The 58,556-nt window shown below is 41.9% G+C and overlaps 2 protein-coding genes across 4 annotated transcripts; one reads left to right on the forward strand and one right to left on the reverse strand.

Moving 5' to 3' along the window:
- Positions 1–616: 616 nt before the first annotated feature.
- On the forward strand, positions 617–16,976 carry arhgef33 (Rho guanine nucleotide exchange factor (GEF) 33). Of its 2 annotated transcripts, XM_080482052.1 has the most exons (18): positions 617–865; positions 3,442–3,485; positions 4,951–5,115; positions 5,994–6,112; positions 6,307–6,458; positions 6,660–6,767; positions 7,584–7,710; positions 8,740–8,872; positions 9,187–9,294; positions 9,421–9,513; positions 10,238–10,386; positions 11,029–11,118; positions 11,308–11,486; positions 12,456–12,910; positions 13,011–13,235; positions 13,334–13,473; positions 13,804–13,918; positions 16,065–16,976. In XM_080482052.1, the coding sequence occupies exons 1-18, from the start codon at positions 814–816 to the stop codon at positions 16,083–16,085; spliced, it is 2,475 nt and encodes an 824-aa protein (XP_080338178.1). In that variant the 5' UTR covers positions 617–813; the 3' UTR covers positions 16,086–16,976. The 2 variants fall into 2 exon arrangements, with proteins under 2 accessions (XP_080338178.1, XP_080338179.1); XM_080482053.1 differs by lacking the exon at positions 16,065–16,976 and having other exon boundaries at positions 726–865; positions 6,310–6,458; positions 13,804–14,824.
- Positions 16,977–18,131: 1,155 nt separating this feature from the next.
- LOC308121028 (mitogen-activated protein kinase kinase kinase kinase 3-like) lies at positions 18,132–57,357 on the reverse strand. Of its 2 annotated transcripts, XM_080482048.1 has the most exons (35): positions 57,125–57,357; positions 43,336–43,393; positions 43,116–43,206; positions 42,912–42,976; positions 42,777–42,832; positions 42,275–42,322; positions 41,960–42,002; positions 41,671–41,743; positions 41,003–41,134; positions 40,765–40,827; positions 40,573–40,654; positions 39,912–40,028; positions 37,097–37,175; positions 36,935–36,993; positions 35,037–35,099; positions 32,983–33,035; positions 32,096–32,134; positions 29,879–29,947; positions 27,073–27,124; positions 26,542–26,923; positions 24,366–24,472; positions 23,848–23,889; positions 23,503–23,587; positions 23,310–23,389; positions 23,142–23,202; positions 22,659–22,776; positions 22,432–22,490; positions 22,083–22,186; positions 21,733–21,904; positions 21,557–21,625; positions 21,384–21,476; positions 21,028–21,098; positions 20,450–20,505; positions 20,274–20,327; positions 18,132–19,759 (listed from the first exon to the last, which is right to left on the reverse strand). In XM_080482048.1, exons 1-35 carry the CDS (start codon positions 57,221–57,223, stop codon positions 19,672–19,674), a joined length of 2,982 nt encoding a protein of 993 aa, XP_080338174.1. In that variant the 5' UTR covers positions 57,224–57,357; the 3' UTR covers positions 18,132–19,671. The 2 variants fall into 2 exon arrangements, with proteins under 2 accessions (XP_080338174.1, XP_080338175.1); XM_080482049.1 differs by lacking the exon at positions 20,274–20,327.
- Positions 57,358–58,556: the final 1,199 nt, after the last annotated feature.

The raw sequence follows: 58,556 nt of genomic DNA on the forward strand, positions 1-58,556 counted from the left end.
TGACTGCACAACACAGTCGACCTTCAAGTGGAAGCAAACTCGTGCCACAGTTCACACTGTGCTCATCAAAACTGGACGACTGAAGATCAGAAACGTGCGTCACATCCACAGTTTACCTGAGTGTTGTTGCCGACTGTGTCCATCCCTTCTTCCAGCAGGATAACGCGCCATGTAAGTAAACTCAAATATCTCTCTTTGTTTTTTTGGGGTTTTTTTAGCACAATGATGGATTTACTGGACTCCAAACCTCCATTGCCACCAGATTTCAGTTGTAAGAAGACATTTGCATCATGCGGCAAACGTCGGTGAGACAGACACACACTAAACGACACCTGTGGTAATACACACAGTCTTCCTCCTGGATTTTACTGGGACTGACCCAGAGTGACGCCTTCAATCACTGTCACTTCTCACACACACTGCAATGACTGGCTTCCCCTGATCCGTGCAGCAGTTTAGGGCAACCTCATTTGAAAAGCAGTCACTCCTCCCTAAATATAATGAGCTGGCTGCATTATGTGACTGTATGATGAACAAATGTCTCTCTCTCTCTCTCTCTCTCTCTCTCTCCGTCTCCTCCTGATCTTTCCCCTCTGTCCTTCTTCTCTCTGAAGACAAGGGCCTTTTTGTAGCGGAGGGAAATCACAGGACTCACATGCTTTGGAACGGAGAAAGTGAGAGATTACAGTAACAGATAGGGCTGTTCAGAGGAGCAGAAGGGGAGAGGAGCAAAGCAGAGGAGTCGTCTGGAGCTGGACGGGTTTTCTCCAGAACAGGACGGCTGTGGACGAGACAGGGCAGGACTAACTGGACATGGGAGACAGCAGAACAGACCCGGAGGACAAGACGGAGGGCATGTCAGAAGGTAAAACAGTCCAGAATCATAAGCGGTAACTTTTGGAGAGACTTCTCTGGAAGCTTAACCTTGAATCTTTGCTTCATCTGTACTTGCATCGTTTGATTATTCGGAGGAGAAAATGTAGTTTTCACGTCTTGTTTTTAAGTTATACTGTCCTACATTTATCCATCATTCATGAAAATACATCTAACGTTTGTACTGTATTTGTTTGCAGATTTTTGATAAAAGTCTGTGATTCCACACGTTATGAGGTTCCAGTGTGAAGCTCTAAATGAAGTTTTATTGCTTCATTTGAGAGTTTTAAAAGCTCCTGCTCATCTGTTAACCCAGCAGACATATAAGATCCCAACCAAACAATACATTAGATTCAAAAGTACATAAAAAAATTAAAAAAACCTTTTTTTACTGGAAACACAAAGCAGTGGCTCTCGGTTCGTTGCAAAAATGAGGCTTTTATACATTTATCCACTGCATAAGACATACAGTATATCCAGTGTGTGGTTTGATGGAGGGACATACTCCTCCTGCTGCATTAGTTTCTACTGTTGGATAATGAAAATGAAGAATATTAAAGACAGATCTCTTGGTAAGCAGGTGAACCTCCAGTCTCCACAGTGATGGTTTGATCTCCACACGTCACCCCGAGCGCATGACGCCGTTGGTGTGTTAATAAACATGAGCGGTCGTGTTCCCGACCCCCGTATTCACATTGACTTAACCTTTTTCTGGAGGTTTGAGGTCACTGTGGCTCCATGTAGCTTCCTGGTGCCAACTTCTCTCTGGCGTCCAACTCCTGGACAAACTCAATCTAGCAGAGGGAGCACACGGTACCTCTGCAGACAGAAAGACGCCCATTATCCCGACTCGCCCTCGGTCGCATTGTGTCTGCGGGCCCCGTCGATTATGCATGCTAATGAATGCTGACGACGTCGGTGAAGTGACCCTCTGCCGTTTTGACAGTGGCCTCAACTTGTGACATTTCCACAACAAACGGAACCTTTGTGCTTTTTTAATTCTTTTTTTTTTTTTTACAACCGTTTAATTGTCTCCGCATGAAGTACACCCTAAAAGAAAATCCTTCATAAAACTGAACTTGCTCACGCTCCTTATTCGACTGAGTCTCTTTAAAACATTTATGCCTGCTTAATTCAAAATTGCAGTCATTGTGAACCCAGAAACCATGGCTCTAGATATTAAGAGGGAATCCGGAGGAAAAACCACCCAGGGAGAACATGCAAACTCCTCCATAAAACGGCTTCAAACTGGGGATAATCTTGCCGTTGTGCTGCGGCTCATGTGCAGATAACAAACTGATTTCACTCATTTATGAGGTTATTCCTTTGCAACAAATCAGAACTGTGAAGATTCATCAAGTCACGCAAAGCTCGACCCCAAACGCACCACTTGCGTGCCGTCCGACAGTGACTGGCACGTGTGGAGCGTTCACATGGCCGCGAAAGGAAACTTCTTAAACCTCAACGTCCTGACTCCCACTTCAGCGTTTGTCATCGGGCGTGCTCCAGATGGTTTCTCTTTTTTCTTTTCTTTTTTGGGTCCTGCGACACATCACATGCAGACACACGCTTATTATTCAGCTTTGATTGAAATCCAAACCATGAGTGAGACTCAAACACACGCGCTCCGTTTGAGGGAGCGTGTCAAAGCTCTGTGCTGGTTGACCGAGCCGTTGGTCTTGTGGCGGATGAGACAGTTCAGTGTCAACATCAAGTTAAAGAGGAGCGCTTCAGTTGGATTACATGTAGAGTGTGTTTCTACACACTCTTTTCTTTTCCCAATTGCACCATGCCACCATGGTCGGTTCCTACTTTCCACTGTGACTCGTGGCTTAATGTGCTTCCAAAAGACACGTTAATACAAAGACAGGCAAATATGGAGATTTGAGCAGAGATTGACCCTCTCCCTCTTAATATTTGAGCACAATATTCAAAATTAAACAAAACATGGTTTTGATATATTTCTTTTCTCCATAAATGCATCTGAATAAGTCAAGAAAACAGCCTTACCACCAAACTATCTGCAGTCAACGTTTCTAAAGGAAGATGTGCTACATATCAAATAAATACTATTGAAATTTAAGTTTTAAGAACTTCTTTGATCCCATTTAGATTATTATACATTATAAGATAATTGGCAGTGCTATCAACAGGCCATATGTATTTTCAGACATTTTAACTATGATCACCAGTACTTGCTGAAATATCTCCTTTCTCAAAGTACTGTAATATCTCATTAGAAAATACTGATCACAATTTAGCTTCGTTTACCACCAATCGATTCCTTAAATATTGTTTCAGCACAGATGAAAACGCTGGGGCCGGTGACATGTTCTGGATACTTTGGAATGACAATAGTAAACGAGTTGACGTAAAACAAATTAATAATGTGTTTTGGCAGTAAGGTTAATTTTATTTAAGTGTTGCCACTATGTCAGTACTATTTATTTATACAAAACATCCTCATTTATGCCTTTTCGCTTGCTCTTGCAAATGTTGAGTATCATAAAATTCAATTAGTCAGCATTTTCATGTGTGCTCAGCTATTTTCATTCTTTTTCCCTCTAGATAATGAAGAAAATGTGCAAGAATCCAGTCTGGAGATTGCTCAGGTAATAAGAAATGTACTTAACGTCACTGTTCCTCATTAACTGTTTCTCATAATTTGCCCAAATATTTTCTCTTGTTCGCTCTGTCTGTCGGATTTAATCCCCTGGTTTTCACACCCAATCCCTCAAAGTCTCACGCAGGTTATGAGCTGCTGAGAGCTCAGAGGTCAAAGGTCAATCCAGCCGCGTGAGAGTCTGTCTTCTCCGTAATTCTGCTTTAATGTTCCTGGAGGATGTTACATGTTTTCCTTTAAAATAATCTTTGAGCGTCTTTATTTTTTAGTGATCAGAATAAGATTACAACATGTAAACAAAAGAAATGCCATTATAGCTGCAGTAATGCCACATTCTTACAAAGACCATCGACCACAGATTTGTCATTAATTGCGTTCTCTCGGCTTAAGACCGCAGAAAATGAGAGAAGACGCAGCGACCAGGCTCTTCTAATCTAATGGAATCAAGCGTGTGATGTGAAAATGCAGCGTGAACCACTTTCTTGGTTGAAGTTATCGTCAGGTCTCATGACATTTGATCAAAAGTGCATGTTTATGGAACAACATGTAAAAAGTATATTAAACCAACGGTTAAATGACGCTCGGATGAATATGTTTTATTACATTTTACTAGGTCAAATCACACGTGTTTAAATTGTATTATCTAATTTTTGGAAACCAGCTTAGAGATTTTAGATGTTTATTTCTGTGCCTTCGTCAAGTTCTCCTCCCAATTTGAAGCTGGCACTTAAACTGGCAACCTAAACCCCCAAAAAACCCTGACATTTACAAAACAAAGTGTTGAGATCTGCAGCCTTTAGGTGTGAAGACGCCCAGCAGCAATGTCAACTATCTGAAGAGGACAAGTCCTCTATTGAGTCTCCCGCCTGATGCTTTTCACATGACCGAGAGGAGGAAGAGCCGGGGAGAGAGAGAGAGAGAGAGAGAGAGAGAGAGAGAGAGAGAGAGAGAGAGAGAGAGAGAGAGAGATGCTCAACTCATGTTATGAGCTGATTCAGTTATGCCCACTAAATAAATTCAATCGACCATGCATGAGAAAACTCAGAACAAGGCTGCACCGAGAAAGAAAGGCCGATAAACAATCTGGTTTTTGTGTGAAGTGTTAAGAATTAAGATTAAAGATGGTCAGGTTACAGACAGGAGAGAGGGCTGCAAAAGCAAACATTACTGGGAATAGAAAAGTCTAACCAAACAGGCTTTCAAAAGAGACCTAAAAGTGCAGTTGACCGGCAGAGAAAAGTCTTTCTGACCTTTGGATCATCATCTAGATCCATGAAATGTTCGAACTTAAAAAGCAAAAATACGATAAAAGCCTCGATTTACAAACATCCCAATAAAAGTTAAATAATCATAACATCAATACAAAGCTTCTGTTGTTGTCTGCTTTACTTAAAAAGATCATTTCATTGAGTTTCTTTGTGATTTTATCTTTTCCTGCCCTCTGTGGGGCGCAGCTGCAGGGCCTGGTGGCGGAGCTGCGCGAGGGGCTCCAGGAGGCCCTGAGCGAGCTGTGCGAGCTGCGGCGGCGGGACGGCGGCCTGGAGGAGCAGCTCCAGGCCCATCAGACCGACGTGGACGATAAGATAATGGGCCTCAAGAACTCGCTCAACACGTTCAAGGTGCCGTGGAAGCGCACGCGGCCTCCGTAACATAATTTAAAGCATCTGACTGGAGCGCAGCCGAGGCTGCAAACTGACCTAATCTACTGCAGGGGGAGGGTCGCTCTGACTGGCTCACACTGTGTTTTAATACAAAATACTCCACTGTACTCCGTTTGCATCTGCGTGAGATCGATTTACTAGTAACTGTGTACAGACGCGGAAGTATTTATTCTCTATTTTATTTAAGAATCAGACTGCGTTAGATCTGAAATATAACTGAAATAAAACAGGCTGTTTAGGAGCTGAGGGTACTACGTGAAACACGATGTAATAAGTGTAATAATTACATCGTAAGAGTTATAATCAAAATAGACCAGGAGTGACAAACAGACGGCGCAAAACCAGCCTGCCTGAAGAAAAACCCACATTCACGGGGAGAACATGCAAACTAAAGTTCACAAACATCAAATTTTGGACTCAAACTAGAGACGTTAAGAGGTGAAAGTGCAAACCACTACACCACGCTGCTCCTGCACCATTGTTGAAATGTCAAGTATAGTATTTAGAAGATGATTTTAAAGGATTTTATTTTGGTTTATATAACTGATACAGGTGTTTGAAAGTACAGTTTCCTGTAACAATACTTATATAGTGATGATAATATACGATTTAGTTTCAGTCATTTTTTAATCCTTGATGTTTGTATTTTGACAGATCAGAAAACTTTTCCTTCAGGTCATTGTGAGAATTAAAACAAAACAAAAAAACAAAACCCCTCTCCTCGTGATCTGAACAGTCTATAAGTGTAAAATTAAACTGTAAGAAACACAATCCAGCGTACGATGCGTCGGCCCGCAGCAGCTTCACTGATGCTGTTGGTGGACGTGTGCTTGCAGGAGGAGCTGAACGTGGCCATGTTCCACATTAAAGACGTGTCCATCAGACAGAGGGAGGTGAAGAAGACGATAGAAATGCTGCAGTCCGAAAACAAAGAGGTCGTCTCCGTCCCTCACTGGTACCCAGTTTTGTTCTTTGTGCACACGACCGCAGGTCACACATGACACATTCCCAATGCCGCTGCTGTTCAGCACAACAAAGAAATGCTCACAGGAATGGATGGAACAAGACCTGAGGAGCGTTGCGTAACCTTAAAAAGTGTTTTATAATCTTTTTTTTTTTTTATCCTGTTTTCTTCCTGTTGTTCCAAAGCAGCAGGAAGGGCTCCAGGGCCGACGTGCTGGCAGCACCGGGGGACGAACACATCTGTGTCTCCAACCAGGCAGAGCTCAGTGTGATCCAGCACTTCTTCTCCAGCCTTCCGCACAGCAGCTCACCGCAGAGGAGCAACACATCCACACAGAGTCAGTCTGTGTGTCTCTGTGCGTGTGTTTGTGTGTGTGTGTGTGTGTGTGTGTGTGTGTGTGTGTGTGTGTGTGTGTGTGTGTGTGTGTGTGTGTGTGTGTGTGTGTGTGTGTGTGTGTGTGTGCGTGTGTGTGTGTGTGTCACATCCACACACTCAGCAGGACCTGCACTGTAACCTGGTGTGTGTCGCTGTGTTGCAGCCTCCGTGTCTGAGCAGGAGCAGAGAGGTTGTTCTCCCAGATCCCCCACGTGGGGGGAGAGGAGGGGCAGTCGAGATGAGACCGAGACCCCCAACAGTCCCACAGAAAGTAAGACACCCACCTCTCAATGCAACGTCTGCAGAGGCCTTTATTAACAACAATGATAATAACAAAAACCAAACATGTTGGGACGACGGTTCAATGTAAATACAAAGAATTATTGCAAGAGAGCAGTGACAACATATCGTATCAGCTCGCTTTAAATTTGATAGTAATAAAGATATATGTTCTAAATAGCCCCTCTCATATACAAAAGGCTAGAAGAGACAAACAGCAGAAATACATGATTGAAAAAAGTTATTTACAAGGTAATAGTATGATGGCAGTAACTCATTTGAAAACAGTTTGGATACAAACTAAAGTAGAGAATGAGACCAAAGCAGAAGATAGAAATTCACCAATTCACCTCAAACACATCTTTCTGACATGTGTTTGAGGTGAATTGGTGAATTCCTGCGCCGATTCAAAACAGGATACACCCTGGGTGGGTCACCTGTCCATCACAGTAACGATTCACTTCATACGCAGGTCTTTGAAAAGCGTAATATTTGCATGCATGCAGAAGGAGAACTCGCAAACTCAAGGAAGAAAGTGCCAGCCCGGACTCGAACTTGTGACCTTCTCCCCGGGGAGGCGAGAGGTGCTGACCACTGCATAACTGTACAGCCTGAACAACCGAGTTCAATCTGGAAAAAAGTTCAATGACCTTCGAGATTCCCTCGAATAAACACAGTGTGTGAATCTGCAGGTGGCTGAGATTATCGATGTTCTTCTCTATTCTTTCCTCTTTCCATCTTGCAAAACATGCAGATTAAAAACCTGTTTTGTGTGTGTGTGTGTGTGTGTGCGCGCACGCGCTCACAGATAAAAGGCAGAGAGCAGCCCTGGAGCTGCTGGAGTCGGAGAGAGTTTACGTCTCGCACTTGTCTCTGCTGCTGAAGGCGAACATCTCCTTCAACGGGTCGGAAACGTTTCCCTCCAAGGATAGACGGTGAGTTATCGACGCCACAGTGAGCGCTGAGAAACCTGAGAATCAGAGGCCGAGGCCTTCATCCGGGAAATAGCCATGTTTGTTGTATTTCATCACTTTCTTCTAAATTAATTGCACATATCAATATGCATCGTAAATATGATAAATAGAAAAAGCTATGTTTCTCTGTGTTGTTTCAATTGGCCAATTGTTATGATTTAGTCTGCACTTGAAATGTTGTTTTCATATAGTAGTCATAAATACCTGTGTCCTATTTGGAGCATTTTTCTTTTTCAAATAGGATATTATTATATTTTAGAACATTATACTTGCAGTCTTATACAGAAATGTAGTGTTAGTGCATGACATTGCAGGCGTCAGGTTTCTCAATGAAGGGTTAAAACAATATATTTAGGAAGGGAGCAGCAACAGGGTGACGACCCAGACAAGGAGCATTCATCTATCTGATGCAAACCCTCATCACCACAGAATAAATCCTCCAGGAGTCGGCCCCCTGATCTGATTTGTGAGTTTACCGCAAGGGGTAGAACAGGAAATGGCTAAATCCAATAAAAGCAGGTTATAAACACCAGCGAGACAGAAAACAAACTCTTCTCCAAAGGTCTCCACGCAGCCTGTTAATGTAATCACGGTTCTGGTTCAGCACACGTGTTCCCAATGAGCTCCCGTCTCCAAAGACATACTGCAACACCCCGACGAGGCTAAGTGGTATTTGTAAAAGATCGCATTTGTTTTAACCCGCTGCCACATGTTTGTCACACAGAGTGGCACATCAATGGGCCAAAGACGTTTATCACATTACCTTACAAGAGGAGGGCGTTTGTGGTTGATTCTATATGTAGAGCAGCCTTTTTTTTTTTTTTTTTTTTTTTAAATTATAGTGACTCAAATGGATCAATCAATACTAAAAACAAAACAGTCACACATTCACACAATGTATAAATCTTTTATCTAATTGTTTGCGTCTGACAGACTAAAAGAAAGTTAATATTCTTAGTAACCGACCTCTTCACGTCCTTCCCTCTGCAGGCCGTTCCCCAGCTCCCTGAGGTTTCTGATCCAGCAGCATCTGGACCTGCTGCACACTCTCCAGGAGCGCGTGCTCAAGTGCCACTGGCAAGGGATCGTGGGAGACGTGTTCATGAGGCTCACCAGCAATGAGGTAAACACGGCACACGAGCCTGACTGCAGAGTTCAGCCTCACTGTGGGGATTATTACTTCTTTCTTCATGTGGTACCAGATCCAAGCACTCCTTGTGATAATTCTGTATACATCAATAAAGTCGTTGTCTTTGGATTTTTGACTGTCTTAATTCATCTTTTTTAAAGAACAAGTCTATACGTTTTATCTGACTCGTATACAAAATATAACCTTGCTCACCTTCCCGAAACAGCAAAACTGAAAAAAGTCACTTTTCCTCTGTGAACATTTGTGTTTATAAAAGATGCCCTGTGTGTGTGTTTGTGTCTCTGCAGAGTGACTTCTTGGACTTTTACTTGTCGTACCTGAAGGAGCTTCCAGACTGCCTGTCAGTGGTCAACATGCTGACGTCCAGCTCCGGGAAGTCTTCAGCTCTGTTAGAGGTGACCCAACGTGAAGCGACTGAACAAGATGTTAGATAGCGGAGAAAAATGATGGAACGTTGATTTGGAGATTTGTTTAATAGAATTAGCTGATTGAAACTTTGTCCTCCCCTCCTGGTTGGTCAGAGCGACGTCCTGGGGGACGAATCCAAACCGTCTCTACACACTCTGCTGCTCCAGCCGGTTCAGAGGATCCCAGAGTATCTGCTGCTGCTACAGGTGAGATTATTTCTGTGAAATCTTATTTCTTTGTCTGATCTGGCGTCTCCTTTAAGGCGTGTGCGTATTATTGTGCTGATATCAGGCAAAACTGCACAAAATAATCTTTACTTCAGTTTTACATACTGTACTTTTTAAGCAATATCCGTAATTAGGTTGGTCTAAACTAAACTGCAACAGATTGAAAGGATCACCGGTAATCCAAAACCTCTAACATGAAATAAGAAGGAAGAGTTTGGACAGAGCATGAGACTCTTAGCTGCTCAGCTGACTTGCGTTCACAAAGGTTATGAGATTAAATGAGTTAAAACCAAAAGATAAAAAAATACTCCTACATCATGTACAATGGTCTTTTGTTTTTTTAACATGATTTTTATTGTATTTTTTTTTCTGCCAAGAGTAATGACTTTCTTCCAAAGCCCAAACATCAATCCATTCAATATAATCAGTTACAATTGGCGTTATTCCTTCTATGAATTAAACAGGATGTACATATGTTGCATTGGAACATAGAAATTGCTCGTAGAATTTTTAAACTTTTTTTTGTCTTCACTGAAAGAAAAATAACGGTTGTACTCTAATCTAATATTTACGGGCAGTGACTTTTTTATTTTCTGCAAAAATGTGGGTATTTCTCCGTCTAATGTCAGTTTAAATGAGCAGTGTGTGTGTTTGTGTGTGTGTGTGTGTGTGTGTGTGTGTGTGTGTGTGTGTGTGTGTGTAGGGGCTGCTCAGGCACACGGACCCAGACCACCCGGACTATTACCTGCTGCTGGTTTGCATCCAGCAGTTCCGGTCCTTCACCTCTCAGTACCACCAGCTGCTCCAACATGACCAGGAGCTTCTGCTGCTCAACCGCAAGGAGGTCAAGAGGTCAGAGAGGAAAACAACAACAACAACAACGACCACCACCATGCACCACCTTCTAGTCATCATAAAGAAAACATGCTTGTCGCTCCGCATTATGTAATAACGTAACACATTTTCAACTCATTATGTAATAACGCCACATTTTGTAATGAAAATCTTTAATGCACATTCTGATAAACTTTGCCACATTTTTTAAATAACTTGTTACAGTTTATTACATGATAAAATTAAATGCACTGAGTGGCACTTACAATCTAGTTTCATGTCTTCAAGCAAAAAGAAATGGCTGCTGGAAATACTGACTGGTAAGTTTAAAAATCTACCAGACCACAATTGCAGGTGATCTAAAGTTCAACCTGATTCAGAGCCCTGAATTCGACCACCGCTAAAAGCAAAAGCAAAGACTGACCTTTAATTCTAGTCCAACTGAATCGTATTTACTTCTCATGAGTAAACATAGAACCATGTAAAAGACAATTTATTACATTTTCTTCCTCTTCAAAAAAAAAAGTGGAGTTGAAATGGACATATTGAGTTGAACATGTATTACCTCATTACACATTGCACCATTATTACATAATACGGTCGATGCAACGGTCCTAAAGTTTAAAGGTGAGTGTGTGTCTGTGTTTCCTCCGTCTGCAGGTCCACCATGAAGCACCTGCTGAAGACGGTGGAAAGCGGGATTCAGGCCAGCAGCTTGGGCTCGCCGTACTCCTGCAGCGCTGCAATGCTGTGAGTGTGTCGTCTGCGGCCCTGCAGCTTCAGTCTGCCACACAGATTTATATTCAACAAGGAAGAATAAATTCTTCTGGCTTCATCTGTCTGCTGTGACATTCGACATATTCTCCACTTTTTACTGTCAAACACAAACACATTTGCTGATGGTGTGACTAAGTTAGACGAATCGTCTGTTCCCGGCAGCGAGCACGCCAACCAGGTGAAGCGCAGGAAGCAGTGTCTCCTGGAGCAGATCCAGTCCCACCGGTTCCAGGACTGGGACCAGGACCAGGATCCTGAGACTCATCGGTACGGCTCGGAGTGGCCGCCACAGCTCCCCTTCTTCAGCCCCGACCTGGACCCACGGAACCACAAAGCAACAGGTCCGAATCCACAAACGTCGTCAGATCACTCCATGCGGTTTCTCCTTGATTACATGGTTTCACCATCGAAGGCGACCTTTGACCTTTCTTTGTTTTAATTAAAAAGCAGATTTCACTCCTGAGAGTAGAACATTTTGAATAACGGCTTTCCTCAACTTAACAAAATGCAATAAGCCAGCCAGTGGGATTTAGGTAGTTTAACAAAAGTACATAAACGCCCCAAAATGTTCATGAATAGTAAAAATGCTGCAGAAATTTGAGCAACTGCTGCCAGAAAATCAATCATCGCGCTGAGTCAGCCTTCATAATCAGAGTAGTTGTTGGTGTTGCCAGAAGATATTCTATAAATCATCTGCACAAATGTCCGCATACTCGCCATCGCTAATGTTTGTTGTTCTCTGCACGCATGTGTGTGTGGTTTTATTACAAAAACGCCACCCACTCCGAGCCCAACATGAAGGCGACATAGTTTTCACAGTTTCTGCCGCTTTCCTGTAAATGGATTTTGTCTTCAAAACGTTGCCCAGTACACAAAACAAAAACGCAAAAAAAATGTGGTTTCACATGAAACGTTGAGTAAACGGGGCCTTTGTTGTTTTTAATTATTCCTCCTGCAGTCTGTGTGAGTGACTCTTTACACCATCATGTGGTGCAAATGTGTATTGTAGGAAAAATGAGCTTGAGAAAACAGGATTTGTTCAACAAAGTTTTTTAAATGACCTCAAGACCATTATGTTTCGTTCTGCCTTATATTTGGGGGTAATATTGATTTACATTGAACTAAATTATTACAAACTGTATATTTAAATACCTTTAAATATAATTTAAAGTTGCATTATCTTGTACATACGGTGTCTCAGCTCCCAGGGATCTGTTTTAATTGTTTTGCCGCCCTGTCGGATGTAATCTGTTCCTTCACGATGTTGCTTTGTAAGAACCAGACCACCTGAGTCGGTCTCGGTGTTTCAGGCCTCGGCAGCATCCCGGAGAGCGAGGCGCCCGAGGGCTCCATGTCCTGCCAGCACCGCCTTCCCATAAGACCCCCTGAGTTCCGCCATGTCCAGCCGGGCTCGGCTCTGGCCGACGCCCTCGGGGAGTTCCTCCTCCCTCCGGACCCCCCGGGGATGGAGAGCCTGTACGAGGAGGACGGAGGCTCGCTTCACGACGTCTCCATGTACGACCGCTGCTCCACCGGCTCCTCGGACTCCTCCATCGACATCGCCTTCGTCAAGTGCCCCAAAGGCCCGTCTGCGTCGCGTCACGTCGCCAACGCAAACGTGTCCCACGAAGTGTTTGGGAACGGCGGCAGCAAAGGGAACGGTTACGGTAAACTGCCCAGCCGAGGCTGCGTGTCTCCGGACGAGGCCGTGATGATGCGACACAATCAGCACCGCCCCCTGCAGGCCAGCCAGCGCAAGAGCAAGGCGAGTCCGCAGAGGGGATTCAGTATCGGGAAAGATTTAAAGAAGGAAAAAAAAAAAGAGGGTGTGAGTGAGGAACTGAAAGGTGTGTTGTTCTGTCCAGTCCCTGAACGGCCTGCAGATGGAGAACACAGTGAGCAGTCTGGACGGCGGCCCGCCGTCCGACCAGCTGCAGAGAGTCGGACTGGGCAGCCACGCCAAGCTGGAGCGGCAGGGCAGCAAGGGCAGCAGAGGGTGTTCGACCCCGTCCCGGAAGGCCCAGAGCCCCCTGGGCGGCAGAGCGGAAACCGAAAAGCAGAACCCGGAGCTTCACGGGATGCTCAGCATTGTAGGTTTCTGCACAAATGAACGTGTATTTCCAAAAAAAGACTTTCTTTCACGGTTTTAGACATTTTGGAGGTTGAATAACGAGTCGAATCTCATCAGGACTCGGGGATCCAGTCGTGGGGAGACGAGTCCAAGTGGAGGAGCGGGGCGGAGGAGAACAACCATGCGGCCTTCGGCGAGAGGAGTCGCAAGGACAAAGGAGGCTTCAGGAGCTCCTTCAAAAAACTCTTCAAGAAAAAGTAACATCTACCTTTTTTCCCCCCTCTATGATTCTCTTTTTATTTTATCATCACGTAGGGAACCAACACATCTTCATGTCAGATGCCCGTGTCGTTATTCCACAAAGCCTTTCTTAAATAACTTTACTGTTATTTGTGTGCGTGGAAGGAATGTTCAGTCTCCAAACAGCATAGATTGTTTTGTTTTAAAGAAAAAGAAAATATATGTATAAATAATGATCGTCGATAATAAGATACAAAAACAAAACAAAACAACGAACACATCGGTGCCACTGGAGGCACACCTTTAAAACTTTGACGTTAAATCCTCACGTTTATGTGTTCAAACAGGAGCGGCGATGAAAAGAAGGAGAAAGGAGGCGAGAAAACACCAGAGCATCAGTGCAACGGCGAACATGAGAAAAACCCCAAACTGGTGCATCTGGACATAAACCGAGGAACCGCGGTATAAACTAGAAACCCAGTGGCGAGTGAAAGCTAAACCCACGTACAGTGAACACCGTCTTAAACCACACCTGCTGTAAACATGCTGTACAGGTATAATAAGCTTCCTGATAAACATTTTAGATTAAAAAAAAAATCCTCACACTGAGAAAAAGCACTTTTTTAAAAAGAATCTGACGGAACAACACTGATGATTGAAGTTTGTTGTGAGGAAGGTTTAGGTCACCAATCGGCTGTAAGATAACTTGAGATTAAGTGTGACGACATGGTTTTGGGGTAAAATATATTCAACCTGCATGCAGAACAAGTGTTGGGCCAGAAAAGAGGAAACTGGAGCTTTGATGAGAAAAATAATCACCTGTAAGTCACGTCTTCTGCAATTCTTAGTAACGGCTCGCTGCAGCCTGCTCGTGAAGATTCATCTTATATTTAATTTCAATAACCCCGGATTACCTCATAGAGACCAAAACAAGTGTGTGTACACTGTAATGAGTGGCACTACAACTCCACTATCAATTCAATTAATAATAGAAACTTTAAAGCTTCATCACTTCACTTCATTTAGGTATTTTTTACTGTAAATAACCCTGAGATTTCTTTATTTTATTCAACCCCCCCCCCCCCCCCCCCCTTCAAACATTTCTTTTCATTTGGTTTGCATCCTGGCTGTCTCGTCTATTATTGTGATTATTACTTTTCTTTTTATTAGAACATTTTTCACTTTTAAGTTTCAGCTTTCTTCCAGTCTGCTTGAAGCCCAAAACAATAACCACAATTATGCTCTAAAACTTCGTATACTCAGGAAACTATGCAGCTTGTCTTTGATATTTGTATTTCTAAGCGATGTGCTGTTTTGTAACGGGAGAGTCACGTGACGATGTTCAATAAAGGTCGACGCTATTTGAGTATTTGTCTCGTGGCTCGGCTTTGTGCACTTTTTCCCAAGCAGCGACTATATATACATACATATACATATATATATATATATATGTGTAAAACAAGCTTTGAAACAATCACCGTCCAAAATGACCACAAAACTCCAGGGGTTTCTGTTCCTTCTTTTTAATGTGTTAACCTGTCATCTCATAAATCTGTTACACTTCTGAAACAAAATATAGGCAATTATACAGTATGTAAAACAAACCCATTTTTATTTTACACTATGTACATTTCATAATGTATGCATCGCATGACGAAAAAAACAAAAAGGTGATGAAAAGAGCGACAGAACGGAGGTGACCTATCGGGGGAGGGGGGGGAAACCTACAGGTGATTACATCGATCTGCTCAAAGCACCAAGACACGTGGAGATTCACAAGTGATATCAATGCTAATTTACTTTTTTTTTTTTTTTTAAATTAAGAAAACCCACACTTCCTGTGACTTATATTCTGTATTTGACAAGAGCTTTTGAGTCAGGAACTACACAGAAATAATAGATTGCTGCTGCTTTTTTTATTTTTTTTTAAAAGGGTTGTTTCAGCTGCTCCACCGTGAGGCAGATCTTCCCACGAGGTGGGAGCGACAGGAAGGACCCGCCTCACGCACCGAATAAATAAAAGAATCAAGCGGTGGTTCTTGGTAGTGTCGACGTCGGAATGAAGGAAATTTGGGAGAGAATTTCTGTTGGCTGCTTGCAGCTCATAGCAGTAGTGAGAAAGAACTGGTTGAATCTTTCACTGCATTGAGACTTGATAAAAAAAAAAAAAAATCACACAGATTTTAAAAGTACGATCACCCGAGCGGCGACTTTTTTAAGATTCAGTGAAACCTGGTCGATACGACTTGACTCGTTTTTATTTCCACATGAAGTGAGAAGACTGATAAGAGTTTTCACAAGCACATGGCGGCTGCTTTTAGACTCACACACAGAGTTGTTTTTTTTTTTTTTTTTTTTAACATCTTGCACTACCCACGTATGGCCTTAACAAGCTTCCACCACAAAATTTGGCATTCCGTTACAAATGTTTGACAACAACAAACCCCGAATGCAGAAGGAATGTCAGACACACGCTTGTCATTTGAACCATTTAAGATGCGTGAAAATCAGCCGGATCCGATCAAACTTGAGCCTCGGCGTGGAAACTCGTTTGGCTTCGTGGTAAAACAATCAAAATCCTGATCTTTCTTTTTCCCCATGTTGGCAGGAAGCACATGTTTCAGCGTGACCGTAGCTTTGCCCGTCATCTGGGGCACTGGTGCACTTTGGAGGCGATTGGAAGCAAAGACAGGACCCTGAAGCTGAGCGACACACCGGGGACACGGTGGAGGAGTTTTAGAGTGACTCCCGTCACTGCACTTATGACACTATTGACTTAAACTAACCGTGGACAGAAATCCCAACTTTGCAGGGTTGAGGAGAAACCAGACGCCGTTGCGGTCTGTCCTTCAAGTCCTCAATATGAGCGTCTCGACGTCCAGGGACACTTCTCATTTATTCTATGACTACTCAAAACACACCAAACTGATTTTCTCATTACTCAGTCACAACCAATCAAGATTCAATTTTTACAGTAATATGAGAAGGACCAATAGGTGGCAGCAGAAACATGATTTTCTTTTTTCACTCATAGTCACATTTTCCATCATTAAAGGGACACTATGGAACATTTAAGTCACTTTAAACCCAGTTTTCATTGTTTTGCCTCCTTTTTTGGCGCTGCACCACCGTGCAGAGGCGTTTTTAGCACCATCTTGTGGTGTATATGTGTATTGCAGGACTGCACAGGCTGGGTCATGTTGGAGAACAATAATGATCGACAACTTAATTTTGGCTACTGCCGATGCAATTGTCCAATGATGTAATAACATTTTGCCAAGTTATTAGTTATTACATTATGCGATTACAATACTACTGTTTTTGTGCAGCAAAGTAGCCAAATGAACTCAATGAGGATACATACGACAGTATTCTCTCTCAACCATGGATCGTTTTTATTTCTATCTTCATTCTATTATTGGCAGCTAAAGTAAACCAGCAGCTCATCACAGAATTTCCCAAGATGACAGCGAGACTTTTGTCGTGTCTCATTGTTATAATAAAGGTCGTGTTGAATCCTATTCCGCTGAAGCATCACATATTGTCTCTTTAAAGTAAGTTTACACTTTCAGGTTAGAGTCAGAAGCGGCTCTCTTGCCACAGTGGTGATCAGTAACCACCAGTATGTCTTTACATTTCCCCGGTTGGTCCTCTCGGAGGGACGTTTGGTGTATTGCAGGTTGAACTTTCACACATTTCCCCAAAATACAAGGAAACAAGTTCTTTGTAAAAGTTCCAGCCGTGGATGATTTTCCGTGTGAAGTTGAGCTAAACTAGTGTTAAAGTCCTCTGGAGCCACTTCTCGTGTCACAGCTTGTAAAGACTGGTAGTGTACGGCCACACACAAACACACTCGTACATGTATGTGATGTAGTGTGTGCTCTTGTACAGATGTTGGCCTTTAATAAGAGGACCGGCGTTCAGACTTTAAAAAAAGAAAAAGAAAAAAAAAAAGCATTTGGAAGCTACATCACTGCTTAAATCTGTCTCATGTCATTTTATTTAAACAGTGAAACTCTCAAATATTTTACATTTATCAAATGTCAAGTGAAATAATTCCAAACTTTTTTTTTGTTTGTTTTAACCTTCATATTTGTTGCTTTTAAGTTATGAAAATCAAAAAGTCAATATCATTTCATAAAATCAGGATTTGCCAATTTTTTTTAAAACCCTAATCCATATTTATGACAATTCAGATTTAAAACATTCCCGTCTATACTTCATGGCTGTAAGTTAAATCATTTCCTAGGATTAACCGAGTGTTTTATTTGTGCTCGATAGTGAGCAGCGGAATTAAAACCGGTGACGTGACGACTCTTGCTATTTAAATTCATCCCGATTAAAAGAGTCAAATCCTCATTAGTTTCATGTTTTCCCCGATCTAAAACTTTATTCTATTTAAAACATGAAATGATGGATATGGGTTAAGTCTGTACGGGTTCTTGGTGTTTCTGTTACATTAGGTTTGTTTTGACCTTAAGTTTTTTGAGGGACAGAAAACCCCTGAATTGGACTTGGAACACTGGATATTCTTGATGTAAGGCAAAGAGGGCAAACCACTGCACCTATATTTAACCCTTTCATAACTATTATTCTTTGTTTCCTGATGATTTTCAATTAATCAAATGTCATTTTTCTATGACGGTTTCACTTTGCTGTGGCTCAGAGCAGGTGACGTCCCAATATGATGCACTGCTGCTTTAACTGATCGACATCGTAACGTCCAAATGCTTTTTTTTTTCCATTTTGTTTTAGTGTCCATCGAGCTTTCATTGTCTTCTGGTCCGGAGGTCGAACTGTCACTTGTTAAAGACCAAATCTGTCCACGAGGCACCGTTATGTAAATAACCTATGTCTACGAACATACACGCACACACACGCGCTGTGCACACACACAAAGTCATATATTAGAATGACATCACATTTGCTTATGAAATACATTTTTTTTTTCTCTGTGCAAATTTTCTTAACACCAGTGGTTCGATAAAATAGAAAATTAAAAAAAAAAAAAAAAAAAAAAGGGATGAAAGATCGAAGAAAGACGTCTGATTAAAAAAAAAAAAGAAACGAGGGGAAACACAAACTTAAAACGGGTGAACGTCGTCGTCGTTGCCGTGACGACAGTTGCAAGCAAGCAGGTTACGATGCCACCGCATGCAGAACGAAGAGGACTGATCAGGGTCCGCCCACTTTGATCCTGAGCTCTACGCCGGTGTGAGAGTAATCAGATTACTGGAGGTGGGTCACGTGACGGAGGAACTACAACGCGAGTCAAACGTCCTCTCGCTCCTCCGCGACTATACACACGCCTATCTACACGAGCGGTCTGTTTAGTGTCGGTCTGTCAAAAAAATACTACATTTATATATACAACAATTAAATAGAGGTCAATTAAGCACTTGTGTGTTGTGGTGACGGGAATTCAATGCGAGCGATAGTGGCCAAGCTTTATCATCTGTTTTCTTTTCTTTTTATTAAAAAAAAATCCATTAAAAAAAAGAAAAAAAGAAAAAGGAGTAAAACAGGAAAGCCGTCCTGATGGTTAAAGTTACATCATGCCACAATAAATAAGAGGGGAGTTAAAAAAAAATAGACGGCGAGATGAAGAAGAAGAAGAAAAAAAAAAAAAAGTGGAGACAGTAATGAATGATAAAAGGGAGGGAAGGTGTTTCTGTGCAAGACTGTTGAAGCTGAAGCAAGTAGCAGTAGTAACTGTAGTAATAGTATGTGTGGAGCGAGTAGTAGAAGTAGTGTTTGAAGTCAAATTCCCATACGGGATGCTTTTTTGTTTTCTTTCCTTTCCTTTTTTTTTTTTTAACCCCCCTCCAGTGTGAGGGAGGCGGGCGGGGTGATATCAGAAATAGTTCGAAGGTGGAGTCGCTCTTCTAAAGAGGCGGAGTTTCCTCGACTTTCTGAGCTCAGGAGAAAAAAAGAAAAAGAAAAGAAAAGAGGCTCGACTCCCCAAAACGAATCCACAGCCTGCTGCTCTAACACGACACACTTCACTTATACACATATATAACACTGCTGTGCCTGCGAGCGAGTGGAGGATCTGCACCTGCTCGTCTCGGACCGGCCGGGGGAGACGTGGCGGGGCGGGGGTCCGGTCCGGGCGGGGGTCGTGATGAGTGAGATGCTTCCTCCTCTGTCTGCAGCAGTGATGGGAGGGGGCAGGGGGGAGCAGGAGGAGGATGTTTCGTGTTGGCGTGGGTGTCTCAGTAGCTGTTTTCGTGTCCCGCCAGGATGTAGAGGTTGCTGTGGGCTGTCGGGTTGTCTGTCGGCCGGCTCTCCAACACCACCACCCTGCAACACACACACACACTTCAATATCAGACACACACACACACACACTCTTTATTCTGCTCCAGATCCCCAAAGATGATTCGACTTTTTAGTATTAGTTTTCTGAGCAGAGTGAAGACGTAGACCCGGGTTTATTACAGCCAGCAGCACACACATGTTGTCACATTTGTCAAAGACCCTGTTATTTTTTGGGGGAAAAGGGGATTCCTGCGATGCTGAGAAGTCTGCTCACCCCGAGGAAGACTGCCAGTTGTTAATTCTTGCTCAAGCTCATCTTCAAATAGAGTAACGTCAGTGTGTTCAGGTCCTCAGAGACGAGAGACCCCAAAATGATCCATGGTGCAACGAAATGAAAGGATGGAACTGATGTGACGGATGATTTTTGGGGTCTAACACTCAGGATTCAGGCGGAATATCTAAAAAAACTGGCAGGTTTGGCACAATACTTTTCCCAGCAGTAAGCAGACCTGGAGAGTCCCGACAGAAAGAGTTTAGAGTTCGTCTGTGACGGTACCTGCGCCGAGCGAGGCCTGTGTCCTCCGCCTCGGGGTCTCGACCGTCAGCACGTCTTCAGCGGTGAAACATCAGAGAGGAGATTAGTGTGTGTTTGAGGGTTTTGCTCGTGTTCTCTATATCGTGGTGGGGTCCACAACCTGAGGGAAGTGTTGCCGAAGCGTGCTTGTGTCTCACCTGTCTGATCCCAGTAGTCTGAAGATGCGTGTGCTGTCTGAGATCTCCTGAGTGATCTAGATGAGGGAGACCAGAAATCAAGCTTGGCGGTAACGTAACACGCTCCAAATTCAGCGGGGAGAAAGCCGTTCATCGAATCATCAGCCCGACATTGTGCGAACAGAAACACTGAAGCCGCATAGAAATCAAATAGACACGAGGTCGCGCAGATAAAACATACAACTTCGGGTATTTTAAAACAATTCTAATTAAATCATTTGTTGGTAAAAAAAAAGAGGCCGAATTGGGTTCTATGAATATCACTGTTCAGTTCTTTTTCCCCTTTTCATAGTGAATCACTGAGTGGAATGAACGACTGAGGAGAAGAAACTTGAAAAACTCTTTCAGTGTGAATTTGAAAGACTGAGAAAGTGATTCGATTGACTGAACTATAAAATACACACCTACAAATGCTTGATTAATTCAATCAGAATCTCGGTATGGGAATGAGGGAATATGGCTCGAGCCTTAAGACGTAAACTTCATGAAATTTCTAAAAAACGGCCTCACCAGAGAGGGGACACATTCTTCAGTCTCACCTCATTGGTCTTGAAACTCCGTCCTTGCATGCCGTGCCTCCAGAAGGCCAGGACGCTGTCTTGCAGACAAACTGAGACAAAAACAAGAGGATTATTGCAGTGAATAGAGACGACGAAGCAGCTTGTGCTACAAGTGTAAAACATGAAGTCCAAAAACACGTTTGAGGTAAATTAGTGACTCTTAACATTGCTTCTAGGTGTGAATGTGACTTTTTGTCTGCATGCATTTTCTCTGTGATGACCTGAAGACGTGTGCAGAGTGCAACCTGCCTCCGCCCGCAGTCAGCCGGGCTCCGCTACAACTCCACGTCTGATAAATCGGTAACGCAAAACAGATATCTATGTTCTCGCTTTACCTATGGATTCAATCTGGAAGTTAAAGGTGAGCTCAGCCGACAACTTCCTGCTGGATTTCAACCGGCCCTGGAGGTTCACAATCTTTATACATCCTGTTCAGAGATACGGAAGAGTGAGTGAGTGGCAGGAGAAGACGCTAAACGGATGACGTGGATTTAAAGGAGTGACTCACTGTCGAGGCAGACTAGGATAGTGTCTCTCTCTAGCTGGGTGACGTGGATCACACACGTCTGTGGTGTGTCTGCAGGAAGAGAGGAGAGACGGAAGGGTTGTTAGGTGGTTTCTTTTTTGTTTTTTTTGTTGCTTTCATGCCGTTTGTGCTTGTTGAACCCGTCCCGGCGTTCCCACCTGCTTCTGTGAACCAGGAGGAGGTAGCGTTTGGGTTGACGGTGCCAAACCGGACCACCTGGTTGAGCTCGGTGCCTTTACTGACCGCCACGCAGATCAGAGGGTACATGTGCTCCGGGACCACCAACATCTCGAAGACCTCCAGCGGGCACGGCAACGGGAAGTCGATGTTCTGCGAGGAGACGAAAACAGACATGAGGAGTTTTACTATGGGCAGGTTTGCTATTTCTTATTGCTCAGGAGGAGAAGAAGAAGAAGAAGAAGAAGAAGAAGAAGAAGAAGAAGAAGAAGAAGAAGAAGAAGAAGAAGAAGAAAAATGGGAAGTTTTAAAAGTTAATAAAAATTCTAACCTTGATGAGCATGAACTTTTGCATTGACTCCACCCACTCCAACAGCATGACACTCGACTGGAAGGCTCCACACAGGTACTTATGGCCTGTGTACGGGTTCCGAACTGCACGGAAACGACACATGTAATCAATGCCTATCATTACAGCGGTGCCGAACACAGGTTAGTTCAGGAAACCACATACAGTGGTTGTTTGTGTGGATGTTTGACCCTTTGCACATCTTTCTACGTGATGTCAAAGAACAGAAACACAAAACTCTGCTGCTTTTTGTTTTCACACATCAGCGAAGACGTCCGCAGGCAAACCTAAAGTACACCAACAAATACTACGACATCTTCAGACGACTCACCGACGCAGCACTTTTGGCATCCTTTAGTGTCTGGAATTTTATTGGACACAGCAAACTTCCTGTAATCGGACAAGGAACAGAAATGAAATGTAAAGACTGACTGACATAAGGGTTTTGTACTGTTGTCAAGTTGTGAGGTCTCTGTGCAGAATAGATCTAATCACCACTGAAATATTTCCAACCACACAAGAGTTTGTAGTTAATTAACTTCCTGGTTGCAGATTTACCTGGGAATCATCTTATCAGGCAGCTTGTGTGTGGGAATGGCTACTGGCAGCTTCTGTAACTGTCGGGCCTGTTCAAACAGTCCGCTCAGACTATGAGAGTACAGCTGCGAGGCTTTTCCTGGAAGCAAACAGAGGAGAGGAGCGAATGATGTGGAGGCAGGAGAGAAAGTCCAAGTATCTACACTTTATCTGATTTTGATGGTCTTTGTCTTGTACTTCAGTTCTTTGCAGTTAAATCCTCTAAAAAGCCGACTACAAGTCGTGCACTAGGTTTGTGTTTACTGATGATCCCACAGAATATTTATTCCCTCAGCAATGCGAGGGTAAATTAGGCTAAAAGGAAGATGAGTTCATTGTAAATTATGCGAGTGAAGGTAATCATTAACACCAGCCTCTGTGTGAACTGCAGCTCGGTGCTCGTTCACCCAAATTTAAGCAGTTGTGTTCGGTGTTGGTCCCAGACGGATGTGCGCTGGAACTCACCAGATATAGAAAGAAGACAGCTGTTCATAACGTAAAGCCAGGTACACCGTCGAGGGAAGAGCTGCAGGTACAGTGAGAACCGTGAGAAGCAGCAAGTGACAAATCACAAAGCATGAGCTTTCAACGTTTCCACAGCCTGGGAAGAGAAAAGACATGTTCCTTTCTCACCTGCTCCATCGTGGTCTCGTGTAACTCATTGAGATTTAACGTGTAGATTCCCTCTTCAGCTCCAAATATCAAATACTGGTCTGAAACACAACAACATGCAGAGGTTAGCAGCTCCTGTGATTTAATTCCCTGGATAACCCTGTGCTCTGTGGGAGTTGATGTCCAGCACTTTATCTCCTTTCTCTTTGGTTACCTCTGGTGTCGGGGTTGATCCATGAGGTGGCACAGTGGATCTTCAGAGGACAGCCGTTAAACACCTTGGAGAAACACGCACCCATCTGAAAAGAAGAGGAGATTATCTGTAAAAAGTCGTATGTTGGGATTAACTTCTCACATCTGAAGATTGTGAAGCTCCATTGTTGAATGAAGATTCATGACACGTACCGAGGAGGTTCAGACCACATTATTAAGAAAAACAAAAAGTGAACATTTTCTACTTGGATGTGTACGGGTACAATTTAAATCAAGTCTGACAATGTTGGGATTCACAACAATTATTAAAACCGTTTATTTCTCGAGACAAAAACAAGACACTCACATGGACTTTGGGTGTTGGAGGGAGACCATTGCTGATCGGCTTCTGAGACAAAAGGAAGTCGTTTAAAAAAACATGCTTGAATACAAACAGTGAGATAATCAATTGTCACACACACACATCAAAATCTTGAATAAATCATAAACTTTATTTTCCTTATATCATTTCAGTCTGTTTTTACTATATTATATATACATTACTGCGTATGATGTCTTATATTATATAATAGAACATGTATCCTTATATTGTACATATTTTCTTCTCATCAGTACGAGTTTCCTTTGCTGCTCTGACATCTGGAATTATCCTGCTGTGGAACTAATAATTTAATCCAACAATGAATGGATTGATCTGAAGGTAAATGCTCCAATTGTGGGGAGAAGCCGCACCATCGTAGCACCCACTGCAAAGACACACGGCTTGATCGCTCACTGTTTTAAGTTAATAAAAGTTCTTATTCTCTGCTTGACGTCACACAAAGCTTGAAACGGGAAACTGTGAAACCACCACAATCATCTTACCGGAACGTCCTTCTTGTCTTTCCGTATGGGAACACTAGGGGGCATCGTGGACTGCCTGTCGGCTGGACTGTCTCTCTCACCGTTGTGGGGCGAGTTGAGCCCATTGCCTAAAAGGACAGACGTGAACAGCACAGACACATATGAGACAGAAACGCGCAGAGAGTGTAGGTGTGTAAGTCCTTGAGGAAGGAAAACTAATTATAAACAGATGCAAAGACAGTCCACACACGCACACACACACACACATAAAGTCATTGTTGGTATTAATGGACACAATCTGATCTGCAGGAGTGAGCACACGGAGAAGAGTTAAACTGAAATGGAAAAAAACCAAACAAAAAACAAACTACTGAGAGCAGAGAGAGGGGAGGAGGGAAGAGGGAGGAGGGAGGGAGTAGGAAGAACACGAGGAGCTCACATTTAGCCATGAGCGACCAAGTGTGTGATTAGAACATGTAACATCTGAAAGATAAACCAGGCGCCTGCACTCACTTTGGCTCTTTCGCCACGTGGCTTTCACGAAAGAATTATTTTGTTGCGCAGCAGTTTTGAAGTTGGATGTTACTTGAATCATAGTTGGTCAACTAAAACGCTGGTTGTCATATTGGGCGTGTCCCACCAGTGTTAAATATAGTAAACGTATATAACACATGAAATGCATTCGCTTTCCTTTTTGTCACAATAGCAACCCGTTATATCTGGTTCATTACATGCTCATTCTTGTCACGCTTGATTCTTTGTAACCTAGTATTTATGAGAGTAAAGAGGATCTGATCTGCTTTCTACACGGAAGCTGTGACAGGAAATCGTCAGTAAATGTGCTTCGTGTTAGGAGTGATGACGTCTCCTTTGTGAATCTCCCAGAGCTAAGACCCCCACTACCATTTGTTCTGGTTGTGGTTCATTCTCAGAGAGCTCAACAATATATCAGGTGATGAAGTTACACCACTGAAATTTTGGTGTTTATATCGATAACGCTCTTTTACCTGAAAGTTTGAGATGAAGGGAGAAATTGGCAAACGAGCAAAAAGTCATAATTAAGTTTCGAAAGTCCATGAATGCAACATTAAACCCAAATTGGTATAAACAGATAAAACTAGATATCCCAATAAGCAAAGACACGCTCTTTTGGTCTTAAAAGTTACAGACGTGTCTGTGAAATAATTTTCGACTCTAAGAGCTGCATTTGTCCTTTTTTGTAGAGAGTGAACTTATTCTCTTTCTCTGTTTGATAATCAGGAAATCAAACCATTTGCAGGCAGAGCAGCTCCTGAGGCATTATAGGACAGTTCCTGCACGGCTGTATTTCCACTCTCTGCCCTCCAACCATCAGCATTATGCTCATCTCACCACAACAAATTACATATTTCCACCTCGAAATCCAAATACCATCCCTTACATCTGCAGAATATATGAAAGTAACTTCATTCTGTCAATGTTTCCAAAGCGTTATAGCCTGGAGAAGCTTCTTTCAACCAGACTTTATGACAAAATGCTCACAGGAAGAAAATAAATAACTAAAAGTTTTAATACTTCTGGTGGTAAAGCAGATTCTCTTTCTTCAGTGGAGAAAAATAAAATCCTGTAAAAAAATGTTTGGCCGCATTAAACCGGTGAGAATTAATATGCCCAAAAAAATCTCTATCAATAAGTGCATCTTTTTTGTTAAATTTGCAATAAGTTCAATTTAAGTGATGCCACTTGTGTGCCTTGGGTAGTGATAGTGATTCACTGAATTGTCTGCTTTGAGTCCATTTTCTTAAAATTTTTAAGCTTTACATGACAAGTGCTGTTTTTTTAATGTCTTAAATTAAATTTAAAATAAAAATCTTCCATACTGCATCTTCATAGAAATAATTGCATCAAATCTACATTTTGTTGTGCACTTTCATAGATTTACAGCATTGCTCCTCCCCGGGCATCATCCTCGAAGAATCGAGGCGGACAACCAACAACCAATCGGCTTTGACAATTACGACTTGAAAGACAAACATTTATATTGAGCGGGGAGCAGATGGAACGGAAAGGAGCTACGAACAAAAATGCAAAGAAGCGGTTTTGTTAATGGAACAAATAAATCAGACTACGAGGGGTGACTAATGGGAGACCACACAATCAGTCGAAGGGGACGACAGGGTCTGCGGACACTATCCATCTACCAATCAGCTGCTCTTACTCTCTTCCTTTTCCTCCTCTTTCTCCTGCTCCTCTTTCACCTCCTTCAGCACCTCCCACGCCTCCTCCAGCTCCTCCTCTGTGTGAGGCGTGTGAAGCCACTCCCAGAAATGCCTAAAGCTCCCATCATCCTCTGGGGCAGAGGGTTCGACGTCGTTGCGCTTCGGGCTCTCGTTACCTAGGCTACTGCGGCGGTGGGGCGGCAGCTTCGGGGGCGGCGGCCGCGGGGGGACGTTGGAGGCCGGCCGGGCGGGGCTCGGCGTGTCCGGGACTGGACAGCGCTTGATGGTCCCTCCTCCGCCGCCGTCGTCCTCGCTGTGTGATTGGCTGTCGTCGTGTTTTAGCTGCTGTGGCTGCGGCTGGGACGAGCAGAGGGACTTAGGCTGGAGAAGGACAAAGGACGATAAATCCTCTTTTTTTAAATTTTGTATCATAAAAATGGCACATCATCTGTGTTGAAACTGGTTTCTTGAAACAGCAGTGTGATAAATTACGATGTACGGCTGCAGGAAAAAGAAAGAGTTGTTCTTACCTTGGGAGGAAGTGGAGGTGGGACCTTTGGCCTCATGATGGTGCTCGATTTACTAAAGCAGGACAAAGTTTGAGGAAAAAACTCTCAATCAAAATCTATTGTCTACATACAGCAACATTACATTGAGAACATGAGCACAGATCTGTTTGCACTGCGGCTACAGTTACTTGTAACGTTAAAACAGTTTTACATTATCAGATTAATTTAATCACAAATTACATCAACACATTTGTAATTCTTTATCCACACCGAACAGAATGTAGCCGTTTTAATGGAGTGAGTGGATGTTAAACACTGGAATGACGGGGGGAGCCACAGCGATACGGGAGGTCTCAGGAGGTTAATCACTAAATATCAAGCGGGAGTGTTAGAGACATGGAGGAAAGAAGGGAGAAGAGCCAGTAAAGTCTCTGAGAACTGAAGCTCTGATCAGAGTGATGATCTGCCTTTTCATTCCAAATTTCTTTGCTAAACACTTTGGATTAATGAGCAAGTGTATAAAACATTATCACAGTTTTTATGATGCTCTAATATCCCAATTTAAAACACACTTTGTCTTCAAATATCAAGTACAGTGACAACAAACATGGGTGATATAGCCTGACATTCAGAGATTTTAATCCAGACATTTTATGCTTTTAGACTGAAAGAGCCATTTGTTAATGATTGACAAGGAATCAGCAGGTCAATGAGAAAAGGACAAAGGTTGGAAGTTCATCAAAAAGGAGAAGAAAAAAAACAAACACTAATGGAAAAGAGCCTCCATGGTTAAGCTGTATGCCAGACAACAGACAAACTTCCCCACATCTAAATGAGCTCAAACTGTGAACCTTTATCACACTGATCTATGATGATCAGGTCCTCTAAGGTTCATATAAATATAAAAAGCCCCGACGCAAAAGGTTTCCAAAAAAGAGCAACTAACTTTGTCATTATTAAGCTCTTTTTTGAAGGTGTAGAAAACTAAGAAAATGTACATTTCTACAAAAGAAGTAAAAAAAAAAAAAAAGACAAATATTCAGTGAGACATCGAGCCCGTTTACATGCACACTAGAAATCCCAAAGCAAGATGATTTCTGGAGACTTTTGACATGATCAAATAACATAATGGGAGATAGCAGCAGCTATTAGATTAAGAGAATTCAGATCAACACAACTAGAATACTTTGAAGTAAGTATACCCGTCAGTCTGATTTATTTCATTTTTTAACCACTGCACATGGATGTAAAAAGAATCGAATGGAAACGATAGTTGACCAGTAGCCACTTTCGAATGGAACAAGAGACAAATTTCATGTCAAAAGAAATGAAAACACAGAGTGTTAAGACTGTCGGCGTCGCCATGTTAAAAAAAGACCACAAGGTGTCCAAAGTCGTTCACAAATTTTCTCGACTCACTTCCTGTCCGATATTTCCTGAGTTCTGCCTTTCTTGTCACCGTGAGCAACATTTTTCAATTATTAGCCTTGTTTTAGTTAAAAGCTCTGCAACTCTTAACTATGCAGGAAGTTTGTAGTCGGCATGTATTACCTTAAAGAAACTCTTGTTTCAAATAGGTTGACGACCCCTGAGGCATCGTGTTTAAACGCCATCTAGTGGAGAAACTCAGGAATACAATACAACTGCAATAAGTACCAGATTCACGTATGGGCCATTTTCTCTTTTAACTTTAGAACTCATTGCAGGCCAATTAAGTATGTACATTGAGCCGTGGTTGGCCACAGTTTGGACACCTCTGGCCTAAAATAACTGGAAGTTTAAGACACTACGCACAGAGTCTCAGTTTCTGAAGTGCATGCAAACGCATCCGATTTCATTCCTCTTATCTGATTCCTTCTAATTATCAGACTTTCATGATCATGTAAACAGCCTCGCTGGACAAACAAAGCTATTTATAAAACTAAAAATATTCAGACTTCAAAAGAGACCATGTGAAGAGTTTGGGAAAAGCTTGGAGATTCATGGCACAATGGCCATAGCTTCTATTCTTCAACACATGAAACATTAATTCTGGTTCTTTCCATGTTTGAAGTCACTGCACTTTCAGTACGGACACGACTACAAGCACAAATCCTAAAATAAAAAGCACAAAAGGTCTCTCCGACTACGGCGGAAAATGTCTGGAGAAAGGACAGTCTGGCGCACTGCAGACGTTTGGCTTTTAAACAATGAGGGACGAGGCTGGACGCCAGATCCTCGGTTTTGTTGAGGCAGGGGGAAGACAGACGGCAGCGTGAAGGCACACAGATGGCGATGCAGGCGGAGAACAAAACAAGACGACGAGATCATGAGGGCCACTCATTTCCAGGAATGAGACTGAACTCCGATCTCACGTTGTGCAGAGAAAACATTTAATGCAGGGAAAAATCTGACACGTCACCAACATGAAATCTTTGATGCTGTGGGGTTTTATTTTTTTTTGACTCTTTTTGTTACAAAAGTTCTCTAAATCCATCAACTTCTTCTTATGGATTGATTTAAAAAAAACAAAAAACATATGAAGATATTAAAGTACTTTAATAGCTCTCTGTAAGCTCTTTGGGATAAGATTTTTGTTAGTGGTTTAAAAACTCCAAAGCACCGGCACAAGCATGGGAAGACACACAGGCGGTAAACACGCGCGCACAAACACAGGTGGAATATGTGGCGTGATGGTGGGGTGTGCTGCGTAGAGATGCGTGGATGAAACTGTGGCAAAGACGGGAAGGAAGCCTTCCTCCTCGTCCTCCTCATCCATCAAAGATGGAGAGAACGGGGAGGAGAAGAGGAGAGGCTTCTCGCTCTAAGACTGAGAGGGGGAACTTACTGAGTGTGAGTTTCATCATCATCTGCACCATCATCATCCTCATCATCCCCTAAGTGTGCCACATGGCCCCTGGGAGAGGAGGTGAAGACAGGAGGGGGAGTGGGAAAGAAATGAGGCGGGAGGGGGGAAGAAATGTTTGTGGTGGGGAGAGCGAAAGAGGGAGGGGGGGGGGTGCAGGCAAAGGAGACGTGGGGGGGGGGGGGAGACGACGACAACAGAGGGAGGAAGGAGCAGGAGGAAGGAGGAAGAGGGCAGAGGAAGGAGGGGAGGAAGGGAAGGAGGGAGGGAGGGAGAGCTGTGTGAAGCCCGGTTTACAAACTACGACTAACCCTTCAAGACTGAGGCAGATCTGAAAGGACTGAACAAGATAGTAGCCAGACAACTTTCCCACAACAAACATACAAATTAAAAAACCCCAACAACAATTAATATTATACAAATCTGCACAAAATGCAGATTACTTCCCCAGTGAAACTCTTCCGGCTGTCTGAACCTGAACAGTCCTTACAGAGCTACACTTTTTATCAAGTGCAAATTTTAATGGAAGACGACTTCGAGCCAGTTATACATGCTGAAATCCCCTTCTCTTCCCCAAAAGCAGCAGCGTGTACGTTGCCACTGTTGATCAGTGTGAAACTGCCCTCAAATAAAACACTCTGATCACAAAGAGGGATCCTATTTTCCCACTTACTAATGAAAGCTCATGTCAACGGCTTGCACTGATCAAAAAGAAGCAAGGAGACAAAATAGAGTCAGAAAATACCAAAGCTGAAGAGGTAAGTTGCTCTCTTCAGTAAAACCAGCTTATATCTGAGATTTCACAGTAATGAAATTGGATAAACTCAGATTAGATGTAGGTTTGTGAAAGGCTTAATAGAAAGTACATATTTCACACATTGTATTGATTAACTATAAGCATCAGGGCCACACTATTAACTGTGCTTAAGAACTTGAAGTCATACTAACGGGCCATGACAACATAGAAAACAAGCAAGCGTCATTTTTAGACGTCAAAATGGGCCTAAAAACTTATGACAATTATTGGCAGAAGATAATAAAAGTATTGACATGAAACTTCAACCTGTCACAGCTCAGCTCAGTTTACATGCTTTCTAATCATCTGAAAGACTGAAACTGGAGCCAGATCATGGTCATCAACTTTAACTATAACTTTGACCATCAGAAGACACAAAAAGCCCAAAAATCCTGGAAGTGCTAAACTCAAACTAAAGACTTGACATATCAACCTTTTATTGAGCAAATTGACATATTTGGTACCATCCACATTTCTTCCAAAAGGAAGGTAGAATCCAGTGAAAAGTGTAGGTTGGTTGGTACGTAGGTCATTTTAAAATACATATTATTGACAGTTGTGTGGTTTAGTTTGGGTTTGTATTTTCTAACAGTACATTGTATTGTTTATATCTTTTGATGACATCCCAAAATTTTCAGTTACCATGTACCTTGTGTAAAGAGTTAATAATACAGCCAGTGCAATACTTCTAATATTTCCATAATCTACTTCTTGTTTCTCACTTTGACTTTATTTCTATATCTCCTTGAAAACAACCGCAATCAAAAGAGATTCAACTCATTTTTATCCATGTTGACTCATAAGAACAACTAAAGGGACGACTTCCTACCCTCTATATTCTTTCTATTCTTCCATGTACTGTATGTATGCATGTGGAGCAAAGAACACAGCAAAACACACTTATCTCATCAGGCTGCCTCGTGAAAAACAGCAGAGCACAAGATCAGCAATCATTGATTTTTTTTTTTTTTTGAGCAAAGAATTTCTTTGTAGATTCGCCCATATTAATTGCTCTAATGAAACCCATTGCAACCTGGGCTTCGCAACTGTACGTGCATGTGTGTGGTCTTGTATGTGTGTATTTGTATTTGTGCGAGTGTGTGTGTGTGAGCCATGCTCTACAGGACGCCTCTTTAAAGCCCAGCTTTTTCCTGATGGCATCAAAGCGTGAAGCAAGCTGCAGAAAAAAGGGGGGGGGGGGGGGTGGAAATAAAATCCAGCAGAGCCCAGAATGCAGAGAGGTGTGACAGCCTGAAGTCATTACCGGGAGCGTTAGTTGCATGTGACTGCACCGATTAGTCCTGCCGTTAATGATTGGCTGATGGGTGGGCGTGGTTAGGACACCAGCAGACCGAGGCACGCTCTAGAATCTAGAGTTTCTGGGAAAGAAGAGGTGGACTTACCTCTGCTGCAGCTCCTCCTCCACAGATTTGAGAAGACTCCTGTTAATATGAAAAGAACAGATCCAGTTTATTGCAGTGAATTAAAACTTATTGTCCTTGCTGTACTGCAGAGCAGAGGTAGCTCACTAACACAGGATGATCATTTGCACCCTGGCAAAGGCCTATCATTAAAAACGTGCTTTTCACAGTTACACAAATTGGATCAATGCAGAAGAAACTGTGCCGACTTTATTGTGAACGACAGGAAAATATCTTCTCGCCTCATTCGAGTATCGTCTAAATACGTTTGTCCATTCCCTTATTTGGATGTTTTATGTAATACATGTTTTACTTGCACTGATCATAGCCTCTCATCTGTCATTGCAATATGTCTTAAAGAAGTTACTGAAAGCAGTGCTTCATGATGGAATTCATGCATATTTTTTTTATTCCTGACGTTTCTATTGATTAAAAATATGTGAAATACGGCAAAGTATTGATGTGCTGTAGCCTAAACATGTCTGTTTAGATATTTCATGCACTGTTGTCTCAATTTCTTTTTAAGTGTGTTACATTTTAAATGTCTTTTGAAATTAGATAACTCTGAATTTGTAAGGCGATGCTGTGAATAACAAGAAAAATACATTTTATAAAGAATAAGATTGCAGGTGTCCTGGAAGTGTTTTTTTTTTTTTTTTTTTAATATATATACACGTATATTTTGTCACGCTGTATGTTAATACTTTTAATTAAGGAGGCTCATTGAACGAAGGGAATACATACAACTAGGAATATTATTCTCCATGTTTTTGTCCACAGTCTTTCTCAATCTCAATAGTTAATAAACAACTGGAGGGATAAATGTGATGTGAAGGAAGTATGAAGAAGAAAAACAATGGGGGACGTACTTATTTCCTCCCAGCAGACTCGGTGAGTCGTGGCCGTACTCCAACTGCAGATCCTGCGAGATAGACAAACAGCATTACAACTGTGACACAGTGCTTGATATCCGGCTCAGTCAAAGCACTGGTAAGTATTTAATTTCTTCATAAACATGGCTGCAGCTCACGGCCCAGGTGAGGCAGTAAACTACACTTTGCAGTCGCGTCTACCACTAAAGCCAAATAACAAACGAGTGCTGAAGCAGCTGCTGGGCTGACACTTATTACAGGCTGCTGGAAATACAAACAATTATAACCAGAGAAAACAGCAGCTTCATCTTGAGCATCAATTCTAAACAGACTTTCACAAATATACACCGTGAGCCTAAAGCTAATTGGAGGGGTGCAGATTTGACTTTTGCTGGGTTCACATTGCGGATTAATACTAATCACAAGATGTTAGTGTTTTGTCAGATAGCAGATAGAATAATCATGATGATGCCAACGATGTTCAATTATTATTCTTCAAAAGAGGTCGTTTCCAGTTTGAATTTGAAATGACGAACTAGTGAGCCGTCGCCTCGAGGCAAAGGCTTCTAGGAATCCCTGAGTTTTGAGATCCTTTAAGGATTTGAACTTTGCGTGAATACAAAACAGTTCACCAAATAACTGGAAAGCATCGCAGACCTGTGTGCAGTCAGGGTTATCGTCCCAGTGTTGTTTTTAAGCTCGCTAACTTATGAAAACTAGCCAAGAACAACAGATAAAACCGTGTCGGGTGTTAAACCGATCGACTAGTATACTTAGTTTGAGTTAGAATAAACATCTGACTGTTTTCACTTCAGAAAATAGAATAAAAAAAAAAACTACTAAGAGAGTGTGGTCATGATCAGAACATTTTTTCCATTTCCGTATTATCGTATTCATACTGTTGTTAATGTAAACATACTGTGCATGCAAAGAGGGTGTGATCCTAAAGCATTTAATTAAAGCCATCGCTGGCTTGGGAGACTTGCTGGGTCTAGTTAAAGTAGTAATACTTTGGCTGCAATCATCACTAATGAGAGAAAAGTATCGTGCAAAAAACTCAAACTGCAGATCCGGTTCATATATCCATAAAACTTGGAATCGGAGGGTTTTCCCTTTGGGTCTCACTTGAAATTAAAGGAACGCACATCTGATTAGCATTTAGCCACAATGTGAACGCAGCACTGCTTCATAGAAACATTTTGTTCTCAAGATAAAGACATGAAGCAACATGCATGAAAAAGAAAAGACACATTAAAATGAACAGGGACAGACAAAAGTTACACAGACACGCAACAGACGCCCCGACATGAAAAGAGGCCTCGTCGGTCAGATACAACACGTGACAGGTTAGTGAACCAACGAGCAAACAGCTTATGAAAGAGAAAGAGTCACAATCTGTCGATGCAGAGAGAAGTATCAGATACATGTCATATAAAATGTGACATACAATACAGAAAGATTCAATGTGTGCAAGTTAATTTGGACGTGAGAGCCAGATGTGTGTGGGATAGTCATTAATATCAGCCTTTGGAGCCGACTCTTCACCGTCCTCTTTCTGCATTTCAATGCATGTATTGTATGTATGAAGACACTAACAACATCACTAAGGACTGCCAGCACCGTATCTACTACAAGAGCAGTTAGCGAGGCAAAAGCCAAAGCTGGAAACAAAAGAAGAGGAAGAAGAAGATGGAGGGAAACAGATGGACAGACCAGAATAGATAGACCAACACTGTGAGAATTAACAGAAATACATGTCAGACACCAAGCAGCCAAAAGAATCGGCACTCTGAAAAACTGAACAAAAAAAACAAAAAACAACACGAGACAGCAGCGGCTCAGACAGCCAGGAGAGCCGGAGGGGAGGACGAGAGCGAGTCCTTTGGAAAAAAAACGATGGCGAGAAGAGAGGGCATGAGGTTAGAAATGAAGAAAGATTGGAAATAAAAAGGAAAGAAGGTCAATACAGGTAGCTACAGGGAGAGGCTGAAAGAGAGAGAGAGAGAGAGAGAGAGAGAGGGAGAGAGAGAGAGAGACAGAAGGAGTACTACCAGATTAGATCTCGCGGTATAGTAGAGCTCCTCAACACAGTCCAGATAGGGCTCAGAATCACACTGGTCAGCAAGACAGAGCGAGAGAGACCTCAGTTAATACATTAACCTGGACTGATGGAGGGGACGGGGAGGAGTGGAGACATGGAGGCAAGAGAGAGAGAGAGAGAGAGGTAGAGAGGACGATGGAGGTGAAAAATGGATTAAGGCCGAAATAGGCTACAAAGTTCATGGATCAGCAGAACAAAAAGCGGTGGAGGCAGAAATATTAATCTTAAAAGGTCGATGGGATCGATTGGAGAGTTAAAAAAAAATTAGAGATTGGTTGGAGGCTGGTGGTTGTAAAAAAAATTTAAAAAACAATCTGCAAAAATTGAACAGCAGAGGAATAAAATGAGTAGATTATCTTAAGAAATATATTTAAAACAAAAACATTTTTTGTGTAGCCTCCAGGAAACAATAAGAAAGTAAGTGGCAGCTGTTTGTCTTGCAATTAATATCTCATAATGATTTAATCAAGACTTTGTTCTCAAGTTATTCAAGTAGATGCATCTTTGAGACAGAGACTTGTTATGATATGGCACTACAATGAGAAGTGGCCTAACTGTGTTATTAATCTACCAATATGAGACTAGGTAAGAATTATTGATTTCACTAGTTGTGAATGGTTTTTGGAGATAAAAAAATTAAAAAAAAGACGACACTGATGATTGTTGGTGAAAGACCGGTGATCATGTTTGCTCAAAGTGAATTCATGGATAAAGAGGCGGAAGGACAGAGACAGAGAACCAGGCGAAGTGTTCATTGGATTTTAGGTGAATTTTCAAAAGAGAGAGAAAAGGAAACGTGTGTAGGAGGGACAAAATAAAGTGGGAGGACGAGAGGGAGGAGAGGAGAGGAATAACTGTACGCTGTGACTGTGCATGAACCGTGTGCTTATTAGGTGACCAGTAGCAATTAAATGTTTTTGCAACGTTAGAAGTGCAAATTAGCTTTGGTTTCTCAGAAAACAAAACGTTTTGAAGCTTCTATGTCTATTTATGACGCCATGATCTGTATCATATGTGGCGTTTTCTTTCTTAAACAACAGATACCGAGTGTTTACAGGATACTGTTCTCTGCATGTATTAATGGCTGGTTGTATTACATAAACACAGCATGAAGATCGTTTAACATGTTGATCATTGTTGTGTATACGGGCCCTCGAGCAATTTTATATCAACCTGCGTGGAATGGCACATAGGTGCACACACAGGTCAATTAGGTATAATTTACCCACAGACGCTGTGATCCTGTCTGTGATCTGCTTCAGCAAGCTAGTGGAACCGGTTAATCCTGAAAACACGGTGCTAAATTCAGTAAATTCAGGCTGGTTTCTGAGCATTTGTACTTTTGTCAGCCTTAAAAAAAAAACTTCTTTTTTTTTTTTTTTTAACCTATTTGTCCCGTCTTTTTTTCCTCATAACCGTTTTAAGCGTGCATTGTTCTCCACGTTTCATTCTATGTCTGGATACTTGCTTTTGTGTGTGTGTGTGTGTGTGTGTGTGTGTGTGTGTGTGTGTGTGTGTGTGTGTGTGTGTGTGTGTGTGTGTTGAGCACTTGAGTTACAGTCGCTGCCTGCAAATTGTTATATACATAAAGACTGACTGAAGTCTGTATTGTTTCAAGCAAATGATTGTGCTGCGTTGAAGCTGCGATACACCCTGTATGAATCCTATTTGAATGTGTGGACGGGCTTCAGGCTCGGTTCAGCACAGAGTGACAAAGACAAAGAGAGATCAGGGTGCCTCCGGTGATTAGGTGAGGATCAGCCATGCCGGTACAGGTGAAGTAACAACCAACAAAAAACTCACTCACACAAATTCCAACATACAGTAAGACCACTTTTAATAACTCACCGGTTCATGGTGGGGTTCTGTCTCCTTTCTTAAGGGGGGATCAAACTTCACCTGACCAACTGGTGAGGGGAAGGTAATAAAATCAAAAAATCATGGGGGAAAGAGTGTTAAACACTAAACTCCGACAGTATTTATCAATGTCGGCCTTGTGCAGTGACTCACAGTTAATCTCAGACAGCGTCTTTCCTTCCCTGGTGCTCCTGCTGGTGGAGCGGATACGGTGGGGAACAGAGACTGGAGACTATCCGGAAAGAGAAGGAGACACACAAAGTCATATAGCTGTTCAAAGCTTGTACACAATGTAGTAGTTTACACGGGACCTGGGAAGATTACAATAGGATTCAAGAAAAACAAAAACAAAACATAATCCTGTTGCCATTTCCTGTGGGCGGGATTTGATGACACAGCAAAATCCAAAAGCCAACCACAAAGGCAACAAGGCAGCCACACCACAGCAACGCAGTCAAAGAAAACACAAACTTAACCTGGCAACAACATCAACACCTCGCTCTTTGAGTTAAAATACTATTCCCCTGCAAAGCTAAGATATCATCCAGTTACATATGACAGAAGAGAAACATTATTCTACTTCCATTTCTTTTATTTATCCCTGTTCTCTGCATTTAACCAATCATATTCATAGTTAACCTTCACTACACATACCAGGTTAAACACATTTTAGTCCAGGAACCACATACAGCCCAATTTCATCTTGAGAGGGCCAGACTGGTAAAATAGTTAAAGTTTTTCTCTGTTGATGAAATGTCTATTTCTTTGGAAAACCAAACAATTACTACAGTCTGAACATAAAGCCAATATAAGTATTACATTAATCCCTAAAACTTAATGAAACATTCTGGTGCAAAATACAGTGAAATGTCTAATAAACTTCTCCTGTGGCTGTTGTGTCAGCTCCTTTTAAGAAGTTTGTTTAAAAAAAAAAATCTTAAATCTAAATGTTTACAATTTGCTTGGCGGTTTGCCGGGTCTGATTGGAGCCTCTTGCTGGCCGGGTTTGGACCTTAGGTTCGACACCCCTGTACTAGTTGGTGGGGGTCAATGCATTATCACATGCACCAATGTGTTTTCAGAATGTCTGCATAGAACCATTAACACCGGTTCCTGGTTTCCATGGTAACAACCTAAGCTATGTATTGTCTCATGTTTGTATATGCATTCTCAAAATAGACTTTCTGATGTCAACATCATTCAGTTTCGCAGAGAAAATAAACACACAGCAAAACATGCTTGTAAAGCATCGTCAAAGACAAACTGACCCGGTAAAATTTCAATGAGTTTACATCTAATACATGTGTGAATTCAAATCCATCACAATGAAGTTCATTCTCATCACAACAGTCCAAGGTAATAACTGGAACTTCACAGGCAGATAAAGATAGCTTCCATATCTGCAATATGTTAGTTTTTACCTCAGTATGAGACAAAGAGTTGCATCTTATGCAGCAGAGCAAAGTAAGACAATCAAAACAGTTCAGTAAGAATCTTTTAAATCACTGATTTTTCAAACATATATTCTTTAATGGCAGCATTTACAGAAATTAGGTTTAAATCATTATAGAGTCATAAATTCTATGAGTGTCGATAGAACAAAAATACAAAGTTAAGACTCTTTATACATATATTGCATGCAATATCGATTCAAGAGAAATTTTTGGAAGCCATCTTTATAAGCCGAAGATAAAACCCCATCATCCTAAGAGATCCCACAGAACTGAAATGAAGCGAATGAGTTTACTGATTTTGCAGTGACTGTTGCTGATGTCATCATAGAGGCACGACATGCAGTATTGGTGCGTGTGGTCAATGCACAGAATTATATTATCAGTGATTATGGTTTCAAGATGAATCAGTACTTCTCTAAAATTATGATTTTTGCTGATAATAAATGTGAATAGAATAAGGCATTAATGTACACATAAAGGACTGATGAATCTTTTTAAATTCCATACAAATCTTTGCAAATTATGTCAGTATTTGTGTGTGTAAATTAATAATAAAATGTTAAGGATGGTCAGACGAAATGTTGAACTTGTCATCTTTTATGCTGTTTGCACTTTGTATATTAAACTATGCAGAATGTGCACAGAATATACATACACATGTACATGTTTATTTTTAACTTAACTACTTAGCTTATTGGCATTGAATTCCATAAAAAAAAAAGAATTCTAATGTTTTTGATCTAGTTTAATTTTACTGGATTATATTCCTGTAACATCAATAGTGATAGAATGACTTTCATGAATAAAGAGGAATTTTAAACAAAATTATGACACAAACTGTCTTTGCTATGTTCCCAGCTTCCATGGCGACACCAGCAGACACTGACTTTAATGAAAATCTCTATGTTCATTCAGTTCTGAGGTCCCACTCGAAGCATAAAAACAACTAAAAACAACTCTCCGAGCAGTTTGTGTTAGAAGGACATCACTGCAGCCGACACTGGTACCTTCCTACGGGCCGCGAAACGGGGTGCGCGTCGAGCACCGGGGCTTATGGGTAGGAAATGACCCCTGTACTTAAACTGAAGGGGAGGTAATGAAGGGCGGGTGGAGAGAAGAAGACAAGAGAAATGAAGGGAGGGGTGAGGAAGGAGCGGAGGAAGGTGAAGAGGAAGGTGAAGAGAAAGGAGAAGCGCTACAAGAAGGAAAATGAAGCAGAGAGAGTGAAATAAAGAGCCAATGGAAGAAAAGATGTGAGAGGAGAAACGGAACGAGAGGGCAGAGGGAGACGGAGGAAGACAAAGAGCAGTTAATGAGTCACATGTGTCGGGGAAAAGGAGAACTGCTGGCGACGAGAGACGATAGATGAAGGAGAAATTCACTAGAGCAAACAAGGAGCGGGGACAACATAATTTAAGGGGAAGAAATAGAAACAACGTCACTGCCGACCTGCTCGAGAGCGCCATGACACACTATCTTTATAAACGGATCATCTGGAGAAGGTCAAAGGTTACCTCCGGTTCGGGGTCGTCGTCGTCAAAGTCGTTGTAGGTGCTGTGGTCGGGGTTGTTGGCTTTGTCCAGCAACTCGATGGCCAGCGTCCGGCTGAGAGGCTGGGACACGAAAGGATGCTGCAAAACAGACAAAAGAGAATAAATCACAACAACTCTTTACTTTACAGGAAGTTAGAAACTCTCTGATTCCGTTAGTTATACTTTTTGCAAAACAATAGGTTTGATTAACACATGAAATCTCACAATAAGTTTTAACCAAAAACATAATATGGTGCTGTAAATCATGTCAAACATGTTTTAGTTCAGTGGCCCCATAAAGCCCAATTTTATCTTGAGTGGGCCGAACCGGTAAAATACTGCCATAATAACCTTTACATTTTGAACTTTGACGTTTTTCTTTGTTGTGGTACAGAGTACATGTGATGAGAATGTCTATTTTCACAACTTTCATTACTATAATCTCAATATGAAATCAAATTTAATGTTATCCTCTCTGAAAATCCCTGCGGACTCTTTATTCTCATGAACGAATTGACAGCTAATCAAAGTTCTAAGCTCGGCATTGTGTCTACTCACAATTAGAGTATCTTATAAAAAAAACAAAACAAAACATGTTCGCCCATCTGAGTTCAATTCATATCCTCTTATCAGTGTTACTCGCCTGTAGAAGTTTTTCAGCCGTGGGCCTCTTTTTGGGGTTCTTGGTCAGGGCAAGTTTGACAAAATGGTGGAAGTTATTTGTCCTATTTGTCCAGAAGAGGCAGATTAAAAAAAAAGGGAGAAAGGGTTAAAGGGACAAGAAACAAGTCTGATTTTAATTATGTGATCTTAACAGTGTGGTATTACAGCTTACCACTTCAGTTTGTCTTTCAATTTCGGAGGCTGGAAATTACTCTTTGTCATTAAGAACAGAGCCCTGTGGAGGGAAGGGAAACAATGAATGGTGAATAAATGTCTTCTCAACAGTGGTTGAAGGGCCTCATACACACTGTGCACTGAAAATCAACCACAACAGGGCACTGGTGCAGTTTGCAAAGTGCAGGCATTACTACTATTTCATGTCGACAGCAGGTTCGTACACACTCCTCTACCTCATCGGGTGCAGGTCGAACATGGGAGGCTGCAGCTCAGCCAGCTCTATTGCAGTAATGCCCACAGCCCAGATATCACACAGCTGGTTGTATCCTCCTTTCCTCTCGACGGCTGCGACTTCAGGAGCCATCCTGCAGAGAGAGGGAGGGAGAGAGAGAGAGAGAGAGAGAGAGAGAGAGAGAGAGAGAGAGAGAGAGAGAGAGAGAGAGAGAGAGAGAGAGAGAGAGAGAGAGAGAGAGAGAGAGAGAGAGAGAGAGAGAGAAAGAGAGAGAGAAGATGGACAGATGGTGAGACAAAGAAGGAGGGCATGACCAAACAGGAGGACGATTTGTCGTAAAATGTGTGCTCATTTAATACAAAGTTAAATTAGGTTAATTAAACAGCTACATACAAAACTGAATTTGGAAGGTTTTATAGTATTTCCCAGTCGGAATACGACCCTGATATTATCCAAGGTGACATCATGACCTACAAATGCTACTCATTTTTGGTTTGCCAAGGCTTTTTTTTTTTTCTTCCTTCCATGCGGTAATCTGCCCATTTCTCTGTACTTCAGTGGGTAGACTTGCTCTGATGTTTAGGATGTACATCTCCACTCGGCTTCATGATGTTTGTCAGATTTGAAACCTCTGTGTTACCTGCCTGCACAAAATAAACAAAAACTCACCAGTAAGGAGTTCCAATAAAAGATTTCCTCTTTGCTAGAGTCGCTGTGATCTGAGCTGATACACCGAAGTCAGCTGAAGAACAAAAAAGAAGGGCGAGAGATTGAGGACAATGAAAGCGAGATCGCTTGTAGAACAGGAAAGGAGAAAAATAAATAAAATAGAGAGAGCAATAGAGAGCAATAGCAGAAAAAATAACAAAAGGCAGCACTTCATTGGCGCCCCCCCCAAAAAAAGGAATTAAGTATGCGAATGAAGCGTTACAGATTGAATCTTTTGATTCCTCCTCACCTAGTTTAACATAGCCGTTGTCTGTCAGAAGGATGTTGGCTCCCTGTCAGACATAAAAAAAAGAAATCACACATTAAGGGTCCCACTCAAAACAAACACATCTCACTTCATATCTAATTAACTGGAGAAGAATGGCCCCACAAGCAAGCCACTCCTGATTGATCTGATACAGTAAAAATATATTCCTGTTTTTATTGCCACGATACTAAAGTAGATCACAGTATGGCTGCCAACACACCGCAGGTGCACTGGATTCTGATTAATAATATATAAGCCTGCAAGACGAGCATCTGCTCGGGTTTTCACAACGCTTACCTTAATGTCTCTGTGCATTTTGCCTTTATTGTGAAGGTAGTACAAACCCTGCAAGCAGAAATAAAGACAGATTTAATCATATTTTTCTTCACCAGAGCCTTTTGTTATTCACAAAACAAATCTGCAAAAATGATGATTTCTATGAATATTTGAGCTTTGCTCAAGTGTACTCGTACACAGAGCCTCAATAAACTTAAAAACAAACTCTGTTTTGTGTAGTCACACGTTTCTGTTCTGCCGTAAATTCAGGTTTTAGTAGAATCACAGAGAGTGACGGATGTTTGAACCACCACTACTATCACTATGTCTCTGATGGTCGGAGTGAAAGAGGAATGTATACCCGTTTTTAGTCATTTATACATCTCATACACTTCTTATGCAAAGTGATTGCGAAAACATAAAAACAACGTTGGGCGACAATCTGAGGATGGTTTGACTCGACACTAACCGGGTGAAGACTTCTTCACAGAATGACCAACTATAAATGTGCGGCATACACTACCTGCAGGGTCTCCCGTGACATGTAGGCTATCTGTGACTCTGACAAAGGCCCAGTTACTGCAGAGAGAGATACACACCCATCAGTTGAGATCACGACGTGATCGTGCATGTGTGTGTGTGTTTCTGTTGTTCTTACCATGATAGATATCCTGCAGAGAGCCTCCACCACAGTACTCCATACTGATCCATAGCTTGTCTCTCCTGGACAACGTAAAGAGACCCGGTGAGCGAAAACTTCCCTCAGAACCGTCACAAACGTCATCACGGAGAATATCATTGGGCGGGCGTGAAGCAAAAATACAAATATGAAACATCTGACACACTCAGTGCGCGGTCTTACCGGAGATAGCTGCCAAAATAGGCAACAATGTTCGAGTGTTTACAGTCCTTCATCATTATGATCTCCTGCTGGACGACGGCAAAGTCCTCACCTGCAGTGAGCACACATGTTAATGCAGAGATGCTTCAGGATCTAGCAGGACAGTGTCGGTGACTTCAGCAGAAAAAGAGATGAAGGTATGGCGACTAAAGGGAAGAGAAAGAAAGACGGAACAACTCACCCGGTTCCAGTTTGATGACTTTGATAGCGGCCAGCTCTCCCGTGTTTACGTTACGAGCCTAAAAGACATAAAGAAAGGAAAGTGAGTCATCGGAGGCTTTTTAAACAAGCCAACCAACATTCTGCAATGTTGATGAGGCAACAGCTCAGATCTTGAATTGAGAGAGGACGACAAGAGATGGCAATAAAAACAACTTTTCACACGGGACAGCAATAAAAATAAAAACAGCAAAAACTCCTCCGTGAAAAAGCGTCTCGGCTTTTCTAAGCATGAAGCTGAGTGAGTCCATATTTCCTGTTTGTCATAGTGCAGTGGTTTTCAAACATTTTTTCTTAAGATTGCCTCCAAGAATTGCCGGTGAATGCCCACTCCCCAAACTCTGCAATGCCACAGTGAATCAAATACACAAGCTCTCACAAACTTATAGAAGCAGGAGTCTTCAAAAGAGAGAGAGGAAAAAAAAAAAAAAACACAGTCAGCAGTTTCTCCGGTCGGCTCTAGATTCTAGTAAGTGTTTCACCATGCTTTTCTTGACAAGGACAGATCTCATTTTCACAACCTCAGAGCAGGCAGGGCCTCTGATGTTCTCATTTGGGTCTCGGACACAAGCTTATGAAGATAAAAATGATGTCAACGCACATTTCTACGATTACTTGGCTCCATAGTGGAAGTAGGATTTCAGTGTCGTCCTTTAAACGGCTTCTTAATCTCATTCTTGACATTAAAGGGGACATATCATGCTAAATCCACTTTTTAGCCCTTAAATGCATTTTGTTGTATATTTAGAGTGTTTAGAAGTACAGAAAAGTTCAAAGTAGTCTCTTCAGGTGCTCCGTTGATATCTTTATATTCTGTTTTGGTCATATTTTGCGATCGGTTTCGATTTTTCTATTCTCTATTACGTTTTTTGAACAATGACGTCACAGTATTCTCAGTGGAACTGCCAAATTAGGACATCGACATTTCGAGCAATCCGCCATTTTGGTTTCTCGCTGCGATTTTGTAGTCCAACCGAAGTTACGAGAGGATAAGTCGAAATGTTCGGTTGTTGGATGTAGTAACCCACAAGCTTCGTTACACCGTCTCCCAGCATCAGAACCTTTTCGAAGTGCCTGGTTGAGTTTTATTTTTCACAGAAATGTACCCACATCTGTGGGTAAGGTCATTTTTGTGTGCGCGAAGCACTTTAAGGACGACTGCTTCAGCAACCTCCGCCAGTATAAAGAAGGATTTGCCGAAAGACTTCGTCTGATTGAGCGGTCGGTTCCTTCTATCTATGGAGACGACGAACAGAGCACTTCGGCAAGCTGTATATAACGCTAAAAAGTGTGATGATAAGACGTCCCTGTCATTGTTTTGTTAGCATTAGCAGTTGCACCGTCTTCATATGTTAGCGCTGTGTGCTCGTTTTAGATTATAATGTAACTTCTGTGTTAAATAGTCGTTGTAATACAGGCAGTATTGTAGTAGTGGGCATGGATGGAGAAGTTAGTGTAAATATAGTAACACACCATTGCGTTACATCCATATGAAGACGTTGTTCTGTAGGTGCATCATCGTCATTTTCATCTCGCTCCGCCGGGTCCCGACTCTGGCTCCAACATGTATGGCTGGATGGACAAATCTTCCGTTGTTGACATTTTGTAAATAATGTGTGAATATAAAGTTTCTGCGCCGCTAGATAATTGTATCTGTTCTATCAAACTACAAAGATGACCGAACAGGGTGGCGTTGAACCGAGTATCACCTCTGCAACCTGGAGAGGAGGCGGGGTATGAAGTGTCTCATTTGCATTTGAAGAGACCGCCCCAAAACGAGTTGCTCTCAGAAGCGCATCAGAAAAGGGTTGAAAAGGGGCCTGTGGAGCTATAATAATGAGGAATTCAGACCCAAGCATTGCAGTTCCGCGTTGTATAGACCACAACTGTATGATTTATATGTAAAAAGGAAGGATTTAAAAGCATGATATGTCTCCTTTAAAATTCACCCTTTAACTCAATTTAACTCAAATTGGTTTTAATTGCCTTTCTTCATGTTTTTGATCTTTTCCCCTCCTTTATGTCTAATATACACGAATGTGGGAAGGTTTTCTAGTAAGACTACCCAGTAGAAATGCTCTCAAAGTTTTGTTTTAGTAATTTTTTTACGTAAAAATAACAAGCGAATGAAGAAAATACAAATCAGAGAGGCCATTGCTTTCACCCCGCCCTTTTAGATTATAGGTTAACAAATATGTATACATTATTAAAAAAAAAAAGTTTTGGTTTTTTTGGGGACGTGACTCTTGAAATTTCTGGCATCTCTCTTATGCGATAGATTTACTGTTGCCTAAGTTCATATGCTGCCATCTCTGAAACGAGAAGACATTTGGAAGAAAGTCTGAAATCAATTGTGGAAGATTGGTCTGAAATTTAAATGTGGGAGCAAAGTGCTCATTGAACCTCATGTCAGTGCGTTTCATCCCCCCCCCTTTGGACAGAGAGCAGAGATTTTTCGTCCCCAACTCAGGATTTAATATTCTGAATCACTATGAAGTATTTCCAAGCACAACTGGAGTTTACTTCCATGTTTACATGCCAGCGTTAAACTGGAAACAGCATTTTACTTTGAGAAAAGTTTTGCGTTGCGATAGTGATCACAGTCCAGATTGTTCCAGAGAAGGAGACGGAGAGTGGTGCACATTGAGAAAGCTACACTCTGTGGCCAATTAAAGGAACTGCCAAAATGCAACCAAAGTTTGCCAATTGGAGCGTTGTCGTGTAAACAACAGGGCCACCGCCTCTCCTTCTCCAATCGTCAATCGGCACAAACCTACTGAAAACTGACGGTGTACAAAACTGGGAAGTTTGGGATAAATTTAACTCTTAGATCATGCACCATCATGCAGTATAACATGCTGAAGTAACAACTCTAACCTGACACAGGCATATGAACTCGGGTGGAGGGGTGGTGGAGGAATGTATAGACTGGAGCAGGAAATCATGACAACTTCTTCTGCATTCCTCCTGAGTTGGCATCAGTTGGAAAGCAGAGAGGAACTACCTGATACAGTGGTTGACTTTCTATATATAGCGAGCCGTGTTTACTTTTAGCCGCGGTGCTGGTGGAGTGGGAGAGGAATTATATATGAAATCCACATGAATAAAAGATGGACGTCCAGGGGGGCGGGGGGGGGGGGGGGGGGGGTTGCTCAGTGCTGGAGAGTGCAAATCGTGCGACCGAGTGTGACATAGCAGAAGAATGTGTCCAAGAAAAAAAGAGGAGTTATGTAGTAAGTTCTTTCACCATGGAGACACAAAATATGAACTCAATACCATGAAGAGCCAAAGAGTGATGTATTACATCCCCCAACACAAAAGCTCTTGAGGTAAGTTGTACAGTTTCATTATTTCCAATCTTGTTGGCGGGAAAGACATAAACACCCATATCTACCCTTACTCTGGCTGCAGCCAGTCAAGCATATTTATCCAACATTAGAGAAGGAAAAACAGACATTGTACATTCCAGTAGGGTCACTTCACTAAGACATGGTCGCATTGTGAAGCAGCTCTGAATTGAACTCCTTTCCATTCATTTTGATACAATCCCACCAGGGAAAAGGGACTAATAAAGGATTAATATAGGTTGTCAACATGAAAAACATTCATCAAGTCCTATTTAGATCATCTGTGCCTGATGCAGTGATGCATAACAGAGCTGCCAAGTCAGCAGAATCAAGGACAACCACCATGGCCGGGGGGATGGGGGATGGGGGGGGGGGGGGGGGGTTCGCAGTAACATACAGTAACTTCAACAAGACACTGGAGCACAGCCCACACAAGTGCACTGCGGACACACTAAACAGCAACTACAGCAAATAAGAGATAACTACACGACCAAATTTTACTAATGAGGATCACAGCACATGCAAAGAAGAAGAAAAAAAAAAAAACACTTTTAGGAGAAATATTTCTTCCACGGTTTAACAGCGAGTGGAAAAGAAGAGGCAGAGGAGGACTGACCGACACACCAAAACAAAGCCAGGGAATGGGAGGGCGGGAGAGACAAAGACATGCAAAGAGAAAAGACAGAGATAGAAGCAGATTGAGGAGCAGAGACAGTGAATCTTCAGTCAGCAGACAGACCAGAGATGACTCATGTCGCTCAGTGTCACTGTGAGTCGCAACAACAAACTCGATTTCTGTCCGCCTGCCGCCATCAATGAGTTAAAAACATCCCGGCTGGTGTAACCAAGAGCTGCAGGGTGTGATACGTCTCAGAACTGGTTTTGAACAGGCACACAAAAGCGAATAGGCAGACGGGGCTGGTTCAGAGATCAAAAAGAAAATACTATAATGCACAAAAAACTTCAATTTGAGGGACAAAGTCTCATTAAGAAAAAGCTGTAATGTAGTCGTGTGGGAAACGTTCCTGTATTCATTGAAAAGATACTGTACGTCATTGGACAAAGCATGTGCAGGTGAAAAGTGGCCGGGATGGCACATTGTGGTTAAAGCTCTGAGCAGTCAGAGGAATATTTTGTGAGCTTCATGGACAAATGAATGGATCACAACCGCCAACTGTACCATCAGCAGCTCCCAGTCAATTATCTTATAACATTTCAGGGAGAGAGATCCTTCAGCGGATGAGAAATTACTGGACAAAACTCCCGAAACAATCCATCTAAAAGAATCATATTGGATTTGTAGAACTTTTTCCTTGAAGATATTTAATCAACCTGCGATTTTTTTTTCTTTGTTCCAAGAAATTAAAATTTGATGTTTTGTTGCACTGTGGACAAACATGTAAGCCCTAGAATTTCATGATTCTGAAGTACACAAGTAATATTTGTATTCAACAAAAGAAAAATGAAAGCAATTTTGTGTGTGTGTTATAGTTGGAGCACCAGTGGGGGGGGGGGGGGGGGGGGGTTCTCTCTCTCTCTCTCTCTCTCTCTCTCTCTCTCTCTCTCTCTCTCTCTCTCTCTCTCTCTCTCTCTCTCCACCATTTTAAATTTGAACACACATTCTCATATTCGATAGTTTTCCTCCTGAACTAACACACTTTCATGTAAAATCAGCAGCTCGATGCTTCGGCTGAGAGCCGTTCAGCAGTTAAAGCCAGACCCGGGGTGCTAAATAACACAGTAACTAGCCATTTACTGTCCCCGACAAGATTTCTCAAAGAGATTAGACGTGTAAAACGACTCAATTGCCATCTTGCTTCTCTGGCCTTTTAGATAACCAATGCTTTAAAGTGAGGGAAGAACTTCTGCACGTATTCTGTACACAAACTGACATTATGACACTAATAATAGTTTGCGACTTTCTCACACGTTTTTTTCAATTAAAGGGAATAAAACACAAGTTTTACTGTATTCAAGAAGTATCTCTGCAAGTTCATAAAAACTCATGACTACATTTACAACATGCTAAAACGGAACTTTAAGGTCTATTCGGGAACATTTTGTAATGTGGTTTCTTCACAGGGCCCCGCCATCAGCAACCTTTAGCATTTTACAACCCAGTGAGCACATTGCCCCAGTCCCTTTTCCAGAGCAACCGAGTCGGAGCAGCACTTCATCTTGATTCCTCACAAAGCTCTGTGTTCACAACCAAAAGGCTCCAACATTACAGCACATGGCCCCGGGAGGGGAACAGGTGAGCCCCACGCTGAACGCAGTCGAGTGTGCTCAAGTCTCACACCTGTCTTCTACCAAAATATCCACACACTCAAGCGAAACACACAAATCAGCTAAACACATCACATTCACTTCAAAACAGCAAACAGCTTCTTCCACTGAGAAATATCTGATAAGAAAGTTATCTAATCCAGCGTTTAGTATCTAAATCCCCTTCGTAAGGGTTCACTTTCACACCAGCTCTGTTTTGATTCGGACCCGAGTTCGCTTCTCTTTTTTCTTCCCCAGAGCTACCCCTTATACGTCGCGAGTCACGGATATCGATGTAACGTTGTTGGATTTTTTATTTTTTTTTAACCTAATCCGACCGATTGAATACCCCAGTGTCACCATCTTCTCACTGAATAACCTAAAAACAGCATCGTTATTGTGGGAAGCAGCAAGCAACCGGAAGTATCGTGTTCTGACCATATATCAATCTGCTACTTCTGATTTAAACGGTTAGCGTTGTCCATTTAATACCCAAAATGCATTGCGCTCCAAGTCCCGTCCTCCAATACATCCGCTGGAAAGTCTGCAAATAATTCACTTGTAAGTGAACCAAGACCCACATTTTCAAGTGAACCAGAGTTCCCTTGTTTGATCCAGATCAGAGTTCAGGGGAGCATTCACACATGACCAAATGAAGTAGACTTTCCCAGAAAAGTCTCCGAAGTGAACTCTGGTCCAGATCAAACAGGGCTGGCGTGAACGCGCCCTAAGAGTGTCACTTCCTGGGATGAAGCCTGTTTGACCTGTGATAAACGGGAACACTATACGCAAAGCATTTTTTCAGTAAAGTTGTCCGTATTCTTGATTATCATGAGTTATATTACAGTGCATTTTATTCACAAAAAACGGGAAAACTTCATACAAAGAAGCAGATTAGTATATGCAAGTCACTGAAACAGTCATAAAACATCTACCTGTAGTTAAAAACACCCTGTTTTCACGAACATGTCTTGCAGTATTACAATGGTACTTGATGTTTGATGACATGTCCATTATCGATTCGACTTCTACAGACCTTGGTATTTATTGTTGGCCTGTGAAGTCAAATACCACACACTTCCCACACTGCTGTTACCCCGACCCACCCAAGGAGCGTTCATGTATATGCAGTAAGTGCAGCTGCAGTTTCACAGGAATGAAATAAACCTTGAATTCTTCAAACCAGAAACTTTCCTGCTCCCGTTTGACTGGAATTAAACAATCATTTAGCTCACATTAAGCTTGAGCAATTCAAACTATCACATGAGCACACAATCCCCAAATAGGATTTGACACTTGTGCGACAACGGTGCCAAGACTTACTGCAGTCTCAAGTCTGAACTTGTTCAGTATCATGGCCGAGGTTTCTCCATCGATAGTCTTTTTTTTTTTCATTGTTTAGCAATGAAGGAGCTCAAGTTTGCCAAAAATGTCACTCTCAAAGTGGAATTAAAATGATTTACTTCGGATGGAGACAACACCGTCATGCAAAACTCGTACCTCATCAAATACACTCTCCTGTGCAACTTCTTTGCCTCAAACTGACTAAAACTGTTTTCAAAGTAAATCTAAAACACCCAGGTAATATGATTAAAAGTTGATCTATTCCTGCATAAATACAGAGCAATCGGTATAAAACGGGATGAGGTGGTCTGCGCATGCTGCAGAGCTGCACGCCAAATTGAAGAGCAAATAAAAAGGTAAACTCAAAAGTAAGAAACTGACTGAAACCACGGTGGATACTGGTGAACAGTCCTGGATTTATAGACATTACACTACATCTGTTACCTTCCCAGCTCACTATTGTGGTCTGTCATGTTATTGGTCAATCAGATGTTGCCCAATACTAACATTGCCTGTCTATATCTGCTTATGATTGCAGAGGACAGACGACAAACAACAAATCAATTAGTTATAAAACTTATCAAATATTCCAGTAAAGCCTTGTAAACTCAACATTTCAACCCTGAAATAAATATAGATTTGGATCTAAACTATCACATGAAACAGACACAAAGCTTATGTGTAGCTTATTTAAAAATCGATGGGACTGACAGGAGCAGCTCCTCGAGGTCAGAGGAGTTAAACCCTGCTGGGCGGGAGCTTTTCCACTTCAAATGCAGCAGCACAAATGTGTTTGTTTGTGTGCGAGTGGTGGTGGTGGGGGGGGGGTGCACAGACCTCCTCACCTGTCACACCATAACGCCTTTTGTGTTGAGTTGCCCCTTAAACAGCCGTCGCATCAGTCGACTGCAGACAGTCTAACCCAGAAGTTCCAATAACAGATATTTATCATTCCAAATTTAACGAAAATGCAGAAACACAATGTATGAACCTTTATCGGTGTGGTTTACCTTCAAATACTTGTTCCCTGAGGTTTTTATTTACGGGTAGAGTGCACTGAGCAGGATAATCGCTTGTGTTTCTGTCTGTGTGGAGTTGGGATTATATATCACCTCCAATTAGACTTCAAGTACATCAGTAACAAATATCAGACTGAATTTAGACAGAAATAACTATGATGGACTTGTGAAATAAAGGTTAAAGTTCAGTCTATATACATGTATTAACACTAACACTGTACTTTACTAGAAAATAAATATGTATATCATTGAGCAACATCAACACAGCGGCCAAACTTAATACCAGACATCCTCAATGTGCTCTGCTATTTTCACTGGCACATCTGGTTTGGGCTCCTGTCATTAACTACAGGGTGACTGTGCAAGTTATCAAGACGTCGGCGTGCCAGTGGCACCGGGACAAATTCCTGCACCGCACACCAAATGTACTTGGAGAGCAGGAACTAAAGTACCGGGACGGGCGCTAAATTTCCGATCTCCATGTGAGGCCAGAGACGAGTTCGGGAACCTTTTTTTTTTTTTTTTGGGCTTCAAAGCGTTTGTGTGCGCGGTCTGTGAACGCACCGTGGAGGGCAAACAACAGGAGGAACAGTGACAAAAACAGGATGGTTGCAGACCTGCAGCTTTAAGTGCACCTTCACAGCCATCTGTGTCTGCTGTGCCTGTGATGATACAATAATTGTGTTGTGTGTGTGTTACTGGAACTCTCAGCGTCTTCCTCTGCCGGACTACTGTGAAACAATGGGACACACACACACACACACACACACACACACACACACACACACACACACACACACACACACACACACACACACACACACACACACACACACACACACACACACACACACACACACACACACACACACACACACACACACACACACACACACACACACACACACACACACACACACACACACACACACACACACACAGGAAGTGAGGATTGCTGCATTCCTGGACCAATGCTGCCCAGCTGTGGCGCGCACACGCGCACACTTAAATGTTCATTGAGTAAAGTGATTAGATTTACATGGACCAAGAAGATCATCCAATTCTGTCTAATCTAAAAACTGAAACACCAAAGAGAATATAATATCTTGAAAAGCCGACTCCTGCATCAACAAGATGTGCTTTGCTACCGTCATTTTCCACAAAACACTGTGTTTTTGGAGTGCCACGTGAGTAGGAATTAATCTGATGTGCCGTTTACATGGAATCTGATTGGATCACAAACTGGCTTACACCGCTTCCTCCGATCTGATTGGAATTTTAATCAAACGGGGCCAATTTAATCAGACGTTGATGACTAGTGTCCCCTCCATTTTGTGTTTTTCACCAAAATACCATCCGCTTTTACTGTCAGATTTTCCAGTTTTTTGTGGAAACGGCTCGCCGAATCATTAACAAAAAGTCATAGCACACTATTCCAAAAAATTTCCAGATGTTTTGATGTGCTTTTTAAGTACATGATCCCATTAACTAGCTATGCGCCGAAAATCTGGCGGAAGAAAAATATATAAAAAAAATAATTTTAAACGGGCACATAGGATAGAGTAATCTTTGCACCTTGCCTCTTAAAGAGGCAGGCACACAGATTAAAAGTAGAGAGTAGTAAAAAAAATTACTACAATCATTATTTCTTAGCGATGATCATGTCAATCTTTATATAATAAAATGCACCCACAGAGCAACATAAATCCCAGTTCACGCTTCATGGTGAGTTCAATAACGAGCCAGATATCGAGCATGTTCCTACTGCCACAGCAATCGATCCGTCATCAATGATCACTATCCAGTGTAAGGACCCTCACATGCCTCTGCTGTTTCCAACTGATCCTACAACCATCCGTCGCCTCATTATAACGAGCAAGTCAAACACCACAAGCCATCCTGTGTATTGATAAATACTCTATCTTCACAAGCACATGGAGTCGGGCTGCCTGTTAGAGCGATACCTTTGAAGTGGGTTTTCAGAGCTTCACATTAAGCCGATACCTGCAATTTTTTGAAGTTAATCTGAAACAGGCAAAATAACAAAGTGGTACTGCGAAAGAAGAGCATACCCGTTTTTCTAGTACACCCAGTGAGAGAAAGTTGGCTTCTCCCCACTGTTTGGTTTGTGGCATCACACACCACTTAACATAAGGTTAAATGTAAGCGAGCTCTCAGCTGGTGTCACATTACAGCAATGCTGAACATTTTATTGCTTTCCACAGGCATTTTCCAGCAACTGAACAGTTAAAAACACTTACTAGTGTCACCTTTTATACGACAATAATAGGATGGCTTATTTCAGTAATAACACTGTAAATCACATGTCCTAGCAGCCAGTAGTCAAAAGATTAGAAATCTCTCTCAGAACGCAACTTTCAGGCTGGTAATTATTTAGTTAATGATCTGTCCAGTCCAAGGATTACTGTTTAAGTGATGAAGCAGCAAAAGTTACAACCTTAAGCGATTGTTCACGGTTCTGTTTGATCCAGACCAGAGCTCTCTTCAGGGAAAAACCGTTTTGTTTGGGGCAGGTAAAACATCCCACAAACTCTGAACCGGATCGAACAAGCGATCTCAGGTCCCCTTGAAATGTTAGGCCACGCTATGCTTGCAAACGATCGTTCTAGCGGGCGGGTTGAGAAGACGTGACGTAGTGCGCAATGCATCGTGGGTAGTAAACAAACAAAGCTAACTGCGCAAATCAGAAGAAGCGGACAGAAAAAAAAAAAAGTTTGGAAATATCTTGGGGGCAGACGCTGTAGTAGTGAGGAAGAAGAAATGAGAAAGGCGCTCATTTATATTTGGTCTGAAGACTAAATATCATTTCATAAAGTGCTTGAGCTTCTTTGACCAAAAACAAAAGGAAACATCAGGAGTTGTCATGATTTGCAGGTTATTATGAAATATCTTCACTGGTCCTTCCCACATGAAAATAAATTGAGCTTCATGTGACCCCTGAAGTGACACTTCTGGTCTAAACCAACAGTCCACAACTAGAAAACATCCAATTTAATATCACAGAGGACTAAAAAGCAAAAAAATATTCACATTTATAGCAATCAGACATCGTTTTGCTTATAAAAGTAATCATTTACCGTATATTAATTGCCATTAAAACAGTAATTAGCAAGTAATTTTCGATCAATCCATTGTTATTGGTTCCTATTTGAAAATGACAGCAATAACAGGTTGCACTGTTTGTTTTTATTGCATGAGGGCTGTTTGCAATGGTTATTCCCTCCTCACCTAACCTGCAGGGGCAAATAAAGAGTTCCAATATTCCGGGTTGAAATAGAGCATTTTGACTCCACTGAATAATCTAATTAAGGTTGTTTTTATTGTATTGGCCAGGTTTTTAACAACGTCCTGAGGGAAATATCTGAATCTCTGGAATCATTTTTGGTATGAAACAATGCGAGTTTATTGACATCACTTATCTGCATGCAGTAATGGCATCTTTAAAAAAAAAAAAAAAAGCAGGTTCCTTCCCATCAAAATTCGGAGATGTCTGTATTACCATGCAATCACATTCCTTTGACCGTGTGGTCAGAAAGCCCCGTCTCGCAATCGGCCGACCCTCCTCCCTCCTTCGGTTTCTGATAGATACCGATAGAGAGAACCAGGAGGGAAATGGAGGAGAAAACGAGTTTGGAGAGTTCATGTTTTGTGTCCTGCTCAAACATTCCTATCCAAGCCCTTTTTCACACAGTGGTAGGAACCAAATATAGGCATCAATGAGGTTTACCAAAGTGCTCCGGTGCTTGGAAGCACATCCTTTAATCCAGAGGTTTCTGGTTGAAGCGATGTCCTCTAGAAACCCCCTGTGAACTCAAGCACAAGCTACATAGAAATGTTTCCGCAATCATCATCTGCAACTCGCAAGAAAATACAAGCTTGTTAATGTTATCTTGTCGTGTTTATGGTGGATGATTAAATTACTTTTATCCCCTGTAATTTTTTATTTTTTTTGAAAGTCATTAGTATATATTAATGGACTGTTTGTGACAGACCTGGCAGGCAGGGTCTCTCTGGGCTGCCCTGTTCAAAATATTCTGTCGGCTCTGTCAGTACACAACAAAGTTGAATTAAAATCTTAACAAGATTGACTGCGAGTGGAAGGAATACCATAACGATACACAAATGATGAAATATTCTGAGATTGTATTATCTGGGATTACAACTAGTTTTAACAACTTTCTAAGTGAGGTTATCTAAACTTCACTGAGCCTGATTGAAAGCGTTCGATGGACCTCAAGTCTTCCAAATGCCTCTCTCTCTCTCTCACACAACACAACAGAGGGACAGCTACACAAACAACTGTAGAGCTCAACTTGTATAACCTGACCGAGACATAAAGAGCGCTGACATCAAATCCACCAGGTATATAACTATTAATGTGGATGTATGTTATGCTTTCTTTCCTTGTGGACTGGCAGCCTAGTTCAGCTGCATCTGTAATGACGAACTGAGGCTTTATAATGGCCTCATCCCACTTTTGTTTTCTTATCCTGCACCTTTCTTTAAAAAAAAAAAAAAAAAAAAAAAAAAAAAAAAAAGGTTTTCTGCAACACCTTCCTCTTTGCATGATATCTGATGACCTGCTCGCTTTTCTTGACTAAAGGTGCAAGATATGATTACTATGTCATGGTTCCAGTTGCTCTGCGAGGCATGTAATAATAAACGTGCTGATACTCGATGGGACTTCGCTGCTCGTCTGGAGCTTCCTTCCAGTTCAGGATCCCAGGCCTGACGTGTGAGAGAGGGCCGATCAAACACAGCGGTAACGCAAACCAACCACGCAAACTCTGCACAGACACGGGCACTCGGGCTGCGACACCTGACGTGGTTAAAAAGATGATTTATAAATAAAGAGAATCGTTGTGATGTGGGTGTTGTTGACGCTGGAGCCGCGTTAGCCGGAGTCTTCCTCCAAGCAGGCAGCTGTCAATCTGTCTGGGCTTCACTCCACTTCTTTTTTTTTATTATTTTATTTTTTTTTATTTAATTTAAACACGTTTAGCCAAAACCTCTGCAAAATCACGATACGTTGGAAAGCCAATAGGTCATTTGTGTGTCCCCGTGCAGGAAGTATCTCACTGCCCGTTGATATTTTGTCACCATCTTCCGAACGCCTGGTTAGCATCTTGATGCTAACTTGGTTACGAGCTAGCGAGCTGGACGTCTATTATCGGACAACGTAGTGCTCTCCTTTAACAACCAACGGAGCATTTATAATTCCCCCCCAAAATAATTATATGATAACCACAGCTAAGGGTGTATGAATGCACACATCGCCAGTGTTCCCTTGTCATTTGCAATGACTGTTAACTCAAAAAACACAATGTAAATACGATTTCGGCACGACGAATCTGCGTCCGACAAGAGAATAGCAATAATCGTTTGTTACAGGTTGAAAAATAGTCACTGTAATCTCATAATCTGGTTTAAAAGCGTTGTATAGACAACCAGCAAACAATGGAAGAGCAAGGCCAAAACAACAAACAGCCATAAACAACAGTCAAGTAGAGCCTTCTGTGTTTGTCCGATAATGGAATTATAATGTGCGCATCAGAATAAAGAATGCACCAGCAGATGTGAGTACAAACTCGCAGCCAGGACGCTTTGTTGAGAAAAAACAGCTTACGGAGTTGTTTTGGACTCCCAGCCAAACAATAACGAAACAAGTGAGAGCATAAACACGCTATTGGTGTGCGAACCACTCCGCGTCCGACAATGGAACCCGGCGGCAGCCTTCCCCTCTATGCAGTTTTACCTTGTACACATCTCCGTACGTGCCGCTTCCTATCCGCTGGATCAGCTCGAAATCCTCCTGCGGATTCCGCCGGGACAGGTCGACACTGGAGTTCATCATTTCCACTGCCGCTTACGGCGCCGGTAGCGCTCGGTAGACGGACCCCGACGACGTATGGAGAGAAATATCTAAGGAAAAACATACGGCGTCAGAAAATCCCAGCCCGAGTCCACTGTAGCTCCAACATGGCTTCCACTGCGGACGGCGCATGCGCACTGGAAACGATGGCGTAGCCTCTCCATGGAGTATGACAGAGAGATGGAGCTTCTGAATACACACTCATTTCAGCTTTTAATCACGTTGTTTTAACAGTAAAAACACTGAAAAAAAAATCTTAATCAATCATTTTTATTATTTATGCAGTTAAAAAAAAAATAAACACCAACTATAAGCAATTTATGCCCCATTATGACCCATTCTTCTACTCTGGATGAATACAAATCAAACCATGGGTTCTAATCTGAGTTTAGAGTTATGGGTGAAAGGAAACGTATGAAAACACTAAGCCCCGTGTGGGCTTGTCTGGCCCCTCAATGTAAAACTGGGCTAAGTAGGGCTAAACATTGGCAGATGGCAACATTGTGATTCAGCTGATGTGGTTTGTGTTGCAGGCAGAACAAGAGTCCCACCACTTGAAACTTTCCACAAGGCATTTTGTTTAATCCTTTACAGTATGGCTCAGAATTTCGCATTCAAATAAAAGTAAAATTCAGTCACAAGTATTACAAAATGGTTAACAGTAACTGGTGTGTCAAGCGCTTTTTTGACGATGCAATGACACTGGTATCATCAGTCATTTCTATAAATATTATTTTGCTCCTGCAAGATGTTGGAGCCTTTCTCGGCCTCCAACATCCTTTACTGATTCATCTTGAGATCCTATGATTTTTCTACTCCCTCACTGTATGTTTTATTACTGTATGTTTATTTAAAGATCCCATATCGATGTTACCCCCCCTAACAAATTTAAACCCAACATCTCCCTACTCTGCTCTTTCCGCAAAAACAAAACAAAACACATTGACAACTTGTTTTATGATTGTGCACATTCACAAGAGTTTTGGATGAATACATCTCTTCTACGAACAATAGTTTCGACAGATAAAGATATGGTTTTGTTTCTAAAGTGTAATTCAACATTTTGAATTTAGCTGAGATACTGCAAATCACCATATTTATAAAATTATTTTTTTTGACAATCCAGACTAAACATTAAGCTATTTTGTGTTGATCTAAAATAAAAACACAAAAAAAGAATATGTGAAATATTAAGAAATATCCTTGAACATTAAAATTAACTAAATTAGGACAAAAAAAGAAGGCAGCATTTTGTTTGTAAGGGAGCAACGTTATCCCATGTGTTGTTTAGTGTTCACACAATGTTTGTGAAACC

Source organism: Lipophrys pholis, assembly GCF_963383615.2.
Source record: "Lipophrys pholis genome assembly, chromosome: 15".
Classification (NCBI taxonomy): Eukaryota; Metazoa; Chordata; class Actinopteri; order Blenniiformes; family Blenniidae; genus Lipophrys; species Lipophrys pholis.

What these genes read in the sequence shown, in the direction of transcription:
- arhgef33 (XM_080482052.1), top strand. Translation starts at nt 814, where the DNA reads ATGGGAGACAGCAGAACAGACCCGGAGGACAAGACGGAGGGCATGTCA. An exon ending in ACTCGCTCAACACGTTCAAG is followed by an intron (nt 5,116 to 5,993) that starts GTGCCGTGGAAG and finishes GTGTGCTTGCAG; the next exon opens with GAGGAGCTGAACGTGGCCAT. An exon ending in ACATAAACCGAGGAACCGCG is followed by an intron (nt 13,919 to 16,064) that starts GTATAAACTAGA and finishes CCATGTTGGCAG; the next exon opens with GAAGCACATGTTTCAGCGTG.
- LOC308121028 (XM_080482048.1), bottom strand. Translation starts at nt 57,223, where the DNA reads ATGATGAACTCCAGTGTCGACCTGTCCCGGCGGAATCCGCAGGAGGAT. An exon ending in AAATGCACAGAGACATTAAG is followed by an intron (nt 42,003 to 42,274) that starts GTAAGCGTTGTG and finishes TATGTCTGACAG; the next exon opens with GGAGCCAACATCCTTCTGAC. An exon ending in GATCAACCCCGACACCAGAG is followed by an intron (nt 23,390 to 23,502) that starts GTAACCAAAGAG and finishes GTTGTGTTTCAG; the next exon opens with ACCAGTATTTGATATTTGGA.